The sequence below is a fragment of the Nuphar pumila genome, chromosome 4 (genome assembly GCF_984573655.1).
Source record: "Nuphar pumila chromosome 4, dmNupPumi1.hap1.1, whole genome shotgun sequence".
Taxonomy (NCBI): domain Eukaryota; kingdom Viridiplantae; phylum Streptophyta; class Magnoliopsida; order Nymphaeales; family Nymphaeaceae; genus Nuphar; species Nuphar pumila.
In genome coordinates this window covers 90,801,165-90,873,253 of record NC_143252.1, presented here as the reverse complement: position 1 = coordinate 90,873,253, position 72,089 = coordinate 90,801,165, and the positions used below count along the sequence as shown (strand labels likewise).

Below are 72,089 nucleotides of genomic sequence, written 5' to 3'. Positions count from 1 at the left end.
ATTTCCAGCTCTTTGTGCAATTCTAAGTTCTTGTTTACTTTTACATTACGATTTGTTCATGTGTTAAACTTCTTGTTTTTTTTTTCATTCAGTGATTGCATGTATTTTTCAGTCTTTGTCCTTCATTGATTTTCTGTTTTGCTTGCACATGCTTTCATAATTAGCATTTAGCTAGCTTAGTATAATTTTCATTTTTATCTCTTGTACTGCTCGTGTTCCTTTGAATTGTGCAGGATAGCATAGGAGCGGAAGCGATTACGTGACACGAAGCACATAAAGATAGAAGATTTCTTTTCTTTTCTTTTCTTTTAGAATGTAGGCAATTTAATTGGGTTTGTAAATATTGCACTTTACGCCCTCTGCGAAGGGTATTCATTTGTTGTAATAGTTAGTTGTTTTTAATTTTCTCGTACATTTTACATTTCAAATAATTCAGCAATAAAGAATAGTTTAGATTTGTGTGCTTGAATACAAAATATTCCCGTTCCCTGAGTTCGACCCGGTCTCATCCACTAGTGAGAACCGGTTTTTATTATTTGATGTCTGGTTTTCACATGTTTTTCATATAAAAATCTTTTCAAAATTACAACGATTTAAAAGAAGACATCAACCCCGGTCCTCGAGGTATCACCCAAACCTTCTGCGAGAAGTCGTCTGTTTTTAGAAAGCTGATTTAGTCTCAGCAATGAGATGCCCCAAGTCATCCCCTTTCCATGCTTTAGGGAATCCCTTGTTTTTCTCTTCTCGCAAAAAAACCCCTTTCGAATTTGTTCGTCCAAATTCTGAATGTCTCATCATGGTTTCTTTATTCAAAGATTCTGTATGGTCGCCCCTTTCAGGTTAAGGGTTAAGCCTGAACCTCGCCTCGCGAGGTATCTTTTCCGTTCAGGTTAGGGTTAAACCTGAGTCTCGTTTCGACAAGATATCCTTTCTAGTCCCACCACGATTTCTTCATTTGAGGACTTCGTGCGATTTCCCCCCACTCAGGTCAAGGGTTAGACCTGAATCTCGCTTTAGCGATGCATTTCGTTGTCCCATCACGACTTCTTCGTTCGAGGATTTTGTATGGTCGTGCCCTTTCAGGATAAGGGTGAAGCCTGAACCTCGTTCCATGAGGTATTTTCCGTTCAGGTTTGGGTTAAACCTGAGTCTCATTTCAACGAGGTAATCCTCCCATTCCCATCATGGCTTTCTCTCACAAAGGATTTCATGCTCTGTACCTCCATCCAAGAAAGGATCATGCTTGAATTTCATCTCACGTGGCATTTCGCTCAAAATGTCCCATCGAGGTCCACTTATATTTCTTTCCCCATCCCAAATTATCTTGATATATCTTCGTCCCATCCAGGCTAAGGGCTAAACCTGACGTATTCCAAAAGGTTGATCTTGTCTCACCCATGAGACTTGATCAAAATTCTTATCCTTCATCATTTCGTGATCTTCGCCCAAAATCCCATCACGATTTCCTCATTTCTATTATTCGATCATGTCATTTTCGAGGATTTCGTCTCCCCCAAGCCATTCAGGATAAGGTTTTAAGCCTGAAAAGTCATGTCTTTCAAATAAATTCTTCCACACCCAGTTCAGATCTTCTGGCTGGGGCATTTTCAAAATTTGGAGTGTTATCTTTGCCACTAAGCTCGGCTTTTTGTCGGCTTAGTAGCAAAAAGGGGCATCTGTAAACACCCCAAAATTTTCAAAATCTTTTAAATATTCCTTTTTTGCCCCTAATTTCATTTTTTTAGCAATTGAGTCACTTCTAAATCTAAATTCCAGTTCATTTCTCAAGTTTTACTGAAATTAAGTTTATTTTATATATCTGACTCGATTTTGGATCCGGATCCATTGTCCAGATCCAAATCTGAGCCTCGTTGTCCAACTTTTAAATTGAAATTACAGAAAATACCAAAAATAGTTTTTAAATAGCTCAGACAGTCCATCCGGTATCCGTTTGGATCTATCATATTCCTCGATTCGAGGTTTAAAACTCAAATATTTTCTCAAAACATGGGTCCAAACTCATTTTCTGAAGAAATTTCCCCAGAATAACCTTGACTTTTCAGAAAAAACTCTTCTTTTGTAAATATTTTGAAAATTTTGCAAAATTAGTTTAAATTCCTTAGTTTTAGAGTTTTTGTCTTCAAAAATACAAAAAAAAACAATATATAGAAACTGTCAAAAATAAAAAAATAATAAAAATAAAATAAAAAATGAAATATATATAATAGAACAGAAACCAAAAATTAGTTTTTAAAAACCTCTTTTTAAAACCATTCTTTTGCAAAAACTCTTTTTGAAAAGACCACCATTTTGGAAATTTTTTTTAGGGAACCGCCTGTTGGCAAAAAAATCTTTTCACGAAAATATTTGGGGTTACGGGAGTCTCTTCCTTTTCTTTTTCGCAAATCCCCCTTCTCTTCCTCTTCCAAAACCCTCTTCCTCGTTGAGCTCCTCCACCCTCCATCACCGATCCTCCACGAGCTTCTCCATAGCCTTCGTCCATCTGCAACAGAAATCTCCACTCTCCTCCTCCTTCACGAAGCTTCCACCGAACTCCTCCATGTGCAACCTTCATCGCACGCCCCCATCAGCTGCCCAAACCCTCCATAACCATGGCTCCAGAACCGTCGATGGCCAACGGCCTCACAGGCCTTCCCCTTTCTCCAAACCCTCCATCTCTAACGAAAGCCCTTCTGGACCTTTCTCCTTCTTCTTTAAAAGGCAGGTCATTCCAAACACTCTGGATCCATCCATTTTTTTCGATCGATCTCATCCACCCTCACGCAACATTCTCTGCCTCTCGTGCCTATCGCTTCAGATTGACCTTCTATCAGCACCCAAGCCGCTTCTGAAGAGAAGACTTTGAATCGGGCGCCCATCTTTCCCATTCTTACTTAAACCCCCTCTTTCGAAGTCCCAGAAAACAAACAGAAAGAAGCCGAGTTCTGCAGTAGAGTTGTGGTCTTCTCTCGTTTCAGCCTTCCTGATCCCTGCAAGTAAGGCGCCTCTTCAGTAGTAGCCCGAAAGAAATCAACCCACAACAATCAGAGGTAAGTGTTATCCCTTCGTGTTGTTTATTCCCATTGCCCCTTATTAATCACTCTTGTTCTTCTGTTGTGATTTTCCTATATTTGAATCTATCAGCGCATCCGTGAGGGAGTTGGGTCGCCTATAGCGATGCAAATCCCTCTCTTATGCAACAATAATGGAGCGATCACGCTCCGACAGTTTTTTGGATTTCACTCCATGTAATATTTTTAACATCCTCTTTCTTCATATCTGGTCATCGTGTAAAGTCTGCATTTCATTGGGTGGGTCCATGTACCCATCAAGTCAGGGTAGGTCACAATTGAATGTTCGACAGGATCTCTGGTTCTGGAGGTTGAGGGCATTATTTGATTTTTGATCATCCGCTGGTATTGATTCCTACTTCTTGTTTGGGTTATTGCACAACTTTGGCTCTCTTTCTTCCCCCCCCCCCCCTTGCCCATTTTGAAGCATGATTGACCCACATATGCAGTGACAATCTGCATTTTATAACATCAGCTTGTTCTCTACTGATTCCCATACCACACAGTATTTTATCAAATACCAGCAGTCAAAGACCTGTAGTGTACCTGTAAGCCTCAGTAACCCTATCGGTGCTTTGGATTTGATGGCCGACCAATATGATTTCATCAAGGCTTCACTAATGTTTGATTTCAATTTCAGATAAGATAATATCTTCTTATTTCCTATGAAGTTGACGCTACTGCGTTCCATTTTTTTTTCTTTGTTTTAGTTCCTTCCATAAGCCTGTGTCTTCTTTTTAGACATCGGTGTTTGGTTATCACTCACTGTTTTATGTACACTTCAGCACAACATCACCTTAGATTTCATCAAATGTGTATAGCAGATTAAGATTATGGTCATAAGTGGCAATTGTTTATTAGCCTTGGCATCTGATTATGGTTCATCGTGCCTTATTCTTGATTGAAATCACGATTATCAGAATATTGTGTTGTTAACCTATTTACTGCTATAGGTTGTCCATTTAATCCACTGACTATCTGTTTGAACTCGTCTGTTGTTTTAGATTGTTGTTCGCTATTTGTTTAATCTAGCTGTTGCTTCAATGGTTCAAAAACTTGTTTCACTCGTTTACTAATTTCAATATGTTGTTCATTTAGATCATTCATTGTTTACTGGAATCATTTGTGATGTGCTTTAATCTCTTTGTTATCTCAATCGTCTGATATTTGCCTAATTTCTGTACTATTTATCCAAGGCATTTGTTCATTTTCTGTCTACCCAATTCATGGCACCCGACAATGTTGCATTTGTGTTTTCTGCCCTCGTGCATCCCCTCCACTTCCTATGTTACCCCTTTCGTTCATGTGTCAAGGGAGATTCAGACTTACTGAAAGTCTGTATCCACTGTGTTTTACCAAGTCTGTGTGAGTTCGGTATCTCACTAAGCCTACCCCAAATGCGTCATCGTCTGGTATGGGGGAGAATTTTTCTGATAATTTGGATAGGTCTGGATTTACTGAAGTTAAACCTCACCCTCAGTTAAAGCACTTACATGAAGAAATGGATGGAATAGGAGTTTGGTGTTTTCAGAAGTCCCTTGCTGTAATGTGTGAGGAATTTCCTGTTACCTAGAAAAGTGGGGTTCATCCGCCATAGTTGGTGCTGAATTCATAGAAAGGATCTCACCCTTCTGAATCGAGCAACTCTTTCTTTATCCCCTCCCTTGGCCGATACACCAACCATTCAACCATTTCCCTCAACCAACCTCTAGTTTAGCACCCCAATCCTGCTCGATTATGGAGGGATCCAACTCTCTCTGTTTATCACCTAGATGGATCGCGACTGGTCCTTGATTTCCAACTAGTCTGGAAGAAAGAGATGAATATCTCCTGATATGCTTAGTGGTATCATCGTTGAAGTGAATGAAGGAAACTTTGCCCTGCATAAGAAGTTCACAGAGATGGGGCTGTTTGCGAAAGCTTCGAGAAGTTTGGCTAAAGGGTTATTACAAAATCGTCACCTACTTCCGTTAGCTAAGGAGTTGAGAACTGACAGCGAAAGCATCAACACTGTCACATCCATAGCATGTGTAGAACAGAGATTGGTGGGTCGAGGATCTTGTTGTGCTGTGTCTTGATATGTACCAGAAAGTTACATTATGCAATATTGAAGTCTTCGTCCTGACAGAGTTGGCGTGTCTCTTGCGAAATATGCTCAGAAAGTGTTGACTAAAGATGCAATGTTGATGTTGTGCACAGGATTGCGGTGAAATTTCTCTTTGCAGCAAGACAATAGTGCTCTCAAAATATCAAAACTAGTGGAAAACTCAACCAACTACATATTCCAACACCACCACTGTATTTTCTTTTTCTTTTTCACAGTAGCACTTTGGAATTGTTGTGGTCTCATTTTAAACCCATCTACCGAGGCATCAATCCCTTTCAGTATCCAGGTTACACAAGCCCAACAACCAACCTGTAAATTTGATATTTACTACTTTTCCTAGGTATCTTGCTGCTGTGTATATGTCGCAAGAAGGTGATAGGGCCTCGTTGATTCTTCATGATTACGGGTTCCTTCAAGCCCATGAAGGAAATTATGCATTATTTAGAGTTAATTTACTATGCCATCAATCTGACTAAATCTTTTTTTGTAGGGGTAGGGCTGCCAGTCAAGTTGTGGTGATTAGGTGCGTACCCCTTATCCATCTTGTCTGTTACTTGAACTTGTCATAGGTGCCATGTGTTGTTTTCACTAACTTATGCATATCAATTGGGCCTTAATATGTATGACCACTGCACTCACATATTAATTGATCCTTCATCACCATCCTCTTTTGGTAAGGTCAAATTCTGAGTCAAGTTTTTTTTTATATATATTTCAGCAACGCTTTTCTTTTAATGGCTTAGATGTTTTTACTTTGATGGGCATTATTAGTTGGTAACTGATTGTTTCATCCCCAATGGACGTTTACAGACATTCAGCCCCTGTATGATTAGTTATTATATTCATCCCACATACGGACAACTTCAGATCTTCAATAAAGATTTTAGGCTTAGGCTAGAATTTCCCGTTTTCGTGGAATTTTTCACCGTAGGGGGACCATACTTTGATGGAGTCTCACCATGAAATCTTTATGTATAACTCTTGTTTATATCTATTAGAATCTTCCTAGGGTTTGGTTCTACTGTTTCCAGTTTTACAATTTTTTTTTCCTTTTTGTATCTTTTGCATTATACACCCATAATGCTCTCTCCTGTGCACATTCAGTGGTTCAACGTCTACACTTTCTGTGCAGACACGCCCAGTGAGCCCACTCCCTAAGCTCATTTCCTTACTATAGAGACTCCCACAACCACGGATGACCTTCCATTCCCCATTTTGTGATATTTAGTTCACATAAATCCACTGTTGCTGTAAGCCACTGCATGTCTATTAAGATTGATTTCATCTCCCATTCATTCGCATGTTTTAAAATCTGCATCACACCTAAATGATGCATTTGTGTCACAGTATAGGCTCACCGTGATCAGACCCTATATCTCCATCCTATCATTAGCCGTCGCTGCGGCATTGTCGCAACAACACCCATCATTATGCTAATTTTCTGCTATTGACATTGCCCGGCCAAAAATATATATATACATATATATATACACACACACACACACACACACACACACACACATATATATATATATATATATATATATATATATATATATATATATATATATATATATATAACTAGCTATTCTGGATGTTTAGTATGCATTGTCTTATGCATACTAGGTTCCTCGTAGGCATCTGTCTTCTCTGCGCAGAAGGTATGCTTTTCTGCAAAATTCATGGTTATAGTTCAAACCAGATTCCTGTCACCAGTAGTTGTCCACCCATAACATGGTTTCACATTGACATTAGTACATCATCCACTATATGCCTACTGCACTGCAGCTCGTCAGTGATCATTATTCATTGCATTTGCCTACAATATTCTGCCCGATATATCCCTCTGTCCATAATTAGAATCTATATATTCATCATGCATATCTTCATTTGCCGACACCACTGTCCTGGCATCTATATATTTTGTACTGGCAGCAGCACATAGGTTTGTGGCGTACCTTAGATTCCGGTAAGCATTTGCAGGAATTGATCCATGATTGCCAAAAGGTCATTCCCGAACTTGGTATGTTATGATTAATTCGTAGGTTCACCACGGCCAAAATAACCCATTGACGCTGTCTTTTACAAACCATTATATGAATGCTATTTGCTAGGTTTGGTAGTTGATATGAAAGTAAGTCCATTGTGCTATATATATGTTTTCTTGGCATTTACATTAGGATCAGCCTGTTGCTTTGTACTTCTCTTCAGTTTCATCATCTCATTACTACAGCCCCATAGGCACTTACTATCCCACTGCACCTCCACTATGTATCTCCCACAAGCACCATTTTGCTTACAACACCATCACTCTCATCCACCTATATTGAATGTATGTATGTGATATATATATATAAAATATATATATATATATATATATATATATATATATATATATATATATGTATATACATATATATATATATATATATATATATATATATATATATATATATATATATATATATATATATATATATATATATATATATATATATATATATATATGGTCATATATATATATATATATGGTCATATATATATATATATATATATATATATATATATATATATATATATATATATATAGGCATGCACCTACATATATATAGGTATGTATGTTATTTTTCATCTCTTTATCAGGTATGTCTTGACATATGAGCATTTTCTCTTATCATTGGCATCTTTTGAAATCCATGTGATATGTGTAATTCTTTCCTATTTTTCATACTAACCAGTTGTTTTGCAGGAAATACGAGGAAAATGTCATTACCTGGGATTTGTGTTTTCAATTTTAAATGTTGTAATAAATTAGATCCTAATGAGAATTTACATTTCCTGTTCTAGATTAGAATGAATGAGCATATAAATATCACTCGTTGCATCATTTTCCTTCATTTCAAAGTTTCACAAATGGAAACACGAATGGCACGTGCACCATTCTAATAGGAGGTGACTAATCCTAAGTTAAGGATTTGCATCAATTGCCATAGTCAGGATGTTAACAAGACTTAGGATTTTCATCTTCTACGAAATAACACTAGATCCACACTGGATCCTTTACAAAATTCATTATATTTTTCTTTAAATATTTTCCTCTTTTATCAGAGTTTAATTTAAAATTAATTAAATATATCTACCAATGGCCATAGTCAGGGTATATTGAGAGTTAATTTCATTTTAAACTCTATAAAAGCACCAAAAATGTATTTCATTCTTCGCTTGAATTTAAATATGGTTATTATATAATACATTCAATGACCATAGTCAGGGATGTATTATATCTTCAATCTCATTTTTTATTCACTTAAAGAATGAAATATGATTTTCAAAATCCAATTTCAAAATTATTTAAATTCATTCGTCATTTAGGGTAGAATTGCATCATATTTTCAAAATTCCCTTTTCAAAATTCCAAGTGATTCATTTTCTTCATTTCTAAGATCAAATCTTATTTATAAAATCAAATTCAATTCTATCTCATTTCAAAAATTCAAAAATTGAATTTCAAAGTCCGATTTGACTTTGAAATTTCAAAATCATTTTATATTCAAATTCCAAATCAAAATCCAAACTTCAAAGTTCAATTTAACTTTGAAGCCATCCTCTGTTTCAAAATCAAGTTTATTTTTCTAAATTTCAAAATCAAAACCAAAGTTTGAGATTGATTCTGAATCTCAAAACTTGACTCTTCTTAAATTTTAAATTCAATCTGAGTTTTCAAAACCCATATCTATCTTTAAAAGTCCTATTTGGACTTTTCAAAATCCAAATCCAAAGTTAGATCCTAAATCCCAACTTGGATCCAGATTTCCAAGTACAATCTCCACTTTTTGGATCTCAGATTTCAGATCCAAAATCCATTTTAGGATCTAGAATCCAATCCCATATTGGATCTCAGACTTCAGATCCAAAATTCCATTTAGGATCCAAAATCTAATCCCACCTTGGATCTCACACTTCAGGTCCAAAAATCCATTTTAGGATCCAGAATCCAATTCCATATGGGATCTCAGACTTCATATCCAAATTCCATTTAAGATCCAGAATCCAATCCCATATTGGATCTCAGACTTCAGATCGAAAATTCCATTTAGGATCCAAAATCCAATCCCACCTTGGAGATCAGACTTCAGGTCCAAAAATTCATTTTAGGATTCAGAATCCAACTCCATCTTGGATATTAGACTTTAGATCCAAATTCCATTCCAAATTTCGGATCCAATTCCATCATTAGATCTCAGGTTTCAAATCCAACTCCCATTTAAGATTCTAAACCCAGAATTCAATTATTGAATCTCAACTTTATTTAGAATCCAGACTTTGGATTCAAATTCCATCCTGAATTCCAGATTTCAAATCAACTTCTATTCTCAATTTCAATTCTTAAAACCAATTCCATTTCATCCCAGATTTCAAAATCCAAGTTTATTTTGATTCTCAAAATTCAAAAAACCAAATCCTATTTCTTAATTCTATTCTGATTTCTCAAATCTTATTCTGATTTCAAGCTTTACTTCTGAAATTCAAATTTTCAAATTTCATCTCTATCCTGATTCAAAATTCTAAATTCAAAGTCCATTTATGACTTTGAAATTTCCTTTCTTCTACTTTTAGTCCCAACTTCAAAACCATTCCTTTCAAAGTTCAGATTTATTTTCCCCAAGCTCTGATTATTCCGAAAACTTAGAACTTTAAATCTTAAGTTCTAAAGTTATAAACCATCCCTTCACTCCATTATTAAATTCATCTAAGAAATACTTGGAGATTTCCGAATCATTTTCCAAAAAGAGCATACATTTTGCATTGCACAAGCATGATTCTTTTTGCATTTAGACTTAGGATAAATTCTTAGATAATATTTAGGCAAAAGCAAAAGGCATAAATTCGATCCTTGGTTTGATTACCCCTGGTAAAGGCGCCAAGAACGGTTGAACCTCGTACCGACGAGCGAATCCCGTCTCTCCATTTTCCCGCAAAATATTTCAAAACAGAGGCGAGTTATTTTCTAAATATTTTCAAATCAAGGTCAAGTGAGACCCCGCAAAAGAGTTCCTCTCTCTCTTCTCTTCTTTCTTTTCTTTCCTCTTCTCTTCTCTCTTCTTTTTTTCTGTCTTTTATTTTACTCCCCTCAAAAGGGAGAAAAATAGAGGTCAGAAAGGAAAAAGAGAAGGAAGAGAGAGGAAGATACAAGAGAAGAAAAATTTTGCGATGATCACAGTATGCCGACCACATCAATCCTATCGAACTACGAGAGTTCGATAAGGTAGTAAATTTGTTCATTGAACGCTTCTTATTCAACACTGAAGCTTCACCTACACTAAATCATCTTTACAACCTGAAACAAAGTGTAAATGAAAGAGCAGGAGAATTCATTCACAGGTGGAGAAGCACCTGTAATAAGATGAAGGTTCCCATTCCAGAGGAGCATGCACTGCAGATAATCTCAACAATTTCTCTCAGCCCATGAGGAGCCTCATCGCCACTTCCCCGACAAAATCCTTCATCAAGTTGATTGAGCGAGCCAAATGGCTCGAGGCAGGAATAGAAAATGGGCTCTACGAAGGCATGCCTCTGGTCAAGAAAATCCAAGACCAGAAGAAGAAGGCGCAATTCGCTCACTCAGCTGATACCTCCAGCAATAATTATGGCAGTAGCAGCAGAGAAAACAAAAATAATAGTGGCAGTGGCCCGAAAGTAGATCAAAACAAGGGGCAGAAGGAAATGTCTTTTAAAAACAATGACAAACCACTTCTGGCTGGCTTTCAACAAAAAGGGGATCTTCAAGAGAAGCCCAAGTACATCAAGTGGGAGAAAGATCGAGTCTTCACTACTTTAGATAAAACTTTGGAAACAGTTCTGGAATACATGTTAAAGCATGGGATGATCAAACTCCCTAAAATAGCGGACCCTTCCGTAATCTTGGGAAAATTCAAAAACCAATTTTGCAAGTTCCATAGAGCAACAGAGCATGATACAGAGCACTGCTTCATCCTCAAGCATATGATACAAGACTGCATTGATAGAAATGATCTGGTGGAGGACGAGGAAGAAGAGCACACAGTAGTCTTGACCGAGCCATTTCCCGACCATTCAAAGAATTGAGGATGCCATAGTTTTTTTTTTCGCTTCCCTTTTGTCAGTTGTCTTGTAGGGGCTAGCCAGCCCGGTCTTTTATGAATCATTTCTTTCAAAGTACTTGTAAATATTCAGTGTTGTTATCAAAACTTTGCTTATCAATGAAATGTCAATTTTCTTTATATCTTTTATATCCAATACTTCTTTCTTTTGCCATACTGGGGCATTAAATTCTTGTTCTTTTTCAGAATGCAGGACAATCCTGACATCACTCATGAGAGAAATGATATTACCTATGAGGGTCTTTAAAAAATCATGAAATTTTGAAAATTTTTGCAAAATCTTTGTCATGATAACTGAAAAGTTCAAATATTTTTGGTCCAACCTTTTTCAAAAATCAACCCTCGTGTTGATCGAATTTTCCAAAAATGGGTTTTGAACCATTATCAACCCTCGTGTTGATCGTATTTTCCAAAAATGGGTTTCGAACCATTATCAACCCTCGTGTTGATCTTATTTTCCAAAAATTGGTTTCAAAACATTATATTCAAAGATCAACCCTTGTGTTGGTCTTGTCTTCCAAGATTGGTTTTAAAACATTATATTCAAAAATCAACCCTTGTGTTGATCTTATTATCAGTTTTGAACCATTGTCTTCAAAAAAAAAAAAATCAATCCTAGTGTTGATCTTCTTTTTCAAAATTAGGTTTCAAACCGTTGCCTTCAAAAATGGACCCTCATGATGATCTCTCGGGTTTGATTCCCTTTCAAAGATCAGATCTCGCACTGATCATTCTTCTTGCGGTTGATCTTTTTCCCAAAAATGATTTCTCACTTGTCTTTCAAAAATGAACATTTTCCTTTCATATTGAAGATCCCATATGCAGGCAAGATCAGACAAAATCGTTTTCTCAAATCTTATAAATTTCAGTTAATCTTGTTATCTTTATTAAGTTTCATTCATTTTATTCATATTTTGTATCAAGTTTACATCAATTTTTATCAAATTTTATCAAGTTTTATCAATTTTTCCTCAAATTCATTAAATTTTATCTTCTATTACCCTTTCAGGTTAAGGGATAAACCTGATGCCTCTTTCCCATGAGGTATTCCTTTATTCTATTTCCCCCTCAGGTTAAGGGATAAACCTGACCCTCGTTCTTCGACGTGTTCCCATTCAGGATAAGGGATAATCCTGAGACCCCTCATAGGAGCAATAATGCTACCTATGAGAATTCTTTTGCAACACAAGTTTCATCAATATTTTGATTTTTTAAATTTATATCAATTTCTCCTCATTTCTCCTTAAATTTTATTCTTTTCCCATTCAGGATAAGGGATAATCCTGAGACCTCTCACAGAAGCAACAAGGCTACTTGTGAGAATTCTTCTCAAAACAAAATTTGCATAAATTTATTGGATTTTTTCTTCACTTTTATAAAATTTGTTCATCTCCCCTTTCAGGTTAAGGGATAAACCTGAACCTCGACATTCGAGGTTTTTTTTCCCATTCAGGATAAGGGATAATACTGAGATCACTCATAGAAGCAACAATGCTACTTGTAAGAATTCTTTTACAAAATAAATTTTCATCATTTCCTCAAATTTTCTCCATTTTTATAAATCTTTCATCAAATTCTATCTTCTATCTTCTCAAATTTTATTCTTTTTATTTTCCCCATTCAGGATAAGGGGTTAATCCTGAAAATTGGGCCGCACACAACTAACTGTGCTGGTCCATCTAAATCATAGATCATAAATCATAAATCATAATTCATAAATCATAAATCATAAATCTTGTCATATCCCTTCTAAATTCAAGTCTCAGGTTATCTCGTCACAAAATCTTCTCTTTCCCTTTCAGGTTAAGGGACAAGCCTGAACCTCGACCTTCGAGGTATTCTTTTCCCCCTTCAGGTTAAGGGATAAACCTGAATCATTTTCCTAAATTCTCATCAAATGTCTATTCTATTTCCCTTTCAGATTAAGGGCTAAGCCTGAATCATTTTTTACGATTTCCTAAAATTCTCATCAAATGTCTATTCTATTTCCCCTTCAGGATAAGGGATAATCCTGAAACCTCGACAATCATTCCTGCTTCGATCTCCAAATATCTTAAGAATGTCAGTTTCCTTCCCAACTCTCAGTTGGAAAATCCAGTGCTCGTACTGGTACATTCTAAAAAATGCAGTGCTCTTACTGGTATACTTTCAAAACCCAGTCCTTGAACTGGTCATTTTAAATTTTCGATCTTAGATCGAACCATTTTTCAGAACCCAGTCCTCGAACTGGTCATTTAAAATTTTCAATCTTAGATCGAACCATTTTTTCGGAACTCATTCCTTGAACAGGTCATTTTTCAAAATTTTCAAATAAAGAGCAAGTTCATTTGAGGAATCCAGTCCCCGCGCTGACTATCTCTCAAAATTTTCAAATAAAGAGCAAGTCCATTTGAAAAACCCAGTTCTCGCACTGGTTATTTCTCAAAAAATTTCAAAATTAAAAGTCCATTTGTGGAAACCAGTCCCCGCACTGGTTATCTCTCAAAATTTTCAAACTAAAGATCAAGTTCATTTGGGAAAACCTGGTGCTCGCACTGGTTATTTTTCAAAAATTTCAAATCTAAAGACCAAGTTCATCTGAAAAACCCAGTCCTCGCACGGGTTACCTCTCAGAATCTTCAGATCAAGTTCATTCACAAAACTCAGTCCTCGTGCTGTTTGTCTCTCAGAAAGTCTCAATCTTAGATCAAATCGTTAAATCAAAGGTTCTAGCTCCTTCGCTGGCCGTTACATGAAAGGTTCCAGTTTTCACTGGTCGTTAAATCAAATGTTCCAGCTCCTTCGCTGGTCATTAAATGAAATGTCCCAGTTTGTCACTGGTCGTTAAATCAAAGGTTCCAGCTTCTTCGCTGGTCGTTAAATAAAAGGTCCCAGTTTTCACTGGTCGTTAAATCAAAGGTTCCAGCTCCTTCGTTGGTCGTTAAATGAAAGGTCCCAGTTTTCACTGGTCGTTAAATCAAAGGTTCCGACTTCTTCGCTGGTCGTTAAATGAAAGGTCCCAGTTTTCACTGGTCGTTAAATCAAAAGTCCCAGCTCCTTCGTTGGTTGTTAACTAAAAGGTCCCAGTTTCCACTGGTCATTAAATCAAAAGTTCCAGCTCCTTCGCTGGTCATTAAATGAAAGATCCCAGTTTGTCACTAGTCATTAAATCAAAGGTTCCAGCTCCTTCGCTGGTCGTTAAATGAAAGGTCCCAGTTTTCACTGGTCATTAAATCAAAGGTTCCAGCTCCTTCGCTGGTCGTTAAATGAAAGGTCTCAGTTTTCACTGGTCATTAAATCAAAGGTTTCAGCTCCTTCGCTGGTCGTTAAATGAAAGCTCCCAGTTTTCACTGGTCATTAAATCAAAGGTTCTAGCTCCTTCGCTGGTCGTTAAATGAAAGGTCTCAGTTTCCACTGGTCATTAAATCAAAGATTCCAGCTCTTTCGTTGGTCATTAAATGAAAGGTCTCAGTTTTCACTGATCCTTAAATGAAAAGCCCCAGCTCCTTCGCTGACCGTTAAATAAAATGTCCCAGTTTTACTGGTCGAAATTTCCAAAATCAAAGATTCAACTCAAGGTCTCATTAAAATCTATATTGAGTGATTATTTCATAAAGAATTCTCGAAAACTTTGCCAATTTGCTAAAAATATTTGTTGATTCCAATCTTCTTACTGCACAAAAGAATCACCTCAGATTACCTCTAGTATCCTTTTCAAAAGGGTGAAACTTTTTGCAAAAAAGGGATAAAATTCAAATCTTTTCCCTATTGATCAACCAAAAGGATGTAAGAAATATCCTCGGTATGATTGGCGAAAGAAACATTCAATGATGTCGAAAAGCCAAAAGCGAATCGATATTGATCATGGCTATGACGCATATTTAAAGACGGCTATCTGGCAATCAGGCAGTGGAAATATCTTGAGCTATAAAAAGAATCCACTCAATCCATATCATTCATTTAAAGTTGCAATCAAATATCGGCAAAAGGGATCTCTCAATTGTCGTCAAGATGAAGACAAATATGCGAGCTAGACCCCCGGGGCCAAAGAAGATTTGGATCATCTCTGAGATAAAGGAGTTTGTGACAGATCCTTCCAGAGAACGTTCAGATCACCGTCAAGATGAAGGCGAATGAGATGAACCTCCCGACAAACACTAAAAGATATTTGATTTCTGCTATCATCTAAAGACCTTTTGAGCCAATATTATCAGTATAATTCTTGAGATAAAAGAAGGATCAAAACATCTCCAAGATGAAGGAGTTTGTGACGTACCCTTCCCCGAAAAAGAGAGAAAAGTCAGGACATTTCCAAAATAAAGGATGATGTTAAAACCAGAGAAAGTTCAATGACTCAAAAAGAGTGCAAAAGGATCATCATGGGAAAACAACCAGATATCAAACTGCCAAAATTGTCAGAAGTCATCTTTTCTCATGCAAAATTCTTTTATCAATATCTTTTCACTACTTACTTTTATGAAATTAAGAATATTTCTTCTCTTCTCATATCAGGCAAATGGATAGCTTCCTTGAAGAAAATCATCAACGCTGAAAATTTTGAATTTGACTCTTAAGACCAAGGAGTTAACCTCGTTGGAGAAAATATTCCAGGTAAAAGAGGGAATATCTTTTGCACATACGTGCACATTTTCAAGTGTTTGAGTCAACTACAATTTTATCTTATTGACAAAATTTTCTAGCTATTCCAAGAATGAAATAAATATTCAATATCCCTTTTGATGCAACCTAGCATTGTTTATGTCTTCCAAAAAAGTTGCCTCATTCAGGAGAGGTATCTCTTCCTGTCCCACCACAGTTTCTTCATTTGAGAAATCCGTATGGTCGTACCCACTCAGGTTAAGGGTCAAATCTGTGCTTTTTGCGAAAGGTCATCGATTTCAAAAGTTGATTTAGTCTCAGCAATGAGACGCCCAAGATCATCTCTTTTCCAAGCTTTAGAGAATTCCATTTTCTTCCTCTCGCAAACCCCTTTCGGATTTGTTCATCCAAACTCCGAAGGTCTCATCATGGTTTCTTCGTTTGAGGATTCTATTTGGTCGTCCCCTTCATGTTAAGGGTTAAGCATGAACCTCGCCCCTCGAGGTATCTTTCTTTCTCAGATTTTGGTTAAACCTGAGTCTCGTTCCAACGAGGTTCCTCGTTTTGACAAGGTGTTTTCTTCCAGTCTCATCATGGTTCTTCTCATCGAGGAATCCATGCTTTATACATCCATTCAGGATAGGATCCTACTTGAGCTTCATCTCATGAGGCATTTTTCCAAAAATGTCCCATCAAGGTCCTCATATATTCCTTCCCCCATTCAGGTTATCTTGAGATATCTTCGTCCCATCCAGGTTAAGGGATAAACCTGAATCATTCCAAAAAGACTTGATTAAAATTCTTATCTTTCATCATTTCGGGATCTTCACCCAGAGTCCCATCACGATTTCCTCACTTCTGTTATCTAGTCATATCATTTTCGAGGATTTCGTCCCCCCAGAACCATTCAGGATAAGGTATTAAGCTTGAGAAGCCATGTTTTCAAAAATAATTCCTCCACACCCAGTTCAGATCTGCTGACTGGGGCATTTTTCAAAATTTGGAGTGTTTTCTTTGCCACTAAGCTCGGCTTGCAACCGGCTTAGTAGCAAAGAGGGGCATCTGTGAACACACCAAAATTTTCAAAATTGTGTAAATATCCCCTTTTTGCCCCTGGCCCCATTTTCTAAGTAATTGAGTCAGTTTTAAATCTAAATTCTAGTTTGTTTCTCAGGTTTTACTGAAATTAAATCCATTTTATATATCTGACTCAAATTCGGATCCGGATCCAGTGTTAAAATCCAAATCTGAGCCTCACTATCCGATTTTCATATTAAATTTTACAAAAATACCAAAAATAAACTCTAAAATGCTCAGATAGTCGATCCGGTGTCCATTTGGATTTGAGACTCTATATTCCTCGATTTAAGGTTAAGAACTCAAACATTTCCTCAAAATCTGGATGAAAACCCATTTTCTGAAGAAAATTCCAAAAGATAACCTCAAACTTTCAAAAAGCCTTCTTTTTGTAAATATTTGTAAACTTTTAGAAATCCCATAGTTTTAGAGTTTTTGTTTTCAAAAAATACAAAAAAATGTAGAAAATGTCAAGAAAAGAACAAAAAAAATAAGAAAATCGAAAAAGAAAACAAAAAAAAAGGTCTTTTAAAGCACCTTTTTGATAATCAGGTTCGCAAAAACCACCCTTTTAGGAAAAACCTTTTTGAAAAAACCATTATTTTGCAAAATTGTTTAAAAACTAGGGACTCGATCCATAAGACTCCCCAACAGTCTCTCGTTATAAAAGGGACCATAGGGGAGTTGAAGAAGATCATCGATCAGTGCCATTCAGAATTGTCCGCTTCTCCGCTCAATCCTTTTTCCCTCTCCTTCTTCATCAAAAGGAGCTCAACCGACAGGGAGACATTCCTCTTTCTTTTTCAAGGTAAGGATTATCCCCTCTTCTTCTTTATTCTCTGGATCTCGTTCTCTTTTTTTTTCTCTCTTTCTTCTTTCATTCTTTCTCTTCTTTGATTTCTGTTTTTATAGCATTGGTTCAATACCTCTGATCCATTAAAAGCAGGATATGCGGTGTTGACCTGTTCATGGCAACATCAACCTGCATCTTTGCAACAGAATATCGGTTCTTAACATTTTCTTTTACAACATTTTGCTTCCATTTTCTTTCATTTTTTTTAAGTCGTTCCTCTGATTTCCCATTCTACTTTGATTTTCTTATTTCCTGTTTATATCACAATCCCTCCTTTGATGTTGGAAATTTCATGTTTAATAGTCAATTCATTCTGGTTCTCGTTGGCATGGCGATTTCTAGCACTTGGACATCTGCTTTCATTTGAATAAAAGCAGATCTGCAAGTTTCATAGCTTCAGATCTGCCTCAAACGGCTTTGGTATCCTTGAAATTCCCTGTGTTCCTGATAGTTAGCGTATGACTCGTGACCACTTCTTCTTCTTCTTCTTCTTTTTCTATTTTTTTTATTTTCGTTTGTTTAAACATTCATCGGTTCCTAAATGACTGTCTCGAATTCAAGGTTTTCTGAAGATTTGCATCTCTCCTTTAGCCCTGGTTCGCTTTCTTCATAAATTCAAAACAGTGAAGGCCAGCATATTGCTTGTGACCACTACTCATCAGCGTTGAACAATCGGTTTTAAACATGGTTGTCGATTCATATCATTATTGGATCATCTCAGAATCCCCTTTATTTTCACACCTTGTCTCTGCATCTATGGTGTTTAATGGATTGAGTCCCAGACCTGCGAGCTTTCTAGCACCAGGTCGGTACCAATGATCCATCCCATTTTCTGCATCTGTGATTTCGTTCATTTTCATTTCCTCTCACCTACATCATAATCCCTGGAATACCATGCTAATTCTACATCGATTCTTCCATGAATCGATTCAGAACCATAGTTTTACAATTCTTAGATTTTGGATTTCACATTTCAATCCACAGTTAACTTGCATTTTTTTGGAGTTTTGGTTTTCAGTCTATATTTACGATATCCCTTGGTAGTTGTTATTTTTTTTTTCTATTTATCACTTTTATTTCTCTATGTGCTTGTCTGATTCACGTTTTGATTTTTCGGGTTTTACCTTTAGCGCCTGTTTTACACTATCATTCATTTTTTTGTTTATTTACTAATGCCACACTTGGGTTTTGATTACCAATTGGTTAATCCCAACCATTGTGCTAGCATTGATCCGTCTCCCATAAACACAAGGAGCAGAATTCATTCTTCTAGCATAGAATGTGAGGGTATCGACCATGATACTGCTGACCAGGAGGAAGAGCAGGATGCAAAGGACAAGTTTGTTGGTTTGCCCTATGATAGGAAAAAGAGAAAGAGGACTCCCAACTAGCCTACTATCATCTTTTCACTCACCTAACACCATCTACCAACCACTTCCACCAACCTATACACTATTACAACACCATTTATCTACTCCCTGCGCTTCCATTACATCTTCATTTCTCTTTTCTTTGTTGCCCATCACCCTTCTTAACTTTCAGCACCTGTTGAATCAATACCTTCACAACAATCATCTAGCACCCCTTCATCTTTTCACTCACCTAACACCATCCCCTATACCTCCCATTTACTGCTGTAAGCATTCACAGCAGTTTACAACTGTTGTGCACTCACCCACCACTTCACTTTACACTAGTACCCACTTACTTGCTGTGACTTATGCTTCCTGCCACCATTGCATCACCAGCCTCCATCTCATCCCCAACAACTTCATTCACTCATCGCTCATCTCCTACATCACCTCCAGGGCAGGTGCACATTGCTGTTTATTCAGAGATGATGCCTTCACAGCATTTCCCTATGGATTGTGTTCCCCTGTTAGTGTACCCCCTTCACTGCTGCAACTACAACAGTAGTTGCACTTCATCCCATCTCTACCCTGCTGCAACTCTATATATATTAGCAGCTATACCCCAGCACCCTCGAGACGCCTCTATGGCTTTCTCTCTCCCTTCATCCAGTACTTGTAACATAGTGTTCACAGCCATGTCGACTATTTGTGCCTTCGTACCCATTTACCTCTAACCTTTCTATCACTATACCAATAACTCTACCTGTCAATATATCACCCCCCCCCATGCATTTTCCTATATCATCCCAGCATCCATGTCACGAACAATATATATACATACATACATACACACACACACACACACACACACACACACACACACACACACACACATATATATATATATATATATATATATATATATATATATATATATATATATATATATATATATATATATTACTTCCTATCCAAAGTAGCCCTTTCCTCCAAATTGTTCGTAAGATGCAGTGACATTCTTATCCACTTATGCTTAGCTTCATACATACGTAATAGGTATGCATGTGCATGAATTCTCTAACATTGGCATATTAGATTCAATATAACATTTTGCGATCCTCTTTGTATATGCATCCCACTTGGACTAATCTATAGGAACCTCTTCATTTATATGAGTAGGGTCACATATCTTCCATTTGCTTTTCATATTTGGCATTTTGTTATGTGCTAACTTTGTTTTGTAGGAATACATGAAGAAATTAAATTTCTTTCTTAAATTAGAGACTTTTCAAGTTCTATTCAAATGTAATAGCTAAACATCAATGAGAATTCTATATTTTTGTATTAGATTAGAATGTATGAGCATGTATATACCTTAGAAATTGGTTGTTTTCATATCATTTTCCCCTTTATTGTAAAATTTCATAAATAGGCACATGAATGGCACGTGCACCGTTTTATAAGAGGTGATTAAATCCTAAGTTGATGATTTACATCAATGGCCATAGTCAGGATGTGAACAAAACTTAGGATTTTCATCTTTTATGAAATAATACTGGATCCCCACTGGATCTCTTTTCCAAAATCATCATGTTTCCAAATATTTTCTCTTTTATCAGGGTTTAACTTAAAATTAACTAAAAATATATATTAATGGTCATAGTCAGGGTATATTGAGAGTTAATTTCATTTTAAACTCTATAAAAGCACCAAAATATATTTTATTCTTCATCTGAATTTAAATATGATTATTATATAATACATTCAATGACCACAGTCAGGAGTGTATTATATCCTTAATCTTATTTACATTCATTTAAAAGAATGAAATATGATTTTCAAGATACAATTTTAAATTCTTTAAATTCATTCATCATATAAGATAGAATTGCATCATATTTTCAAAATTCCTTTTCAAAATCCAAGTGACCTTGAATATATCTTTAATTTCTATTTCAATTCATCAACTCTATTTCATTTCAAAAGTTCAAAATCCAATTTTAAAGTCCAATTTGACTTTGAAATTTCAAGTTCATTTTATATTCAAAATTCCCATTCAAATCAAATTTCAAAGTTCAATTTGACTTTGAAATTCCAAAATTCACTTTCAGGATCCAATTTTAAAATTCAAATCAAGCATCTCAAAATCCAATTTCAAAGTTCAATTTAACTTTAAAATTTCTGATTCATCTTCTGATTTCAAAACTTAAGCTTTAAATCAAGTTCATCCTTTATTTTTCGTTGAGTCTTGATTCTCAAATTCAAAATCAAAGTTTTGAGATTGATTCTGAATCTCAAAATTCGATTCTTTTCTAAAGTTTTAAATTTAATCTAGGTTTTTCAAAACCCAGATCCGTCTTCAAAAGTCCCATTTGGGCTTTTTAAATCCAATGTTAGAACCCAATTCCACTTTGGATCCAGATTTCGGATCCAACTCCATCTTTGATCTCAAACTTCGGATCCAAAATCCCATTTAGGATTCTAGATCCAGAATTCAACTTCAATTTCGGATCCCAGACTTCGGATCCAATTCCATTTAGGATTCAGACTTCGGATTCAAATTCCATCTCGGATCCCAGATTTCAAATTCAATTCCATTCCCAATCCCAGATTTCAAATCCAAATTCCATTTTGATTTCAAACTTTAAATCTGGAATTCAATTCCACTTTAAAATTCATCTCCTCTCCTAAATTCCAGGTTCAAAATTCAAAAATCAAAGTCCATTTCTGACTCTGAAACTTCATTTCTTTTCTCTCAGCTTTCAAAATTCAAGATTTATTTTCCCAACTCTGATTATTTCAAAGACATAGAATTTCAGATATCTTTCCTGATCTATCTCAAGTTCTAAGTTCGATTCAACTATTCAAAATTCATTCCTTTATCCTCTTTGTCACATTTACTTCAGAATCACTTGGAAAGTCTCAGATTTTCAAAAGTGTTTTCTCAAAAGCATATATTTCTGCATATACATTGCACAAGCATGATTCTCTGTGCATTTTAGACTTAGAATAAATTCTTAGATAATATTTAGGCAAAGCAAAAAGGCATAAATTCGATCCTTGGTTCGATTACCCCTGGTAAAGGTGCCAGGAACGGTCGAACCTCGTACCGACGAGCGAATCCCGTCTCCCAATTTTCCCGCAAATATTTTAAAATGGAGGCGAGTAATTTTTTAAATATTTTCAAATTTAAGGTCAAGTGAGACTTTGCAAAAGAGTTTCTCTCTCTTCTTTCTTTTCTCATTCTCTTCTTTTCTATCTTTTATTTTCCTTCAAAAAGGGAATAGAGGCTAGAAAGGCGAAGAGAAAGGAAAAGAGGAACGAGAGGAAATTTTTTTGCGATGATCACACCGTATCATATGGCTCCAACAGAACTAGAGGAACTGAAGTGACAGTTGCAAGAGTTGATGGAGCAAGGCTTCATCAGACCCAGTGCATCTCCATGGAGTGCACCTGTTTTGTTTATGAAGAAGAAAGACAGATCTATGAGGTTGTGCATTGACTACAGAATGCTCAACCAAGTGACGATTAAGAACAAATATCCATTACCGAGAATAGAAGACCTCTTTGACCAGCTGGAGAGAGCAAAGATATTCTCGAACATCGATCTAAGATCGGGTTATCATCAACTCTGAATCTAGGAGAAAGATGTCTCGAAGATAGCTTTTTAAACTAAATATTGATTGTATGAGTTTGTAGTGATGTCGTTTGGGCTCACTAATGCACCAACAACATTTATGGATTTGATGAATCGAATCTTTCATCCATTCATGGACACCTTTGTGATCGTGTTCATTGATGATATCTTAATCTACTCAGAGAGTTCTGAGCAACATCGAGAGCATTTGCCAATCACCTTGGGAGTACTTTGGGGGCACAAACTCTTCGCCAAGTTCTCCAAATGTGAATTTTGTCTCAAGCGAGTTATGTTTTTGGGTCACGTGATATCCAGTGATGGAGTGTCAGTTGACCCAGTGAAAGTCAAAGTTGTGTTAGATTGGAAACAACCTCAGCATGTCTCAGACATCTGAAGTTTTCTTAGATTAGCTGGGTATTACTGACGTTTTATTCAAGATTTCTCTAGAATTGCGCTACCGATGATGAAGCTTTTGCGTAATGGAGTCAAGTTTGAGTGGACTGACTCATGCGAAGAGAGCTTTCAGATCCTGAATATGAAGCTAATGACATCTCCTGTCTTAGCGTTGCCTTTTAGCGGTGGTAATTTTGTGGTGTACACAAATGCCTCAGGAACAGGTTTGGCTTGCGTGCTAATACAACACAGTAGAGTTATCGCGTATGCATCAAGGTAATTAAAAGATCATGAGAAAAACTATCTAACTCATGACTTAGAGTTAGCAGCAGTGGTATTCGTATTGAAGTCCTGGCGGCACTACTTGTATGGAGATACGTTTGAGGTCTTTTCTGACCAGAAGAGTCTCAAGTATTTACTTTCCCAAAAGGAATTAAATATGAGACAACGTCGTTGGCTCCAGTTTATTAAAGATTACGAGTTCACATTGTCTTACCATCCTGGTAAGGTGAATGTCGTGGCTAATGCACTTAGTCACAAAGTGTTCTGGCTAGCCTTGTGTGGAATCAGAAGTTGATTGAAGATTTTGTGGCTTGGAAGCCATTTTCGCTTAGAGGTAGAACCATCAGAATGTATGGTTTGACCATTCGATCAGAGTTTTTGCCTAGGATCATTGAGGCACGGAAGCAAGATGCACGTTATGAGAAGTTCGTAGCCCAAGCGCATGAAGATGACTCAACTTTTTGCATTGATGATGATGGTAGTATCCATATAGAGCATCGACTTTGGGTGTCAGATAACCCTGAATTGAAGAAGGAGATTCTTGATGGAGCACATCTTTTGAAGTACACCGCTCATCCTGGTGGTACAAAGATGTTCAAGGATCTTCAACAAAAGTATTGGTGGAACGGTATGAAGCGAGAAGTAGCAACTTACATATCGAGGTGTTTGACTTGTCAGCAAATCAAGATTGAGCACCAACATTTCAGAGGTTCCATGCAGAGGATCGAGATTCTTCAATGGAAATGGGAAGATGTTACCATGGATTTCGTGGTAGGTTTGTCATAAACCTGATGAAAGCACAATGCGATATAGGTGATTATGGACAGACTCATCAAGTCTGCTTATTTCTTACCTATTCGGATCAGTCAATCACTTGAAAGTTTAGCCGAATTATACATCCGAGAGATCGTAAGGCTACATGGTGTACCAATGTTAATTATTTTGGACCGTGATCTGAGGTTCACGTTGCAACTTTGGGGACAATTGTAGTCAGCTTTGGGGACAAAGTTGAAGTTCAGTACTGCCTTCCATCCTCAGACGGATGGACAGTCAGAAAGAACGATTCAGATGTTAGAAGATATGTTGCGAGCTTGCGTGCTCGATTGGAAAGGCGAATGGGATACACACCTGTGTTTAGTTGAGTTTGCCAACAATAACAGTTATCACACTAGTATCGAAATGACTTCGTACGAAGCTTTGTATAGGAGACCTTGCCCATCATTGTCTTATTGGGATGATATCAATGATAGATCCAGCAAATTGTCAATAGTTCTTCAGCACTACACTCAGTAAGTGTAGAAGATTCGAGAGCATTTGAAGGCAACTCAAGATAGACAGAAGAGTTACACCGATAAGATACAACGAGAGCTTCATTTTGATGTTAGTGATATGGTCCTCGTGAAGGTGTCACAAACAGAGAGTGTGTTTTGTTTTGGAAGGAAGGGAAAATTGAGTCCTAGATACGTTGGACCATTCAAGATTCTCGAACAGATCAGAGAAGCAACTTACCCGATTGAGTTACCTCGGCAATATGCTCAGATTCATAACATTTTTCTTGTATCGATGTTAAGAAAGTACATTCCTGATCCATCACACATCATCTGATATGAAGACGTGGAAGTACAAGAAGATTTAACAATATCCAAGAAACCTGCCGAGATCGGTGATCATCGAGATCAAGTTCTGCGTACCAAGACTATTTCGTTGGTCAAGGTGAAATTGGCAACACCATGGCATCAAAGAATGCACATGGGGGTCTGAAGCGAGTATGAGAGTGAAATACCCTAACCTTTTTTATGATTGATGTATGTGATTTTGCGGACAAAATTCTTTTTAAGGAGGGTAGGATGTAAAACCCACAAATTTTCTGCGAAAATTTTTAATACAGAATGAAATGTTAGAAATGCTTATATATATATATATATATACGAAACCATAGAATGAATACCTGTCATAACGATATTAGGATTGAATCCCTAAGTTTTAATTAAATTATATATATTCATTTGAATCAAACCACCAAAAATTTAAATGCCCAAACCAAATGTATTTTAAGAAATTCTGACAAGAATCAAGGTTTAAAAAAAAATGATTTTAAGAATTTCATTTTAGAGAAATATCCTAAATTCAAAATTCTATCAAGGAAGGGTTGCATTTTGGAATTTTTGGGCATTGGCTTGGAGCCAACATAGCCATCATGAGCTTGGGTGCACATTGGAGTGCAGCCCACGTTGATGGGACATCCAACCTGGCACACCTAGGCCTATAGGGTGGTGGGTAGTGGCAGCTTTGTTAAAAACATCAAAAACTGGGACTAACGACCAAAAAAGGGGCGTGGCAATTTTGAAAGAAATGTTGGTAAAATTCAAACGAAATAAGATGATGTGATCGTTGCAAAAATTTTCTCTTCCTTTCTTCCTCCCATTTTAGGAGAAAAAGAAAGAAAGAAAAATTCTTTGCAAGGTCTCACTTGACCCTTTTGAAAAAGATTTTAAAAAATTACTCGCCTCCGTTTTGAAATTTGCGAGAAAGATGGAGATACGGGATTCGCTCGTCGGTACGAGGTTCAACCATTCCTGGTGCCTTTACCAGAGGTAATTGAATCAAGGATCGAATCAATGCCTTTTGCTTTGCCTAAATTTGACTAAGTGATTATTCTAAAATCCTAAATGCACATAGAATCATGTTTGTGTTGTGATGTATGCTTTTGGAAATATTTCAAAAATTTAGATTTTTCTTAGTGATTTTGAAAAAAGTTTGAAAATATCCTTGAGGAAGTGGCTCGGAAATTGAACTTGATTTGGAAAATTGAAATTTGAATCCAAAGTTTAAGTGGATTTGAGATTAGGAATTCAAAATTTTGAAGTTGAAATTGTAACTGAAATCAAAAGCTAAAATAGAATTTTGAGAGTTTAAAATTTGGATATTTAAATATGAATTGAAAATGAATATTTAAAATCGAAAATGGATTTAGAAAAGAGTGAAATTGGAAGATAAAAAACTGAATTTTGAAGTTGGAATTGAAAATTGAGTTTTTTTCTGAAATGGAACTTGAAATCGGATTTTTTTGAAATGGAATCCAGAATTTGAAATTGAAATTTTGAATTGAGTTTGAAATTTGAATTGACGTTTGAAATCATAATTAAATTTAGAATTTGAATTAGAAATTAAAAGTGAATTCCAAAATTTGATTAAATTGAGAATTGAAATAAAATTCATAATTTTTGAAATTAAACTTGAAATGAAAATAAAATTCAAAATTGGGGATTTTGAAAATAAGTAAAGAATTGAACTTAATATTTGAATTTGAAATGAAATTCAAAGTAAAAATGTGAAATTCAAAAATGGGAAGTTTAGAAATAAGAATAAAAAATTGGGATTTGAAATAAGATTTTAAAACTGAGTGAAATTGAAAATAGAAAGATAAATCTGAATTTGTAAATGAAAGTTGAAAAATAACTTTGAATTTAGAAATGAAACCTATGTTTTTTTTTTTGAAAATCTATTTCAAGAATCACTTGGAATTTTGAAAATAACTTGAAATAATTTGAAAAGGATGGCAGATCATGATGCAATTCTATCTTAAATGATGAATGCATTAAAAAAATTTATTTAAAAATTAGAATTCAAAAGCAAATTTTATTCTTCAATAGAATTGAAAATAAGATTAAATTTTAATATATTCATGACTATGGTCAAAAACATATTTTAATTTAATCTTTATTTAAATTCCAAGAAAGAATAAAATAAATTTTTGTGCTTTTATAGAATTAGAACAAGATTAAATTTCCATATATTCTTGACTATGGCCACGAATATATCTTGATTTAATCTCTACTTTGAATTCTGATAAAAGAAAAAAATGTATTTTGAAAAATATGATGATTTTAAAAATGAATTGTATTTTAATAAAAAATAATAATTCTAAGTATTGTTCGTATTCCGACTATGGTCGTAAATACAAAATTTACTTAGTTTTATTTATCCTCTATTAAAGGGTGCATGTGCCATTCATGTTTTCCCATTATATTATTTTTTTTAAAGAAAATAAAAATAAAATGCCACAGTCAATTTTGAGAAATTGAAATGCAACTACATGCTCATCCATTCTAATCTAGACAAAAAAATGGAAATTCTCATTAAATGAAAGTATTACAATCTTGAATTCAAACTGAATATGGACATTTTCTAATGCAAAAGTGAAGCCAAGGTCCTCCATGCTCCCCTGCAAAACACAAAATAGCATAAAGCAGCGAAAATGCAAGAGGAAAATGCAAATATTATGTTAAAATTGAAATACATATGATTATACTCAAATGAAATGTTTAAGCTTATGCTAGAATGGAAATGCATATGCCTATACTAAATGGAGATGCATATGCCTATGCTAAGATGAAAAATGCATATGGTATGCTGAAATGGAATGAAAAATGCACATGAAATGCATATGCTTATGTAAATGCATATGCTAAAGTTGAATGACATATAAGGAAATACATATGCTTATGCAAATATAATGCATATGCTAAAGTTGAAATGCACACGATGAAATGCATATGTATGTGCAAATGCAATGCATAAGCTGAAATTCATACAAAAAATGCACATACTGAGATGCATATGAACATATATATGTTGAAATTCATATGAAAATGCATATGCATATAGAAATATTCATAAAAAATGCACTTGCTGAAGTGCATAGGAAATGGCATATGCATATGAAAATATATATATGCATGCAAAATGTGAAATGCATATGTGATTTGATATGCATATGCGTATGCTTAAGCTAAGATGGAAATGAAATGCACATGCTAAAATTGAAATGCTAAGATTGAAATGTATATGCTATGCATAAACCAAAAGCATAAAGAGTGAGATATGATTCACTATGTGAGACTGTGGGCTATATGCAATGTAGAGTAATACACAGATGATGAAGATGCAAGATACACAGGTAAGATAAGTTGTAATACTCTAGTTATGACTGATAGACAATAAAACTGAAATAAGCTTATACAGATCAATATAGTGAATATACATCAGATCGAACATATGATGCTAGTTTATGACATAAATAGGGGTGATCAATAATCAGATCATATATAGGGAGCACAACTCACGAAATAAACCAATGAATGTGACAATGTGAACACGATTTTCAAAATCAATTTTAGCATCACACTATGATATGCAATTGTGCAAAAAATATGCAATGTAGGATGAGCACATCACAGCCACTGTGATGCTACATATTGATTCCATAAATCTAATCTTTGACATAGCGGATTGATGTTGTGCATGACATTCACAAGTCTGAGACTCATGCGATAGGGGATGCATATGATTAATCATATGGGGTACAGGTGAATGATATGCTGTGGACACATGAAATGAAGTGCAGGCAAATGCTGGATGAAGGAGATACTGAATACAATGGTAAAGTTGGAATGCATATGAAAGTGCATATGCTGAAATGCAGATGGAAGTGCACTGCATAAGCTAAAATGCATATCAGAATGCATTTGCTGAGATGCATATAAAAATGCATTTGTTGAAACATATATGGAAATGCAATGCATAGTGGAATGTAACATGGAAATGCAAGTGAATGTATAGAATACAGGAAATGACATGCAGATGATTAGTATGCAAAGGATATGCAACACACAACAAGGCAATTGAATGATCTGTAACACACAGCCATGTGACTGAATGCTGTGAATGTAGATACCATGAAGCTAAACAAGTTCAAAGGAAATTCTGTTGTGAGTTCACAGCAGTTTCGGTTGCATGAGTGATGCTGAGTATGCAGGGGATCAGTGGATTGGCAACCTATGCGCAGAGGAATCAGCAAGAAATGGGTGTTGCTCAGTCTCACTGTTCAGAAGTGAGAGAAGAAAAACCATGTTGCTATCCTGAAACAAGTCACATTTAGGGGCCACCTTTGAATGTAGGAGAAAATTTTGAATTTCATGCCTTTCTCCATCTAATGCCCCAACAAGAAGCTCCTCAACATTTTGTAACTTGCCAGAAACAACAAGGAAAAACATTGAAGACCCCAGAAGCAGATATGTTTTGCATAAAAACCTAACAACTGAGGGTGATCTATCCCCAAGTCAGATCTTAAAAGAGATACAACCTACTCTCTGTATGCTCTCACTCCACCCATTATCTTTTATAACATTTGAATCCTTCCATAAGGTAGCCATTACTAGCAGGCAAGGTCGGACATTGAGCAAATAATGAAAAGTCATTGCAGAATGACTTCAAATAGTTCTATAGCATTCTCATTCACTCCACACTTAGGTAACGTTGATGACTTGGGTTCCAGAATACCTGTTTACTATGCAGCCACTCTGCTGGTAGAAGCTTAGTGAAAAGCTCCTCAAGCCAATGGCATGTGAGTAGGGAAGTGAATGAAATTAATTAAATGCCATTAAATATGACAAATAAACTGCCGAGTCACAGGCCCAGGCGACATCAATGAAATGAATATACAGGAATTTGCAGATGATGCATATTGAGATGCTGGAACACATATGCATATGTCGAAGAACAAATGAATGAAAGAAATTAATATGTATATAGAGTGTAATTCACAACATGTATAGAAATGTATATGAAATGTGAATTCAATGCTGGAATGCATGTGTTGTGTCTAACTGCCATGCCACTCAACATACAACAACAAAACACATGTTTGCACTACTGTGATTTTGGTACACAACAGACCTCACTCTGCTGTGCAAGTGCCACTATGGATGCTGAAGTGCTATGTGTGCAGGTGTAGCAACACAACCTATATGCATTAGAACCTATATGTGCTCTAAAATACTATATGTGCAGGAGATTGAAATGCTCTAAAATGACTAACCATGCACTTGAACTTAAATGCTATAATGAAATTCGCAACACTTATATGACAGACTCATCAGATGATATGCTTACAGAGGAATGATATAATGTGAATTGACTAAAATGAAATGCAGGTGATATACGTGCAGGTGTAGCAACACACAACAATATTAATCTGAGTGAGTACTTATTGTGAACACCCCAAATTTTTCAAAATTTTGTAAATATCCCCATTTTGCCCCTGGCCTCCATTTTCTGAGTAAATTGAGTCAATTTCAATCAAAATTCTAGTTATTTCTCAGATTTTACTAGAATCAAATCCATTTTCTCTATCTGACTCGATTTCGGGTCCGGATCCAATATAAGAATCCAAATCTGAGCTTCGTTATCCAATTTTTAAACCAAATTCTCAAAATTACCAAAATAACTTTCGAAAGGCTCAAACAGTTCGTCCAGTATCCATTTGGATCCATCGCGTTGTATTTCTCGATTCGAGGTTCAAAACTCGAATATTTTCTCAAAACTTGGACCCAAACCCGTTTTCTGAAGATTTTTTTTTCGAAAATAACCCCAATTTCTCATAAAACCCTTCTTTTGTAAAATATTTTTAAAATTTTTGCAAAATTAGTTTAAAATCCTTAGTTTTTTAGAGTTTTATTTCAAAAACACAAAAAAATACAGAAAACATGAAGAAAAGAATAAAAATTTTAAAATAGAAAAAGAAATTACAAAAATAGTCTAGAAAACCCTTCTTTGAAAAAAGGTTTTTTTTAGAAAATCTTTTTGAAAGGGGCATCATTTTGGAAAAACTCTCAAAATTTTTGGACCCGAACGGTAAGACCTCTAACGACTTCTCGTTATAAAAGAAGTTGCATGGGTCGAGACCAGGGCATCCATCCTCGGCCTCTCCCCCCGGAGTCCCTCCTGATCGATCCCTCTATCCTTTGGTGTTTCTCCTCTCCACTGAAAGAAATCCTCCTACCTCCTTCCTCCTTCAGAGTTTCTACAAAACCAAGGTAAGAAGCCCCTCCACATTTCAACTTTTTTTTTCTGTTTTCATTTTCATTATTCGTTATCTTCATTTTGCAGTTTTGATTTCCAGTATCTGTTTCCGTGGATTTCTGATTTCATTGAATATCCTTCTTTACATATAGATGATCAACAATGCCTCGTAATGACATCGTTGATTCATCAGGATTTTGATTTTGTCTCTCCGTTCATTTTATTATTTCCCCTGTATTTTCTTCGTTTTATTCTGATTTCCTGATTCTCGCCCCTATCAACGCACCATAGATAAATGTTGGGTTGCCTGTAGCAACCCCAACACATTTCTATGCGACATCAAAGGAATTCTCTATTTCTGACATTTTTTTAATTTTCTTCTTTTTTTTCTGTTATTCCTTTTTTTTTAATTTTCTCTTCTTCTCGTTATTAAGTTTCAGTAGTTTATGCACGTCGATGCTCTCATCATCGCTTTGTGCATTATGATTTCGATGTATATTTTGTTTTATTTAATTTTTCTTTTCTTCTCTTTCTTTTGTAGTTAGTTTTCTATTCCATTTTGAATCATCAGCCTGCATTTATGCAACAAGAAGTTTCTTTGTCTTCCTTTTTTTACTCTCTTTGGTTTCTCGTTCTGTAATTTATGTTCCAGAGATACCATCTCTTCATTATCGCTAATTCATTTTAATTAGGGAATTCTGTTGGTCCATCTGATTTATAGTAGTTCTCTCAATTCATCATGACAGCTTCATGATTTTCCTTACCATTTTACTTTCTCTTCATTAATTTCGAGTATGATCGTGGGTTTTCAGGATCATTATCAACACCTCATGTCTTTTGGTCTACCTGATTCTATTGATTACAATTGTAATATCGGTGTCCTCTGCAAATAATTGGAATGTAATTACGAAAGGCTTTTATGCAGCATCAATGCATTTGCATATTTCTGATGGCATCTTATGTATTAGTACTCTTTCATCATATTGCATCAGATAGCATTTCCTGCAAAATGTTCAGGATAAAGTTACACTCATTGCTACCATTCACGGTTGTGTATCCCCATCATAAATAACGTCAAATGTGGTTATAATTCGTTACGCCAGTGCTGCACCTTGAGGTTTAGGCATTCGCTCCCCTGTGCTACCAAAAGACATCTTATTACAGAAAAGGAGCAAGCAAGTACTGATATAAAAAACAGGTCTTGTAGAGGTCCAGTAGGGTAGATAATAGCAGGAACCATGTACCTTTTCATGTCTCCTTAGAATAAAGTCTTATTCATTGAAAGACGTCCCTTGGGTCCTTTGCTGAAGATGCATTCGCACTCGCGTAAAGCCACTGTTGGCAAGGGACCTCAGTGGTGCTTGATCATCTTCTTGGATTGCTCTCTATGTTTGGTCTCGGACCATATGCTCCCCTCATTATGTTTGGTCATCAAACATCTCTTTCACCATGCATCTAAAGTTTCTGGGCGATTGCAAACAGAGAGATGATTATCAAAATTATCTTTGAGGGATCTGGTTGGTATTCAAAGTGATGCAGTTTTTTCTTTAAGTTGATTTGTTATGTATAATGCTCGAACATTCTAAGCTTGAGCAGTAAGGCGTTGCACTTAAGCACTTATTGAACAAGCGATACTTAATGGGATGGAGGTATCATTCATATGCAGGAACCGAGCCATCTGATGCAGCAAACGACCAGTTGCAGTCTTTTCTTGGGGCTGCTAATTTTTGTTTTTCACATATAAGGTAGGCTTGCTCACTCACTCTGTTAAAGTCCATCAGTAATATCCTCATTTTTCATCTCTTGCATTATACATTCCCCTGCACACACAACACTTCCATTATAATTCTTCAACCACACCTATGGCACCCACCTACTGTAATTTACACTATTCACATTCCCTGTGTATCTCCATCACACAACATCAAATAGGTCCACATTCACCTATATAGTCATTTATGCCCTAAACATCACCTACTGTAAGCATTTTGATATGATAAAAGCAATGTTTTCATAAGTCAGAAGAGGTGTTCCCTTCAAGTTAGAAGGACATCTTTCCAATTGTTCTACTCTTGGTTTGAGTGATAACTAGGTGGGTCGAGGTTCCAGTTCCTTTGAAATTCAGCCTCAAGGAAGGCGCCATTCCTTGTCTCACTTTTGATCCTGTTGTGATTGGTCTCTTTTCAGTATGGTTTTCATAGTATCATACGTTGTATACGTTTGTTAGTATATAGCCCATCTGCTGGAATGGTATGGGAAAATTCTATGACAATGTCAGTCTGATATAAGGTTCTCTTCTTTTCCCAAGCTGTTCTGGGATAACTAACAATAGGAGATATGGCAAAGCATTTCGCAAGCACCTCATATTCAGTCAAGCATGTAGAATATGGCAGATAAATAGTTGACAGTGTTTCAACTACTAACTGTTTAGGCTCGGGCTAGGGAATATAATGTTGAGTTTCCCCATCTCTTCCAGTATCAACTGGGTGATTCAATTCTTACCCCTTTGACAGTACCCATTTGCTACAATTCAGAGAGCTAACAAGGCCAACATTCCTTCAAAGTAGCCTACTAATAGAATGTCTGATCAACTGGTCGTTATGTATTCCTCCAAGGTTCTAACTTGTCGCACATCTTATCACTTGTATCCGCTCCACATGTATACCCTTTTCATTTGGTTACATATGCTTTCCTGCATTTGTAGCACCAGCACCTTCCCTGTTAGGCATTACTTGTTGCGTATGGCTATTCCCCCTGCATCTCTGTAGCATCCAGCCCCACATCTTTGCCAGCATTGGCTGCACGGCATTTTGCATTTAGCATATTAGTCACTCACATTATCCATTGCATACTATCATCCACTGCACCGACATGTTCACTACACTCTATTATATCAGTCACCTACATATTGTATACTGCTATTCATTGCATTATTTTTATTTCCTATGTACTGTAGATTTCCTACATTCATTTCATTTCTATACATCATCTATATCCTTGCTTTTTCATGTCCTTATGTTACATAGGCTTTCTCATATATAGGTTTTATTGATCTAAGGTATCATTTATATATATGGTTTCTCATCAGCATGGGGTTTTGCTATGTATATACTCTTCATTTAGTCTAAGTATGACATTCTACATATGCATTCTCCATTGGCCTGAGCATGACATCTAGACAAATACATGTGTATTCCTTTTATGCAATGGATGTTACATTTTCATATATATTCCCATCATAATTTAGGTATAATCATGGATATATTAGTTTTTGCATGGCATTTTTCTTATCTTCGCAACTTTGCCTTGTACTAATTCACTTCCTTGCAAGGAAATCATGAAAAACTTATATTACTTTCCTAGATTAGGGTTTTATTATCCCAATTTCAATTCAAGGATGTAATAATTAGACATTAATGACAATTCTATCTTTTCCTGCATTAGAATAGAATGTATGAGCATGTATATCTTTTTAGCAGTGCTTGTTTCATGTCATTTTCTCCTTTTTTTCAAAAATTCATGAATGGGAACACGAATGGCACGTGCACCAATCTAATAAAAGATGATTAAATCCTAAGTTGACGATTTGCATCAATGGCCATAGTCAGGGTGTGAACAAAACTTAGGATTTTCCATCTTTTATGGAATAATACTGGATCCACACAAGATTTTTTTCAAAAATCATCATATTTTCAAAATATTTTCTTCTTTTATTAGAGTTTAATTTAAAATTAATTCAAAATATATATCAATGGCCATAGTTAGGATATATTGAGAGTTAAGTTCATTTTAAACTCTATAAAGGCACCAAATGTATTTTATTCTTCAGCTGAATCTAAATATGATCATTATATAATACCTTCAATGACCATAGTCAGGGATGTATTATATCTTCAATCTTATTTTAATTCATTTAAAGAATGAAATATGCTTTTCAAATCCAGTTTCAAATTCTTTTTCATTCAACATTTAGGATAAAATTGCATCATATTTTCAAATTTCTTTTTTTCAAAATCCAAGTGATCTTGAATATCAATCCTCAATTTCTATTTCAATTCATTCTTCTATCTTATTTCAAAGATACAAATTTCAATTTCAAAGTCCAATTTGACTTTGAAATTTCAAATTCATTCTTATACTAAAAAATTCAATTTCCAATTCAAATCAAATTTCAAAGTTCAAATCAACTTTGAAATTCCAAATTCATCTTCAGAATTCAAATTCAAATTCAATTCAACATTTTAGATCAAATTTCAAAATACAATCTAAATTTTGCAAATTTCCAGATTCATCTTCTGATTCCAAATTCAAGCTTGAGAGTCCAATTTGACTTTGAAATTCATTTATATATTCAAAAATTTAATTTCTAATTCTAATCAAATTTCAAAGTTCAAATCAACTTTGGAATTCCAAATTCATTTTCAGGATTCAATTTCAAAATTTTAAATCAACATCTCGAAGTTCAATTCCAAAGTTCAATTTAAACTTCGAAATTTCTGATTCATCTTCTGATTTCAAAAAATCAAGCTTTAAATCAAGTTCATCCTTTATTTTCCATTTGAGCCTTGACTCTCAAAATTCAAAATCAAAGTTTTGAGATTGATTCAGAATCTTAAAATTTGATTTTTCCTAAGTTTTAAATTCAATCTGGGATTTCAAAACCCATATCCATCTTCAAAAGTCCCATTTGGACTTTCAAAATCCAATTCTAAAATTAGAACCCAATTCCATAGTGGATTCAGATCTTCAAAAACCAATCTCATCTTGGATCTCAGACTTTGGATCCAATTCCATTTAGGATCCTAGATTCCGGATTCAACTCCATTTTGGATCTCAGACTTCGGATCCAAATTCCATTCCCAATTTCAGATTTCAAATCCAATTTTTCTCCCAATTCCAGATTTCAAATCCAGTTCCATCTTGATTTCTAGATTTCAAAACCAATTCCATTTTTCAGATCCCATCTAGATTTCTTAAAACTAAATTCCATTCTAATTTTGAATTTTAAATTTGGAATTTAATTCCATTTTTCATCATCTACTTCAAAATCAAATTCAAAATTCAAAGTTTATTTTGACTTTAAAAACTTCAATTTTTCTATCTCAAGCTTCAAAATCTCCCTTTCCTTCATTCTTTTTAATTCAAGATTCATTTTTTCGAATCTGATTATTTCAAGTCTTAGAACTTCAAATATCTTTTCAGATCCATCTCTAGTTCTAAGTCAGATTTAACTTTCAAAAACCATTTCTTCACTCCACTATCAAATTCATCTCAGAAACACTTGGAAATTTCCAAAAACATTTTTTTCAAAAGAGCATACATCCTTGCATTGCACAAGCATGACTCTTTGTGCATTTTAGACTTAGAATGGATTCTTAGATAATATTTTAGTAAAGCAAAAGGCATAAATTCGATCCTTGGTTCGATTACCCCTAGTAAAGGCGCTAGGAACGGTCGAATCTCGTACCGACGAGCGAGCCCCATCTCCCAATTTTTCGGCAATATTTTAAAAAACGGAGGCGAGTAATCTTTTAAAATCTTTTTCAAAATTAAGGTCAAGTGAGACCTTTGCAAAAGAATTCCTCTCTCTTTTTTCCTTTCTTTTCTCTTCTGTCTTTCATTTCTCCCTTCAAAAAGGAGAAACAGAGGTTGGAAAGGAAAAGAGAAGGAAGAGAGAGAATACCAAGAGAGAAAATTTTTTGTGATGATCACAGTTTTGGTGACAATGATGGAACTCGTCTCCGTCCGGTCGAATTTTTGCCTTTTGCTTTGCTTCGAGATTATCTAAGTCTTTATTCTTCAAATGTCAGCTTCATTTTCATGCAAACCTTAGGAGCCTAGACTCTATCCTAAGCTGACATAATGCATATAGGATCTAAGTATGGTTTGGTAGGACCATATTGAGGAGATTATTTCATGCTCACATTAGACTTAGGTCTGAAATACAACTCTCCTCAATTCTAGGGATTGAATGTAAACAATGCATGCAAGTGTATACTTGTATTCATTTAAAAATCTATCTCTTTTTAGGACTTGCATCAGAGCCATCTGATTTCTTGCATATTGAACATGTTTTTGAAAACCTCCCTACCTATATTGTCCTGGTCTTCATGTTGCTGGGCTGTCTCACTGAACCATAGTTCGGGAGAGAGCCTCACAACTGGATCACTTATTTGGGTTAGCGCCCCCTCTATCACGTACCTAAGGGCCATAGTCCGAGGTATATCAGTAGGCGCTCAAGGATGTTGGGAAGCCATTACCTTAGAACCGGAGAAATATTTCTATGCCACGTACTTCGAGCTTCGACTTGAGTATATCAACGTACCTTGATTGGAATCAGATGATCTGAACCCTAGAGTTAGGATTAAGGTCCTACAAGCTATTTCAAATATTGCATTTAGAGTCAGCCTCTAGGGAGTGCTGTGTGCGCATCCTTGTTTGTGTAACTGTGATTATGCGATGTTTTGTATTCCTCAAACTTTTTTTTCAAAACCCTGGGTATATTATTCAAAACTTCTCCTTATTTTTCAGAAACCCCAAGTGTATATTTTTTTTCCTTTACCTACATTCTTTTCTCTTTTAGATCAAATTTTCTTCAGAAACCTTGGAGAATTCTTTTAAATTTTCTCAATCTTTTCAAAATTTCCAGGATTTTCCCTTAAAGAGTCTATCTGTAAGTCCTGCATTCCATCTATATCTCCTTGTTCTTCTTTGCCTCAGTATCATTTTGATGGCGTCCAATTCCTTCGATGTTGTCTTTCCCAGAGATCATGTCTTCTATCAGATATAGGATGGATCCCTAGATCATTGGGTTATCCAGACTCATTCCTTCTTCCCCAGGTGGTATTATTCTTGGTTTGCCACCTTCTCACGTATGTTTCCAGACCACTTGGATGACTGTGGATTGGAGATGGCATCGGCAGTAGGCAAGCGAACCATCAACGGAAGTCTGATTCAGGCTATCGCAGAACGATGAAATCCACATACCTGCACATTTTGGTTTCCATGCCGAGAGATGACTCTACTGATGGATGAATTCAATGACATTATGGGATTGCCCAAACCAGCTGGTTAGCCAAATGATCCTGTCGAGCAACAGTTCTTGATCAACATCAAAGGGGTAGATGTTCAAGAAGCCTTAGCCAGAGCAATAGGGAGCAGATCTTGGTCTCTCACTGAGATCAACGGAAGTCAGTTCATTGACCTGTTTGGACTTTACCACAACTACAGAGCTTACGAAGAGGTTGACACCTTGTCTCGAGCAACAAAAGATAGAATTCAACATGCCATGGTCTTGTGCACAGTAGGATTTGCATTCTTCTAGGACGATCAGAATTTCATCGATGTCAGAATCGCCCAACTCTTTCAAAGATGGGGAAGCAAGCAGATCCGTCAACTTTCAGTTTCTATGGCCGCTTTAGCCTTTCTCTACCGAGGCTTAGCTCGCTTCGCCCTTGGAGAAGCCATTCTAGTAGAAGGATGCACTTATGCCTTACAGTCTTGGTTCCTGTGACATGTGTTGTCAAAAGCCAGTTCCTTCAGATTCAACAGTAAGAAGCCAAAATCTGCCAGTCAGTGTCGAGCCTTGATCGAGAAAGTGAATCAGGAAGAGATCGTTTGGGATTACTTCGACAGACGAGAATCAGTTCCTCGCTACACTTATGCTCGCAGCAAGCGTTACAGATTGCTTGGTCCTTTCTTTTGTGTCGATTATCAGCTAGAAAGATGTCTCAGACAATTTTCGCAACGACAGGTTCGTGTCAACATTCACTTCCCGATGGGTAACATGCCAGAATTCAATCTGCAGTCGAATCAGTAGTCTGGGGCATACCATGTAACCAAATATACTTGGGATTCCTTCATTTCTCTGTCTGTATTTCCTGGATCAAATGTATCTTCTAAATATCAAGAGTGGTGGCAAACTGTCTGCCCACCCTCTCTTTGTCTTTGAATTTATCATCAATAAAATTTACTTTTGTTCTACTGACAAGCTTTTTGGGCCAAAGTTTATTCTTCTAATCGTTTTAAAGCATAAATAGGTCACGATCCTGGTGACAACCTCATTCCTGGTAAATGGGACATTCCTCCTATTCTTCTTCAATATCTTTTATCATGGTTGACGACCTCGCCTAGGTAACAAGGCGCATCTTTTTGTTATCATAAAAATGGTAACATAATTATCACAAGTTTTGTGATGACCCAATCCCGGGTAATGGGATAATATCTTAAAAATTGTCTACCAAAATCTTTCATTCTTGCTTTTCTAAAAAATGTTGGTTTTTCGAAAAGTTTCTTCCGCACTCTAACCACTCCCTTATTCTACAAGAGAACTTTGGCATCTCAAAATGGTTCAGACTAGAAATGGCAAGCAAACTGTTCAGCAACACAGTGACAGCGAGAAAGAAGAAATGAACTATCCCAGATTGTCCACGGGACATGACTCAGAAGAAGAAGATGATGTTGATCCTGCCATGTACAAAGTATTTCAGAAGATGATGTCAAAAATGATGTCTGAGCAGGCTGGTGCTGGTCCGAAGAAAGCAGCATCTAAAAGCAAAATCAAACGAAAGCCCATAAAAAAGAATGCCAAGATCAATAAGCAGAAAGTCCAGCATGACAGCACCTCTGAGGACACAGAATCGACAAAAGAGGGTTCTGAAGAAGAAGAGCAGGTGATGTATGTTCCAAAGCATCTGCGACAGTCTAAGAGGGCAGTTGAAGAGACTGTATCAATGAACAAACTTAAATACGGGCCCCCCGCAGAAGATCCAATCCAAGCGCTGACCAAGATAGTCAAAGATCTGCAAATCTGAGACAAAGGAAAGAAATCATATACCAGGCAGGACTTCTACCTCGAATTGGAAGGGGATAATAATCTGGAAAACCTCCCCAGGAAGTTCATTAAGTTTGATGGATCCGGCGATTCCAAGGCCCATTTGGCAATGCTTTTCGCAGAATGCGCCAGGTTCAGCGAAGATAATCGTGCTCTCTTCCTATGTTTCTCCCACAGTTTGGAAGGCATAGTCGCTAAATGGTATGCAGAGCATGTCAACCCCATTGAATTGAGAGATTTCGACAAGGTTGTTAACATGTTTATTGAGCGATTTTTGTTTAATACAGAAGCTTTGCCTACGCTCAATCATTTATACAACCTCAAGCAAGAAAGCAATGAGAATGCCAGAGATTTCATCGACAAATGGAGAAGTATTTGTAACAAAATGAGGAATCCCATCTCTGAGGAACATGCCCTCCAAATTATCCTCAACAGCTTCTCATAACCTTTGAGAAACCTCATTTTTCCATACCCATCTAAATCATTCATTGAGCTGACAGAACGAGCAGAATGGCTCGAAATGGGAATGGAGAATGGAATATATGAAGGCATCACTCTGGTAAAAAATACCCAGGATCAAAAGAAAAAGGCACATTTTACTTACTCGGTCGACACTCCAAGCGACCATCATGGCAGCAACAACAAGAACAGTAACAACAGTGGAACGAAGCCTGATCAAAACAGAGGGCAGAAAGGAAAGTTCTTCAAAAACAGTGATAAGCCTCTCTCAAGCGGTCCCTAACAAAAAGGAGATCTTCAAGAAAAACCTAAACACATCAATTGGAATAGGGAGCGCAAATTTACTCCTTTAGATCAACCTCTGGAAAAAGTCCTGGAATACTTACAGTCCCATGGAATGGTTAAACTTCCCAAAATTGCAGATCCACCAATGATCATGGGAAGATTCAAAGAGCAATTCTGCAAATTCCACTAGGCAATGGGGCATGATACAGAGTATTGCTTCGTCCTGAAGCACTTGATCCAAGATTGTATTGACAAGAACATCCTCATAGAAGATAAAGAGGAAGGTAAAATGGAAATTCTATCAGCTCCGTTCCCAAATCATTCCACAACAACCATCTCAGAATGCTCATTTCTTCCACAAAACCATATATGTCCATGCTCCAATGAGGACATAAGTCTCCAGCATCAGGTCATGGTTCTGCATCGGGACCAGCCTACACCCAAGAGAATGAACATCATCTCAATCCTAAGTCAGATGAACTCGTCAGTGGAGAACAAAAGGGTCCCTGGATTCCCTAAGAAATTCATTAAAAAGCAAGTCTTTGCAGAGGAAGCAGAACCCTCTAAGGTAGCTGAAGAGCGAGCCAATCTGCTCCAGAAGCCAGTCACGGCGCTCTCCAACATTTCAATCCTGGAATTGACTCATGATTCCCCAAAGCATCAAGAAATGCTAAATGATCTATTAAGAAAAATCAAGGTGAAGCCAGACACTACTCCAGAAGATATGGCATAAATAGTGAATCAGGCGATGACCAATGCGCCTATCACCTTTTCTGATGAGGACTTGCCAAAACCTCATTCTTTTCATAATAATGCATTATACATCATAGTAAGAACAAGAGGCATGACTGTCCCACATGTGCTTGTCAATGGAGGCAGCAGCCTCAATATTTACCTGGAAATGACAGCGAAAGCCTTGGGATTAAAAGAGGAAGAATATGTGCCTGATCCAATTACAATCTATGGCTTTGATAACCATGGGCAGACTGCCAAGGGCAAGATCTTTCTAGAAATTTTCATTAACTACTCAATGCATACAGTTTTATTTTATGTCGTCAATGTGCCACCAACCTACAATCTTCTGTTGGGACGAACATGGATCCACAATGCCAATGTTGTTCCATCAACCCTTCACCAATGCATAAAATGGTCTAAGGGAGGAATGATCACCACCATTTTGGGAGAAGATCCTGAAGAGAGGCTGTCACAGCCTATGATTCCCGTCCAACATTTACAACAGACATTCCAAGCATCCGAGAAAGTGATGAGATCAACCTCAGCGAGAGTTTAGAAATGTTGAAGCTGAAGGATGCCCAAGAAGAGGAAAACATTGTTGCAGTAATCCAGTGGCAAGGACCCTGTTTCTTCAACTTGGGAGGATGTATCAACTACACTTACTTCAAAGATCATCCCTTATTTCCTCAGTTTTCTAAAGCCAGAAAGGGATTTGATCTGTTGATAAAACACGGGTACCAGCCATTCCGAGGCATGGGAAAAAATGAAGACGGTATAGTGGAGCCGATCATTCTCGCTCAATATTCAGATAGTTCAGGGTTGGGGTTCGGCGGTCAAGCTTCCAGCAAGGAAACAATATTTGTTAGAGAAACCAAATGAGGAGTATGATGCCTTAGTTTTCCTGCTTTCTGTTCTTGTTTCTCTGTTTAATCTTATAGGGACGACACAATCCCAATTTTTTGTCAGTCTTGTAAATGTCTTATTTCTGAATCAATGAAAAGTTAATCTTCTCTTCATATTTGGGCATCTATAATTCTTTCTTATATATTGTTTGTGCCACTTTTCCTTTGTTTTTGTACAAAAAGCTTGTTTTTGGCTTGTACTTTCCCTTAAAAACCTTTTTTGACGTTTTTAAGACCGTCAAAACATAACTCCTGAATCGATGAAGAAGTTCATTATCAATCCCAAATATTCTCAAAAGAAATCAAAACTGGCAAGGATTCATAAGATAAAAATTAGAGCAGAGGTCAGCCAAGCAACAGAGCAGACCGAAGAGCTAGCAGAGTTTGATTCAACTATTCAAGAATTGCCAGAATTTGCTCGCATTTAGAAGCAGGATGAACCGTCGTCTTTGGTTCAAGATCCAACTGAGGATATCAACATTGGTTCAGAAGATGATCCGAGAATCCTCAAAATCAGTTCGGGGCTAAATGCAGATGAAAAAGCAAGACTCATCCAATTCCTTAAGCAGCATCAAGAAGTATTTGCCTGGACTTATGAAGATATGCCAGGATTAGATCCCAAGATGGTTGAGCATCGACTCAAATTGAAACCAGATTCCAGACCAATCAAAAAGAAACTAAGGAAGTTAGACCCTCAAGTTGAGCAGCAAGTTAAGGAAGGACTTGAAGATTTGTTAAAAGCAGGCTTCATCCGAGCCATAGATTACCCAGATTGGTTGGCAAACATCATAGCAGTTCCTAAAAAGAATGGCAAAGTTCGGATTTGCATTGATTTTAAGGATCTCAATAAGGCTACCCCGAAGGATGATTATCCACTTCCCAACATTGATCTTTTGATCGATAGTACAGCAGGCCATGCCATGTTTTCTTTTATGGATGGATATTCAGGATATAATCAAATTAAACTGGCCGTTCGTGATCAGTCAAAAACTTCCTTTACTACACCATGGGGAACCTTCTGCTATACAGTCATGCCATTTGGACTAAAAAATGCTGGGGCAACCTATCAGAGGGCAATGGTCGTTATTTTCCATGATCAGATGCACAGGAATATGGATGCATATGTGGATGACATCCTGGTCGAATCTAAAGAAGAAGATGATCACCTCAATGCTCTTGGTCAAGTCTTTGAAAGACTCATTCTTTACAAGTTGAGACTTAATCCTCAGAAATGTGTTTTCGAAGTAGAATCCAACAAATTACTCGAATTCATAATCAGCAAAAAACGAATAGAGGTGGATCCAGCTAAAGCAAAAGCAATTATTGATATGCCACCCCCAACTAATCTCAGAGAACTGCAAAGCCTTCAAGGGCGTATTCAGTCTATTCGACATTTCATCTTCAATTTGGCCATGGGATGTGAACCTTTCAATCATTTGCTAAGAAAAGGAGTAAAATTTGAATGGGGATCGAAATGTCAACTCTCGTTTGAGCGCATCAAGCAGTATCTCCTTAATCCACTAGTTTTGAAGCCGCCAAAATTGGGGAAGCCTCTCTTATTATATATCTCTGTCAATTAGAATGCCTATGGTGGATTTCTCGCACAGTATGAAGAGGGCAGCCTGATAGAGCATGCCATATACTATGTGAGCAAAACTTTCATTGATTATGAAAAGAAGTATTCTCAGATGGAAAAGACTTGTCTTGCTCTGGTTTGGATGTGCCAGAAATTAAGACATTACTTGTTGGAAGCTGAAATCAAATTCCTATCAAAGCTTAATTCTGTCAAATACATTCTTGAACAACCATTTCTCACTGGACGGATTGCGAAGTGGCAGGTTTTTCTAATGCAATATGACTTAGAGTATGTTTCTCAAAAGTCAATCAAAGGCCAAGCGATCATAGATCAGTTGGCAGATTTTTCCCTGACAGAAGAAATTAAAGCAGAGGATGATTTTCCTGATGAGCATATCTATAATGTCCAGCAGCTTCCAGTTTAGAACCTATTCTTCGATGACTCTAAAAACATGTCTGGCATAGGGATTGGAGTTTTGTTAATCACTCCAGAAAAAGAAATGATCCCTTATTCTCTCAAGCTTGGTTTCCAATGCACTCATAATATGGCCGAGTATGAAGCTCTAATACAAGGCCTCAAAATTCTGCAAAATTTCAATGTCAAGAGAGTGCATGCCTTTGGCAATTCATTACTTGTTGTCACTCAAGTTAACACTGAATGGTAGGTGAAAGATTCAAAATTGATTCCCTATCAGAAGATCGTCCTAGCTCTTGTGGATAGCTTCGAAGAATTTCAGCTCAATCACATCAGAAGAGAGCATAATCAAATAGTCGATGGCTTAGCCAGTCTAGGTTCCATATTATCCTTTAAAGGCAGCGAATCATGTCATTCTTTTGAAGTTGGTAGGCTTGAGCAACCTGCTTTCATTTCAATCATGCAAGTAAACCAGGTCAATTAGAAAGAGAAGCCTTGGTACCAAGATATCAAAGATTTTATTGAAACTGGCAAGCTCCCACCAGAAATGCCAAAAAGAGAGCAACATGCAATTCAACATATGTCCACCCGTTATTTCATCCTTGCCAATGTCCTCTATCGCCGTGGGTTTAGTTTAGAGTATGCGAGATGCTTAGACAAAGAAGAAGCTATGGAATTTATCCAAGAGGCACATGAAGGGATTTGTGGTGGCCATGTTGGCTATCAAACTCTCATCAAACAGATCATTCGGGCAGGGTATTACTGGAAAACCATGCAACAGGACTGCCATCGATTTGTGAAGAAGTGCGTCAAGTGCCAAATGCACACACCGTCCATTCATGCGTCGGTCGCATATCTGCAATCAGTTGTTTCTCCTTGGCCATTTTCTATGTGGGCTTTCAACGTCGTAGGCCCAATTACTCCTGCTTCCAACGGCCACAAATATTTTCTTGCTGCTAAAGAGTATTTCACCAAATGGGTTGAAGCTGTTACTCTACGCACAATAGAAGGCTGCCATGTGGTTTCTTTCATTCACAAGAATATTCTTTGCCACTTTGGCATCCCACATGACATTGTTTCAGACAATGGAAGCCATTTAAAAAATGAGAGGATGAAAACCTTCTATTCTAAATTCAAAATTTGCCATCATTTCTGAGCTCCCTATTATCCTCAAGGAAATGGCCAAGCAGAGGCTACCAATAAGATTCTGATCCGCATTTTGGAAAGGACTATGAGAACGGGTCGAGATTGGCATGAGAAAATTCATGATACACTTTGAGCATACCGAACCACCATTCGAACTCCGACTAATGCCACTCCTTCAGAACTTGTTTACGGAACTGAAGTAATGTTACCTCTCCATGTCCAGAAGCCCGCTCTCAAATTTGCCTCCCTTATAGAATTGCCACTTGATCAATATCAGCAGCAGAGATTGGTGCAGCTGAATCTGCTAGATGAAAAAAGGCTCAAGGCAACAGAGCATGCTCAAGCGTATCGTCAGAGGGTAGCTCGACACTATGCCAAGTCCGTCATTAAGAGAAAATTTCGAGTTAACGATTTGGTGCTCAGATCGATAGTTCATCTCAAGCATCGACCACGGGGCAAGTGGTCACCCAATTGGGAAGGCCCTTATACGGTTAATGAAGCACTGCCTCGCAATTCATATCGTCTGATCAACACAGATGGGGTGGAAATGCCAGATTTTGTCAATGCTCTGCATCTGAAGAAGTTTTATACTTGAAATGTTCATTCCAGCCTTTTGTACTTTTCAAAGAGTCGTTTCAATAAAACAATGATCTTCTATCAATTCTCACATTCTTCTCCATAATACTGGGGCATTTTATTTTGATCTATAATTGTCTTCCTTCATCATATGCAGGCAGGATTAGACAAAACTCTTTTCTCATATCTGTGAACACCCAAATTTTTCAAAATCTTATAAATATTCCGTTTTTGCCCCTGATCCCATTTTCTGAGTAATTTAGTCACTTTTAAATCTAAATTCCATTTTATCTCTCAGGTTTTATTGAAATTAAATTCATTTTATATATCTGACTGAATCTCGGATCCAGATCCAATATTAAAATCCAAATCTGAGCTTCACTATCCAATTTTCATATTAAATTTTACAAAAATACCAAAAATAAATTCTAAAATGTTTAGATAGTCGATCCAATGTCCATTTGGATTCGAGATTCTATATTCCTCGATTTGAGGTTAAAAAATCAACATTTTCTCAAAATCCCAGATTTAAACCTGTTTTTTTGAAGAAAATTCCAAAAGATAAACTCGAACTTTCAAAAAACCCTTCTTTTATAAATATTTTTGAAAATTTTAAAAAATTAGTTTAAAAGTCCTTAGTTTTTAGAGTTTTATTCCAAGAATACAAAAAATGTAGAGAATAAAAAAAAAATCAGAAAAGAACAAAAAAATAAGAAAATCAAATATCAAAAAATTCTGAAAATATGCAGTTTAAACTCTTTTTGAAACTTGTTTTGTAAAAACCCTCTCTTGAAACCCCTTTTTGAAAATCAAAGATGACTTTTTAGAAAATTCTTGAAGGGAGCCCCCTCTTTGGAATTTGAAGAAAATTACAACGGCCGCAGGCTCGCCTCCCTCGCCGTCCACCTTTGATCACCCTGGGATCTCCCTCCATCGTTCATCCCCAACCGAATCCCTTTCTCTCGAACTCTCCTCTTCCTCTTTAAAAGGGGAGCACACAGGGGAAGCATCCCATCGACTCCACCCCTCTCGAAGCATCCATTTCCATCCACAATTAGCCTTCCCTTATCTCTCTTCTCTGATTAGTTGAAAGAGTTCGACTACCCCTGCAGCAATACATAGAAGAAATACATCTCCTTTCTCAATCAAAGCCAAGCTACGGTAGGTATTCCGTCTCTCTGCTATTCCTGTTCTTCCTTTTTTTTTTTATTCATCGCCCCAAGAAGAACACCCACGTAGCATCGGTTTGTTTATAACAAAACAGATCTACGTATGTGTGACATTAACAGAATGTCTATGTTCTGACATTGTTTTTTTTATCCTTTCCTGAGTTTCCTCGATTTTCTTTTTGGGTGTTTTTGCATAGATTGTAGTTTGTTTCTGTATTTATGTTTCCTTTGCAGTAGCCTTATATGTTACTGTTAAGATTTTCTTTCTGTTCATAATCAGGTTTTTATTTTTTTTAGAAAGTCATAAATGTGTAAAATCATTCAAAATTTTACTAAGAGTATATCCATTTTACTGATCATGTCAATACCATGCCTCATGTTATGTACATTCTGTAGTTTATCATTCATGCTAGCTTTCTTTATAGCACAATATCTGCCCCATGGCATCTACTTTCATTCGCCTAAAGTTTGTATCAAGGGGTATTAGAATTCATGTATTTCTTCTTTTAGACACTGCCACATTTGCCTGTAATAGAAAAAAAAGGGGATAATGATGGAAGACAGAAGATTTTATTCCTGAATTTATACAGAGAAGATCTGTGAGTAAAAGTTCCAGGGTCTAGCCACTGTTGATGGTCGTCGTCATGACCTTCATATGGTAATCAGTTATGTCGTGAAGTCTTGGTGATGGTCAAATTCTGGGCATTGTTACATAGCCATTTGAGCCCTTTAATTGGCTAAGACAGGGTACCAGGTAAAACCCATGGAAGTGATGATCACATTTTTTTTTTGTTATGTATTTCTGGTTATCAGCAACATTGGTTTTATCTTCACCTGTGTTGTTGAACTTTTTTTTTTTTCATTCCCATCACTGTATCTAAAATAGTATAGTTGCACTAATGTATGATTTTCTGCATATCATTGTTCTTCATCCCTGCACCGAGCACGCTGTTGAGACAAAGGATGGTTACTTATTGGCCATCCAACGCAGTCCTAATGGACGAGAAGTGGATAAATATCACCCTGGCCCTGCTGTTTTTCTACATCATGGGCTCTTTCAGTGTGGGGATACTTGGTTTGCAAATTCTGTTGAGAAGTCCTTGGGGTTTATCCTTGCTGATTATGGTTTTGATATGTGGGTTGGAAACGTACGTGGTACACGTTGGAGCCATGGTCATTTTTCCTTTCTGAAAGTGACAAGGAGTTCTGAGGAACTGGCTCTGTATGACCTTTCAACTATGATTGATTATGTTTATTTGATGACAAATTCTAAAGTTTTCTTTGTTGGGCATTCACAGGGAATTATGATGGCTTTATTAGCCTTTACTCAGCCAGACATAGCAGAGATGGTTGCAGCTGCATCTCTTTTATGTCCTATGTCATATCTGGATCAATATAGTTCCCACTTTGTTCTTAGAGCTGTTAGCATGCAACTTGATCAGATGTTGTTGGCAATGGGCATGCATCAGCTTGACTTCCGGAGTGATATAGGCATCCAAGTACTGGAATCTATATGTGATGGCCACATTAACTGTAGTGATTTATTGTCATCTATAAAAGGGAAAAATTGTTGCTTCAACAACACTCATGTGGATCACTATCTTAAATATGAACCTCATCCTTCATCAACCAAAAACCTTAAGCATCTCTCCCAGCTGGGTTCATAAAGACCCAAAAGCCATCTCCTACAAGTTTTCCTTAGTTTCTGATATTGCCAACGCATCAGCATCACAACCTGCTATACTACACCCACATTTTCTGCAAATTGCCTGGACATAACCATTTGTTGTTTAAGCCTCCAGTCACCACAATGACCCTTTGGATGAAAGCAGTTTTTCTGCAATCAAGTTGGTACTATCAAGAAAAAGGGTCCATTAATCCATTGCTGTTAGAAAAAGAAAGTCACTGATTTGACTTTACAAAAGCCCATTCCCTTGTATATGATCACCCTGCTGCTACAGCGTTACCTGTGCATATAATATTTCCTGTCACCTGCACATTCCACCACACTTTCCACAACATATCATGTTCACTATGTCATAGCTGCGGCTGCAATGATTGGTGAAAGTACATTTTTTTTTATTGAACCTGCAATTTTGTTTCTTAATATAGCTTGTCAATGTCTTGACAACCACTAGCACATTCACAACTCCATCCACTTCACTCATTCTACCCCTATTGCATCCACTGTAACTTCCCATACTTTTGTGGCTTTACTGTTTTCACACAGCCATGTCCCTTTACCATTACCAAAAACAGCACTGCTCTTCACTTCACATCCATATTCAGCTCACCTCTACTGAGAGCACACCAACATGTTCATCAAAGTGTTTTTTAAATACTCAATCCATGGCTATGCTTGTATCACAGCATTGGTTCCATTCTCATACCCTATGTCACAACACTTCTGCATTCACATATCAGTAGTTAGCACATTAGTATCACTCTTGCATATCATCTACACACAACAGTCATTTGCTATTATATATCTCCATTCTCATCAATCATATGTTTGTTGTAATAACAGTCATATTTTTTTGGATCACCATGTAATTAAGCATTCTTTCTTTTGGATTTTAAAGGGGCTGGTCCATACGCATGATAATACTTCATCTCATTCTCATATCACATGGGCATCACCATTTTTTGTGTGTGAGTATATGCACATATATACTCTTTTCATGTAGATACTTCATATATATATATATATATATATATATATAAATGCATATGTTTTGATGTAATTCCATGTTTTTGATATTAACCCTGTTTTGCCGGAAACATATGAAATTGTTAAAATTTCTTATCTAGATCAAGAATTTTATAGTGGAATCTGCAATAAGATTGATATTAATAAGAATTCTTGACATTTCTAGTCTTAGATAGAATGAATGAGCATATAAAATAAATCACTTGTCTTCATATCATTTTCATCTTATTTTCAAAAATTTCACAAGTGGGATCACGAATGGCACGTGCATCATTCTAATAGGAGGTGATTAAATCCTAAGTTGATGATTTGCATCAATGGCCATAGTCAGGATGTGAACAAAACTTAGCATTTTCATCTTTTATGGAATAACATTGGATCCACACTGGATCCTCTTCAAAAATCATCATACTTTCAAATATTTTCTTTTTTTATTAGAGTTTAATTTAAAATTGACCCAAAATATATATCAATGGTCGTAGTCAGGATATATTGAGGGTTAATTTCATTTTAAACTCTACAAAAGCACCAAAATATGTTTCATTCTTCATATGAATTTAAATACAGATTATTTTATAATACATTCAATGACCATAGTCAGGGATGTATCATATCTTCAATCTTATTTTAATTCACTTAAAGAATGAAATAAGATTTTCAAATCCAATTTCAAAATTCTTTAAATTCATTCATCATTTAAGATAGAACAGCATCATACTTTCAAAATTCTTTTCCCAAATCCAAGTGATCTCAAATATCTTTATTCAATCTCTATTTCAATTCATTCTTCTATCTTATTTCAAAGATTTAAATTTCGATTTCAAAGTCCAATTTGACTTTGAGATTTCAAAATTCAGTTTTATATTCAAAATTCCATTTCCAAATCCAATTTCAAAGTTCAATTTAACTTTGAGATCTCTGATTCATCTTCTGGTTCCAAATTCAAACTTCAATTTCAAAGTCTAATTTGACTTTGAAATTTATTTGTATATTCAAGATTCAAATTCTAAATTTCAAAATCAAATTTCAAAGTTTAATTCAACTTTGGAATTCTAAATACATTTTCAAAATTCAAAATTTAACTCAATATCTCAAATTCAATTTCAAAAGTTCAATTTAACTTTGAAATCTTTGATTCATCTTCTAAATTTAAAACTTTAGAAATCCAACATTAAAATTAGAATCCAACTCCATTTAGGATTCCAGAATTCAATCTCATCTTAGATTCCAGACTTCAGATCCAATCCCATTTAGGATTCTAGATCCAGAAATCAACTTTATCTTGGATCTCAAACTTCAGATCCAAAATTCATTTTAGGATCCAGAATTCAACTTCATCTTGGATCTCAGACTTCAGATCCGAAATCCATTTTAGGATCCAGAATTCAACTTCATCTCGGGCCTCAAATTTCAGATCCAGAATCCATTTTAGGATCTAAAATCCAATTCCATCTTGGATCTCAGACTTCAGATCCAAAACCCATTTTTAGGATCCAGAATCCAATTCCATCTTGGATCTCATACCTCGGATCCAAATTCCATTTTTTGGATCCAATTCCATCTCGGATCTCAGACTTCAAATCCAAATTCCATCATGGATTCCAGATCTTGGATCCAATTCTATTTAGGATCTAGAATTCAACTTTATCTTGGATCTCAGACTTCAGATCCAAAATCCATTTAGGATTCAAACTTTGGATTCAAATTCCATTTTGGATCCCAGATTTCAAATCCAAATTCATTCCCAATTCTAGATTTCAAAATTCAAATCTATCTTGATTTTCGGATTTCAAATCCAATTTCACTTTCAAATCCCATTTGGACTTCTTAAATCTATTTATATTTTTAAATTCCATTTGGATTGTCCAAATTCCATCCCGATTTTCAACCTTAAATCTAGAATTCAATTCCACTTCAAATATTCATTTCCTCTCTTAAATTCAAATTTAAAATTCAAAATTCAAAGTCCATTTCTGACTTTGAAGCTTCATTTCTTTTTCTCTCATCTTCCAATCATTTTTTTCAAATTTTTTTTCCCAACTCTGATCATTTCAAAGACTTAGAACTTCAAAATATCCTTCCTAATCTATCTCAAGTTCTAAGTTAGATTCAATCATTTAGAAATCATTTCTTCACCCCATTATCAAGTTCATCTCATAAAACTTGGAGATTTCCAAAAAAAAATTTCAAAAGAGCATACATCTTTGCATCGCACAAGCATGATTCTTTGTGCATTTAGACTTACGATAAATTCTTAGATGATATTTTAGCAAAAGCAAAAAGGCATGAATTCGAACCTTGGTGCGATTATCCCTGGTAAAGGCGCTAGGAACGGTCGAGTCTCGTACCGACGAGCGAATCCCGTCTCTTGATTTTCTCGCAAATACTTCAAAATGAAGGCAAGTCATTTTCTTAAAAAAATTCAAAAATTAAGGTCAAGTGAGACCCCGCAAAAGAGTTCCTGTCTCTTCTTCCTTTTCTCATTCTCTTCTTCTTTTCTATCTTTTATTTCCTCTTCAAAAAGGGAATAAAGGTTAGAAAGGTGAAGAGAAAGAAAAAGAGGAATGAGAGGAAAAATTTTGCGATGATCACAGGTTTGACGATCATGATGGGACTCGTCTTCGTCCTGTTGGATCTATGCCTTTGCTTTGCTTTAATCTAAGTCTTTATTCTTCAAATGTCAGCTTTATTTCCATGCAAACCTTAGGAGCCTAGACTCTGTCCTAAGCTGACATCATTGCATATAGGATTTAGGTATGGTTTGGTAGGACCATATTGAGGAGATCATTCCATGTTCACATTAGACTTAGGTCTGAAATACAACTCTCCTCAATTCTAGGGATTGAATGCAAACAATGTATGCAAGTGTATGCTTCTTTTTCATTTTAAATCTATCTCTTTAGGACTTGCATTAGAGCTTTATGGTTTTATCTGCATGTTGAACATGTTTTCGAAAATGACCTTACCTATATTGTCCTGGTCTTCACGTTGTTGGGCTGTCTCACTAAACCATAGTTCGGGAAAGAGCCTCACAACTGAACCACTTATCTGGGTTCGCGCCCCCCTACCACGTACCTAAGGGCCATAGTCTGAGGTATATTGGTAGGTGCTCAAGGATGTTGGGAAGCCATTACCTTAGAACCGAAGAGATATTTCTATGCCACGTACTTTGAGCTTCGGCTTGACTATATTGGCGTACCTTGATTGGAATCAAATGATCTAAACCTTAGAGTTAGGATTAAGGTCCTACGAGCTATTTCAAATATTGCATTTAAAGTCAGCCTCTAGGGAGTGTTGTTTGTGCATCCTTGTTTGTACATCTGTGATTGTATGATATTTTATATCTTCCTTATATTTTCTAAAACCCTGGGTATATATTATTCAAAATTTCCTCTTTGTTTTTAAAACCCAGGTGTATTTTCCTTTTTCTTCTTCTGATTTCTTCAAAATTCTTCTGATCCTGTCTGCAAATTCTTCAAAATTTTAAATATTTATCATTTACTTTCAAATTTATTCTCCCTCCTATTTTTCCAATGTATCTTCTGATTCTTTTTTTCTTGTTTATCTTTTCATAAATAAAATATTTTTTCGTCAAGAGATATCCTTTTTCAAAATAGCATTTTCGTTCATATTTAGTTGGTTACTCTCCCTCGTGGAGTAACAACGCAATTGTCGTAAATTCTGTGACGACTCAATCCCTGGTAATGGGATATCATTTTTGTCGACCTAATTCCTTCTTTTGTCAAAATTTCTTTCAAAATTCTTTATCCTAAATATCTCATTTTTAGAATTCTCCTATTTTTCTCAAATAAACATTCTTCAAATATTATTCTTCCTTCTCAGTTATACTGGGGCATTTTTTTAATATATATAAATATATAAATTCATATTTCAAAAATCTGTTTACAGGCAGAATCAAACAAACTCGTTTTCTCAAATCTTATAAAATTTTCAGTTAAATCTTGTTATCTTTATCAGTTTCATTCATTTTATTCATATTTTTATCAAGTTTACATCAATTTTATCAAGTTTTATCGAGTTTTATCAAATTTTCCTTATTTTATTAAAATTTTATCCAAATTTACCCTTTCAGGTTAAGGGATAAACCTGACCCTTATTGTCCGAGGTGTTCCCATTTAGGATAAGGGATAATCCTGAAATCCCTCGTAGGAGCAATAATGCTACCTACGAGAATTCTTTCGCAAATACAAGTTTCATCAATCTTTATTGATTTTCTAAATTTATATCAATTTCTCTTCATTAAATCTCCTTAAATTCTATTTTTTTTTTCATTCAGGATAAGGGATAATCCTGAAACCCCTCATAGGAGCAATAAGGCTACCTGTGAGAATTTTTTTGTAAAGACAAATTTTCAATTTTTTTCGATTTTGTAAATGTCTATTAATTTCTCTTTATTAATTTTCCCCAAAATTTTATTCTATTCTTTACCCTTTTAGGTTAAGGGATAGACCTGACCCTCGTTGTCCGAGGTGTTCCCATTCAGGATAAGGGATAATCCTGAAAACCCTCGTAAGAGCAATAATGCTACCTACGAGAATTCTTTTACAACACAAGTTTCCTCAATCTTTATTTTCAAAATTTATATCAATTTCTCTTCATTAATTTTCCTTAAATTTTATTCTTTTCCCATTCAGGATAAGGGATAATCCTGAGACCCCTCACAGAAGCAACAAGGCTACCTGTGAGAATTCTTTTCAAAAACAAAATTTTTATAAATTTATTCAATTTTCTCCACTTTTGTAAATTTTATTCTTTTCCCCTTTCAGGTTAAGGGATAAACCTGAACCTCGACATTCGAGGTATTCTTTTTCCCATTCAAGATAAGGGATAATCCTGAGATCACTCGTGAGAGCAACAATGAGAATTCTTTTACAAAATAAATCAATTTTCTCAAATTTTCTCCATTTTTGTCAATCTTTCACCAAGTTCTATCTCCTTCTATCTTCTCAAATTCTATTCTATTCCCCCATTCAGGATAAGGGGTTAACCTTGAAAATTGGACCGCATACAGCTAAATCTGCTGGTCCGTCTAAATCATAGATCATAAATCATAAATCTTGTCATATCCCTTCTAAATTCAAGTCTCAAGTTATCTATTCAAAATATTCTTTTCCCTTTCAAGTTAAAGGATAAACCTGAATCATTTTTCCTAAATCCTCATCAAATATCTATTCTTTTCCCCTTCAGGTTAAGAGATAAACCAGAATCAGTTTTTCCTAAATTCTCTTCAAATGTCTATTCTATTTTCCCCTTCAAGATAAGGGATAATCATGAAATCCCGACAATCATTCCTGCTTCAATCTCTAAATATCTTAAAAATGTCGGTCTCCTTCCCGACTCTCGGTTGGAAAACCCAGTCCTCGCACAGGGTTACCTCTCAAAATCTTCAAATCTAAAGATCAAGTTCATTTACAAAAATCAGTCCTCGTGCTGTTTGTCTCTCAGAAAGTCTCAATCTTAGATCAAATCATTAAATCAAAGGTCGTTAAATAAAAGGTTCCAGCTCCGTCGTTGGTCGTTAAATGAAATGTCCCAGTTTTCACTGGTCGTTAAATGAAAGGTTTCAGCTCCTTCGCTAGTCGTTAAATGAAAGGTCCCAGTTTTCACTGGTCATTAAATAAAAAGTCTCAGCTACTTCGTTGGTCGTTAAATGAAAGGTCCCACTTTTCACTGGTCATTAAAAAAAAAGTCACAGCTACTTCGATGATCGTTAAATGAAATGTCCCAGTTTTCACTGGTCGTTAAATAAAAAGTCCCAGCTACTTCGCTGGTTGTTAAATGAAATGTCCCAGTTTTCATTGGTCATTAAATAAAAAGTCTCAGCTACTTCGCTGGTCGTTAAATGAAATGTCCCAGTTTTCACTGGTCGTTAAATAAAAAGTTTCAGCTCCATCGCTGGTCGTTAAATAAAATGTCCCAGTTTTCACTCGTCGTTAAATAAAAGGTCCCAGCTACTTTGCTTGTCGTTAAATGAAAGGTCCTAGTTTTCACTTGTCGTTAAATAAAAAGTCCCAGCTACTTCACTTGTCGTTAAATGAAAGGTCCCAGTTTTCACTGGTCGTTAAATCAAAGGTTCCAGCTTTTTTGTTGGTCGTTAAATGAAAGGTCCCAGTTTTCACTAGTCGTTAAATCAAAGGTTCCAGCTCTTTCGTTGGTCGTTAAATGAAAGGTCCCAATTTTCACTGGTCGTTAAATCAAAGGTTCCAGCTCTTTCGTTGGTCGTTAAATGAAAGGTCCCAGTTTTCACTGGTCGTTAAATGAAAGGTCCCAGTTTTCACTGATCGTTAAATCAAAGGTTCCAGCTCTGTCGCTGGTCGTTAAATGAAAGGTCCCAGTTTTCAGTGGTCGTTAAATGAAAGGTTCCAGCTTTATTGCTGGTCGTTAAATGAAAGGTCCCAGTTTTAACTGGTCGTTAAATCAAAGGTTTCAGCTTCTTTGTTGGTCATTAAATGAAAGGTCCCAGTTTTTCACTGGTCGTTAAATCAAAGGTTTCAGCTTCTTTGTTGGTCGTTAAATGAAAGGTCCCAGTTTTCACTGGTCATTAAGTCAAAGGTTCTAGCTCCGTCGCTGGTCGTTAAATGAAAGGTCCCAGTTTTCACTAGTCGTTAAATCAAAGGTTCCAGCTCCGTCGCTGGTCGTTAAATGAAAGGTCCCAGTTTTCACTGGTCGTTAAATCAAAGGTTTCAGCTCCGTTGCTGGTTGTTAAATGAAAGGTCCCAGTTTTCATTGGTCGTTAAATCAAAGGTTCCAGCTCCGTCGCTGGTCGTTAAATGAAAGGTCCCAGTTTTCACTAGTCGTTAAATCAAAGGTTCCAGCTCTTTCGCTGGTCGTTAAATAAAACATCCCAGTTTTCACACTGGTTGTTAAATCAAAGGTTCCAGCTTCGTCGTTGGTCGTTAAATGAAAGGTCCCAGTTTTCACTAGTCGTTAAATGAAAGATTCCAGCTCCTTCGCTGGTCGTTAAATGAAAGATCTCAGTTTTCACTGGTCGTTAAATGAAAAGTTGCAGCTCCTTCGCTGGTCATTAAATAAAAGGTTCCAGTTTTCACTGGTCGTTAAATCAAAAATTCAATTCTTCACTGGTTGTTAAATAAAAAAGTCTTAGTCCCTTCGCTGACCGTTAAATAAAAGGTCCCAGTTTCTACTGGTCGAAGTTTCCAAAATCATAGATTCAACTCAAGGTCTCATCAAAATCTATATTGAGTGATTATTTCATAGAGAATTCATGAAAACTTTGCCAATTTGCTAAAAGCCTTTGTTGATTCCAAACATTTTACTGCACAAAAGAATCACCTCAGATTATCTCTAGTATTCTTTCAAAAAAGGTGAAACTTTTTGCGAAAAAGGGATAAAATTCAGATCTTTTTCCTGTTGATCAACCAAAAGGATGAAAGAAATATCCTCTGTATGATTAGCAAAAGAAATATTCAATGATGTTGAAAAGCCAGAAGCGAATTGATATTGATCATGGCTATGGCGCGTGTTTAAAGATGACTATCTGGCAATCAGGCAGTGGAAATATCTTGAGCTATAAAAAAAGAATCCACTCAATCCATGTCTCCTCATTCCATTTAAAGTTGCAATCAAATATATGCAAAAGGGATCTCTCAATTGTCGTCAAGATGAAGACGAATATGCGAGCTAGACCTTTGGGGCCAAAGAAGATTTGGATCATCTCCAAGATGAAGGAGTTTGTGACAGATCCTTCCAAGGAAAGTTCAGATCACCATCGAGATGAAGGCGAGTGTGATGAACCTACTGACAAACCCTAAAGGATATTTGATTTCTGCTATCATCTAAAGACCTTTTGAGCCAATATCATCAATAGAATTCCTGAGAAAAAGAAGGATCAGAGCATCTCCAAGATGAAGGAGTTTGTGACGTACCCTTCCCCGAAAAAGAGAGAAAAGTCAGAACACATCCAAATGAAGGATGATGTGAAAACCCGAGAAAGTTCAATGACTCAAAAAGAGTGCAAAAGATCATCATGGGAAAAACCCAGATATCAAGCTGCCAAAATTGCCAGAAATCATCTTTTTTTTATGCGAAATCCTTTTATCAATGTCTTTTCATTACTTGCTTTTATGAAATTAAGAATATTTTTTCTCTTCTCATATCAAGGAAATGGATAGCTTCCTTGAAGAAAATCATCAGCGCTGAAATTTTGAATATGACTCTTAAGGCCGAGGAGTTAACCTCGTTGGAGGAAATACTCTAGGAAAAAGAGGGAATGTCTTTCGCACATACGTGCACACATTTTCAAGCATTTGAGTCAACTACAATTTTATCTTATTTGCAAAATTTTCTAGCTATTCCAAGAATGAAATAAATATTCAATATCCATTTTGATGCAACCTAGCATTGTTTATATCTTCCAGAAGAATTGCCTCATTCAGTTGAAGTATCTCTTACTGTCCCATCACGGTCTCTTTATCCAAGGATTCCGTATGGTCGTACCCCCTCAGGTTAAGGGTCAAACCTGTACTTTTCACTAGAGGTCATCGATTTCAAAAGTTATTTCAGTCTCAGCAATGAGATGCCAAAGATCATCCCTTTTCCAAGCTTTAGGGAACCCCATCTTCCTCCTTTCGCAAACCCCTTTCGGATTTGTTCATCCAAAATCCGAAGGTCTCATCATGGTTTCTTCACTCGTGGATTCCATTTGGTTGTCCCCTTCAGGTTAAGGGTTAAGCCTGAACCTCGCCCCTCAAGGTATCTTCCTTTTTCAGGTTTGGGTTAAACCTAAGTCTCGTTCCGACGAGGTTCCTTGTTTAGACGAGGTGTTTTCCTTCCAGTCCCATCATGGTTCTTCCCATCGAAGAATCCATGCTTTGTATATCCATCCAAGACAGGATCCTACTCGAGCTTCATCTCATGAGACATTTTTCCAAAAATGTCCCATCAAGGTCCTCATATATTCCTTTCCCCATTCAGGTTATTTTGAGTTATCTTCGTCCCATCCAGGTTAAGGGCTAAACCTGAGTTATTCCAAAAAAGTTGATCTTGTCTCACCTATGAGACTTGATCAAAATCCTTATCCTCCATCATTTCGGGATCTTCACCCAAAGTCCCATCACGATTTCCTCATTCTTTGTTATAGAGTTATATCATTTTTGAGGATTTCGTCTCCCCAAGGCCATTCAGGATAAGGTTTTAAGCCTGAAATCATATCTTTCCAAATAAATTCGTCCACACCCCGTTCAGGTCTGCTGACTAGGGCATTTTTTTTCAAAATTTGGAGTGTTTTATTTGCCACTAAGCTCGACTTTCAACCGGCTTAGTAGCAAAGAGGGGCATCTGTGAACACCCCAAATTTTTCAAAATCTTATAAATATTCCCTTTTTGCCCCTGATCCCATTTCCTGAGTAATTGAGTCACTTTTAAATCTAAATTCCATTTTATCTCTCAGGTTTTATTGAAATTAAATTCATTTTATATATCTGACTCGATCTCGGATCCAGATCCAATGTTGAAATCCAAATCTGAGCTTCACTATCCAATTTTCATATTAAATTTTACAAAAATACCAAAAATAAATTATAAAATGTTCAGATAGTCGATCCAATTTCCATTTGGATTCGAGATTCTATATTCCTCGATTCGAGGTTAAGAAATCAAACATTTCCTCAAAGTCCCAAATTTCAACCTATTTTTCTAAAGAAAATTCCAAAAGATAAACTCGAACTTTCAAAAAACCCTTCTTTTATAAATATTTTTGAAAATTTTGAAAAATTAGTTTAAAAGTCCTTAGTTTTTAGAGTTTTATTCCAAGAATACAAAAAATGTAGAGAATAAAAAAAAATCAGAAAAGAACAAAAAAATAAGAAAATCAAATATCAAAAAATTCTGAAAATATGCAGTTTAAACTCTTTTTGAAACTTGTTTTGTAAAAACCCTCTCTTGAAACCCCTTTTTGAAAATCAAACACGACTTTTTAGAAAATTCTTGAAGGGAGCCCCCTCTTTGGAATTTGAAGAAAATTACAACGGCCGCAGGCTCGCCTCCCTCGCCGTCCACCTTTGATCACCCTGGGATCTCCCTCCGTCGTTCATCCCCAACCGAATCCCTTTCTCTCAAACTCTCCTCTTCCTCTTTAAAAGGGGAGCACACAGGGGAAGCATCCCATCGACTCCACCCCTCTCGAAGCATCCATTTCCATCCACAATTAGCCTCCCCTTATCTCTCTTCTCTGATCGGCTGAAAGAGTTTGACTACCCCTGCAACAATACATAGAAGAAATACATCTCCTTTCTCAATCCAAGCCATGCTATGGTAGGTATTCCGTCTCTCTGCTATTCCTGTTCTTCCTTCTTCTTTTTTTATTCATCGCCCCAAGAAGAACACCCACGTAGCATCGGTTTGTTTATAACAAAACTGATCTTCGTATGTGTGACATTAACAGAATGTCTATGTTCCGACATTGTTTTTTTTATCCTTTCCTCAGTTTCCTCGATTTTCTTTTTGGGTGTTTTTGCATAGATTGTAGTTTGTTTCTGTATTTATGTTTCCTTTGCAGTATGTTCTTTTCTGGTTTTCATGTCAGCCATTCAACGCTTAGATTCAAATCTTGTACATGATTTTCGATTAATATTGCTGGATTGATCTGCATTTGTATTTTGATTTTATTGCTTTTACTCCTCTCGTTGTTCATTGCATTTTTCTTTTACCCATACGGATTCAGCATTTTATCATCATCCAACTCTTATACAAAATTTTAGTGTTGTTTACATTAGATTGATATTCGTTGGCATATTCGTCAGAATATATACATGCCTCGTTTCTTTATTCAGCGTAGATTGATACACTGAGTTAAAAAAAAAAGAGGCGAGAGACTGCCAATCTGCCAACAGAATCACTTATATTCCCTTCCCCTCCTGATGCTGACAAAATTTATGGAAGAACAATGGCTCTAGAGGAGATAGATTCAGAATCGAGTGTCGATTAGAGAAGGGGAAGTATAGTTTTCTTGAATTTTTTTTAGATTTAATGTCATCCCTGTATAAGCTCCACAGATCATTGTCTTCTTTTTCTTTCTTTGAGTTCTGTTCTTTAGTTCTTTAGCCAATAAACTGCCTCAATATACAGTTTCACTTGTTGGTATTATCTCATGGTCGGTGCTTATTTCTGCAATGATTTTGTCCCTATTGATTCAGCAATGCTTTGTTTAATCTCATTAAATAGCGGGATGGAATCGGATCATGCCTTGCATCATTCCAAGTTGAATTTGCTGTTGTGTATAGTCTGCTACTTATGGTTGTGCATAGTTAGACCAACCCAAGTATTCATTTAAAACATCTCAAACTTAAGCACTTGCTATTCTGCATATGGATGTTGGTTAGAATCTATGGTAATAAGGTAAGGGGATTCATTGGTCGATTCTTCCACTGCTTAATAATTTGTGACATCAAACAATGTAGAGTCTGCCTAATATTTGTAGGAGGCAATCAATACAAAGGCTCTTCAAAGGGAGTCCTGGCAGAAAAGAAAGCCTTCTGGCACTCTCTCCTTGTAAGCTCCAGGAATAGAAAGGTGTCGATTCAGTAGAATGGTTTGTGAAAGTTGAAAGAAATTGAAAGAAGCAAAAGCAGGTTTAAAATGAATCCTCTTCCAACACGGGATCTTCAGATTCTAAAAGCCATCTAATATCTTTATTCGATAACTGATAAAGAGGGAGAGTTGTTGCTTTATAGAGTCTTAAATTTTGCAGTAGCCTTATATGTTACTGTTAAGATTTTCTTTCTATTCATAATCAGGTTTTTATTTTTTTTAGAAAGTCATAAATGTGTAAAATCATTCAAAATTTTACTAAGAGTATATCCATTTTACTGATCATGTCAATACCATGCCTCATGTTATGTACATTCTGTAGTTTATCATTCATGCTAGCTTTCTTTATAGCACAGTATCTGCCCCATGGCATCTACTTTCATTCGCCTAAAGTTTGTATCAAGGGGTGTTAGAATTCATGTATTTCTTCCTTTAGACACTGTCACATTTTCCTGTAATAGAAAAAAAAGGGGATAACGATAGAAGACAGAAGATTTTATTCCTGAATTTATACAGAAAAGATCTGTGAGTAAAAGTTCCAGGGTCTAGCCACTGCTGATGGTTGTCGTCATGACCTTCATATGGTAATCAGTTATGTCGTGAAGTCTTGGTGATGGTCGAATTCTCGGCATTGTTACATAGCCATTTGAGCCCTTTAATTGGCTAAGACAGGGTACCAGGTAAAACCCATGGAGGTGATGATCACATTTTTTTTTTTGTTAAGTATTTCTGGTTATCAGCAACATTTGTTTTATCTTCACCTATGCTGTTGAACTTTTTTTTTTTTCATTCCCATCACTGTATCTAAAATAGTATAGTTGCACTAATGTATGATTTTCTGCATATCATTGTTCTTCATCCCTGCACCGAGCACGCTGTTGAGACAAAGAATGGTTACTTATTGGCCATCCAACGCAGTCCTAATGGACGAGAAGTGGATAAATCTGACCCTGGCTCTGCTGTTTTTCTACAACATGGGATCTTTCAGGGTGGGGATACTTGGTTTGCAAATTCTGTTGAGAAGTCCTTGGGGTTTATCCTTGCTGATTCTGGTTTTGATATGTGGGTTGGAAACGTACGTGGTACACGTTGGAGCCATGGTCATATTTCCCTTTCTGAAAGTAACAAGGAGTTCTGAGGAACTGGCTCTGTATGACCTTTCAACTATGATTGATTATGTTCATTTGATGACAAATTCTAAAGTTTTCTTTGTTGGGCATTCACAGGGAATTATGATGGCTTTATCAGCCTTTACTCAGCCAGACATAGCAGAGATGGTTGCAGTTGCATTTCTTTTATGTCCTATGTCATATCTGGATCAAATCAGTTCCCACTTTGTTCTTAGAGCTGTTAGCATGCATCTTGATCAGATGCTGTTGGCAATGGGCATGCATCAACTTGACTTCCGGAGTGATATAGGCATCCAAGTACTGGAATCTATATGTGATGGCCACATTAACTGTAGTGATTTATTGTCATCTATAAAAGGGAAAAATTGTTGCTTCAACAACACTCGTGTGGATCATTATCTTAAATATGAACCTCATCCTTCATCAACCAAAAACCTTAAGCATCTCTCCCAGCTGGGTTCATAAAGACCCAAAAGCCATCTCCTACAAGTTTTCCTTAGTTTCTGATATTGCCAACGTATCAGCATCACAACCTGCTATACTACACCCACATTTTCTGCAAATTGCCTGGACATAACCATTTGCTGTTTAAGCCTCCAGTCACCACAGTGACCCTTTGGATGAAAGCAGTTTTGCTGCAATCAAGTTGGTACTATCAAGAAAAAGGGTCCATTAATCCATTGCTGTCAGAAAAAGAAAGTCACTGATTTGACTTTACAAAAGCTCATTCCCTTGTATATGATCACCCTGCTGCTACAGCGTTACCTGTGCATATAATATTTCTTGTCACCTGCACATTCCACCACGCTTTCCACAACATATCATGTTCACTATGTCATAGCTGCGGCTGCAATGATTGGTCAAAGTACATTTTTTTTTATTGAACCTGCAATTTTATTTCTTAATATAGCTTGTCAATGTCTTTACAGCCACTAGCACATTCACAGCTCCATCCACTGCACTCATTCTACCCCATTTGCATCCACTGTAACTTCCCATACTTTTGTGGCTTTACTGTTTTCACACAGCCACGTCCCTTTACCACTACCAAAAGTAGCATTGCTCTTCACTTCACATCCATATTCAGCTCACCTCTACTGAGAGCACACCACCATGTTCATCAAAGTGTTTTTTAAATACTCAATCCATGGCTATGGTTGTATCACAGCATTGGTTCCATTCTCATACCGTATGTCACAACACTTTTGCATTCATATATCAGTAGTTATCACATTAGTATCACTCCTGCATATCATCTACACACAACAGTCATTTGCTATTATATATCTCCATTCTCATCAATCATATGTTTTCTATAATAACAGTCATATTTTTTTTATCACTATGTAATTAAGCATTCTTTCTTTTGGATTTTAAAGGGGCTGGTCCATACGTATGATAATACTTCCTCTCATTCTCATATCACATGGGCATCACCATTTTTTGTGTGTGAGTATATGCACATATATACTCTTTTCATGTAGATACTTCATATATATATATATATATATATATATATATATATATAAATGCATATGTTTTGATGTAATTCCATGTTTTTGATATTAACCCTGTTTTGCCGGAAACATATGGAATTGTTAAAATTTCTTATCTAGATCAAGAATTTTATAGTGGAATCTGCAATAAGATTGATATTAATAAGAATTCTTGACATTTCTAGTCTTAGATAGAATGAATGAGCATATAAAATAAATCACTTGTCTTCATATCATTTTCATCTTATTTTCAAAAATTTCACAAGTGGGATCACGAATGGCACGTGCATCATTCTAATAGGAGGTGATTAAATCCTAAGTTGATGATTTGCATCAATGGCCATAGTCAGGATGTGAACAAAACTTAGCATTTTCATCTTTTATGGAATAACATTGGATCCACACTGGATCCTCTTCAAAAATCATCATACTTTCAAATATTTTCTTTTTTTATTAGAGTTTAATTTAAAATTGACCCAAAATATATATCAATGGTCGTAGTCAGGATATATTGAGGGTTAATTTCATTTTAAACTCTACAAAAGCACCAAAATATGTTTCATTCTTCATATGAATTTAAATACAGATTATTTTATAATACATTCAATGACCATAGTCAGGGATGTATCATATCTTCAATCTTATTTTCATTCACTTAAAGAATGAAATAAGATTTTCAAATCCAATTTCAAAATTCTTTAAATCCATTCATCATTTAAGATAGAACAACATCTTACTTTCAAAATTCTTTTCCAAAATCCAAGTGATCTCAAATATCTTTCTTCAATCTCTATTTCAATTCATTCTTTTATCTTATTTCAAATATTTAAATTTCGATTTCAAAGTCCAATTTGACTTTGAAATTTCAAAATTCAGTTTTATATTCAAAATTTCATTTACAAATCCAATTTCAAAGTTCAATTTAACTTTGAGATCTCTGATTCATCTTCTGATTCCAAATTCAAACTTCAATTTCAAAGTCTAATTTGATTTTGAAATTCATTTGTATATTCAAGATTCAAATTGTAAATTTCAAAATCAAATTTCAAAGTTCAATTCAGCTTTGGAATTCTAAATACATTTTCAAAATTCAAATTCAAATTCAAAATTCAACTCAATATCTCAAATTCAATTTCAAAAGTTCAATTTAACTTTGAAATCTCTGATTCATCTTCTAAATTTAAAACTTTAAAAATCCAACTCTAAAATTAGAATCCAACTCCATTTAGGATTCCAGAATTCAATCTCATCTTGGATTCCAGACTTCGGATCCAATCCCATTTTGGATTCTAGATCCAGAAATCAACTTCATCTTGGATCTCAGACTTCAGATCCAAAATCCATTTTAGGATCCAGAATTCAACTTCATCTTGGGTCTCAGACTTCAGATCCAAAATCCATTTTAGGATCCAGAATTCAACTTCATCTCGGGCCTCAGATTTCAGATCCAGAATCCATTTTAGGATCTAAAATCCAATTCCATCTTGGATCTCAGACTTCAGATCCAAAACCCATTTTTAGGATCTAGAATCTAATTCCATCTTGGATCTCAGACCTCGGATCCAAATTCCATCTCGGATCTCAGACTTCAGATCCAAATTCCATCATGGATTCCAGATCTTGGATCCAATTCTTTTTAGAATCTAGAATTCAACTTCATCTTGGATCTCAGACTTCAGATCCAAAATCCATTTAGGATTCAAACTTTGGATTCAAATTCCATTTTGGATCCCAAATTTCAAATCCAAATCCATTCCCAATTCTAGATTTCAAAATTCAAATCTATCTTGATTTCCGGATTTCAAATCCAATTCCACTTTCAAATCCCATCTGGACTTCTTAAATCTATTTCTATTTTTAAATTCCATTTGGATTGTTCAAATTCTATCTTGATTTCCAACCTTAAATCTAGAATTCAATTCCACTTCAAATATTCATTTCCTCTCCTAAATCCAAATTTAAAATTTAAAATTTAAAATTCAAAATTCAAAGTCCATTTCTGACTTTGAAGCTTCATTTCTTTTTCTCTCATCTTCCAATCATTCTTTTCAAATTTTTATTTTCCCAACTCTGATTATTTCAAAGACTTAGAACTTCAAAATATCTTTCCTAATCTATCTCAAGTTCTAAGTTAGATTCAATCATTCAGAAATCATTTCTTCACCCCATTATCAAGTTCATCTCAGAAAACATGGAGATTTCCAAAATTCTTCTTCAAAAGAGCATACATCTTTGCATCGCACAAGCATGATTCTTTGTGCATTTAGACTTAGGATAAATTCTTAGATAATATTTTAGCAAAAGCAAAAAGGCATGAATTCGACCCTTGGTTCGATTACCCCTAGTAAAGGCGCTAGGAACGGTCGAACCTCATACCGACGAGCGAATCCCGTCTCCCAATTTTCCCGCAAATACTTCAAAGCGGAGGCGAGTCATTTTCTTAAAAAATTTCAAAAATTAAGGTCAAGTGAGACCCCGCAAAAGAGTTTCTCTCTCTTCTTCCTTTTCTCATTCTCTTCTTTTCTATCTTTTATTTCCTCTTCAAAAAGGGAATAATAGTTAGAAAGGTGAAGATAAAGAAAAAGAGGAATGAGAGGAAAAAATTTGCGATGATCATAATATCCTACCGATTTTCAATTAATCTTGTGATCTTTATTAATTTATTTTGTTCATTTCTCAATTTAATCAAATTTTCATCAAACTATTGACAATTTTTGTCAAGTTTTAGCAACTTTTCATCAATTTTTAAATGTTATCAATCTTTATTTCTAATACCCTTTCAGGTTAAGAGATAAACCTGATGCCTCCTTTCAATGAGGTACTCCTTTATTCTTTTCCCCATTCAGGATAAGGGGATAAATCCTGAAAGCGGACCACATACAGTTAAACTATGATGGTCCATTGAATTCATAATTTTCACCAAGAATCTTTGCCTTCTAAATTCTTTTTGAAAATCGAGCTCATCTTTAAAACCTAGTCCCCGCACTGGTTATTTCTTAAACTTTTCAATCATATATTGAGCTCATTTGGAAAATCCAGTCCTCGCACTAGTTACTTCTCGAATTTTTCAACTATGCATCAAGCTCATTTTAAGAATTCAGTCCTCGCATCGGTAACTTTATAAATTCAACCTTCTGATCAAAGTTTTTCCTTCTACAAATTGAGTTCTGACTTGAACTTCCAAAATTTGATATATCTCAAAGGACCCAGCACTCGTTGGTCATATATTTCCAAAAAGATCCAACACTCGTTGGTCATATATCCCAAAAAGATCCAACACTCGTTGGTCATGTATTCCAAAAGATCCAACACTTGTTGGTCATGTATTCCAAAAGATCCAACACTCGTTGGTCATGTATTCCAAAGAATCCAGCTCCCGCTGGTCGTGTACCCCAAAGGATCCAGCTCTCACTGGTCATGTATTTCAAAAGTCTCAGCTCATGCTAGTTGAACTCCCAAATCAATTCACTTCATAATCAAACCTTCGGGTTTCAGTTTTTCCAAATTCTATCATTTCCAAAACCTTCAGATTTTTTCTCAATTCTATTGGTTCTTAACCTCTGGGTTGCAATATTCTCAAAATTTCATCATTTTCTCAAACCTCGGGTTATAATCTCCCAATTTCAATCATTTTTCAAACCTTCAAATAAAATCTTTTCAAATCAAAATCCAGTTTCTCATAACTGGTCGGGATTATCAAAATCCAGTTTCTTATAACTGGTCGGGATTTCTAAAATCTAGTGTCTTTCACCAGTTAGGATGTCCAAATTCTGATTTTCATACCATTCCTGTAAATTGCAGCTAAAGGTCTTACCAAAACTTATATTGAGTGATTATTTCACAAAAAGATTCTTGAAAACTTTGCCAATCTGCTAAAAATGTATCGATTCCAATATTTTATCGCACAGAAGAATCATCTCATATTACTGTGAACGGCAAATTTTTTAAAATATTGTAAATATTCTATTTTTGCCCCTGACCCCATTTTCTAAGTAATTGAGTCAGTTTTAAATCTAAATTCCAGTTTATTTCTCAGATTTTACTGAAATTAAATTCATTTTATATATATGCCTCGATTTCGGATCCGGATCTAATATCAAAATCAGAATCTTAGTCTCGTTCTCCAATTTTTAAATTGAAATTACAAAAATACTAAAAATAGTTTTTGAATGGCTCGGACAATCCATCCAGCATTCGTTTGGATTCATTGCTCTATATTTCTTAATTCGAGGTTAAAAACTTGAAAATATTCTCAAATTTTGGATCCAAATTCATTTTTTCTGAAGAAATCAAACCCAAATTTTCAGAAAATCCTTCTTTTATAAATATTTCTCAATTTTTTTTAAATGGTTTTTAAATCCCTTATTTTCCTTAGTTTCATAGTTTTATTTCAAAAATACCAAAAAAATAGAAAATACAAAGAAAAGAAAAAAATAGTTTTAAAGACCTTTTGAAAAAAAAAATCTTCTAAACTAAAACCATCTTTTTGAAAAAACTTTTGAAAATGACCGCCCTTTTGGAAATCTTTAAAAAAACAGAGATTCGTCCTTTGATAAAAGGGTTCTAACGAAAATTTGTTAGGGTTACGGAGGCTCTCTCCATTCGCCCATCCACCTCTGTCTTCAGCTTCAACCCTCCATCACCAAAGGCCTCTCCCTCTCAAGATCAATCTCCATCGCCTGCCTGACCCCCCTCTTCCGCTCATCGCTAGCCGTCGATCCTCAACAACCTCTCCCCCTTCTCGAGTCTTCCTCGGACTCTACATAAGCAGAGCAACAATAAAGGGATGGGGCATTGATTGTTCTTGCATCACCTCTCATCTCTCCTTTATCACCGAGCTCAATCCGACCCCCCTCCCCTCGGGATTCCTCTCCTGACATCCAGGTTGCTAAAGGAATCAACTATCCATCGTTGGTGCTCTCATCAGACTCCATTCAGATTATCATCCTTTAAAAAAAAAAAAATCTCGATCCATCCACAGTAGGCACCCCTGCTTCCCTCTGTGATCTTTTATTTCCTTTTCGATTATTTTTTGTTTTGGCCCCATTCATGCACTATGGGTGGCGTTGGATTGTTCATAACAATCTCAACCCCTCTCGTGCAACAGCAACAGGATCCATTAAAACCCAACAATCATTTTCATTTTTCACAATTTATTTAATCAGGTTTTTCTTTAATTTACACAAGAGTAGACTCCTATTCATGTTGTTTCAGATTAAAATCTTCCAATCTTAGTTCATTTTTTTTCTTTCTTTTCGCATTTTGGTTTTGTTTATATCACATTTTTTCTCTTGTTGGGCTCAGGCTATCGGATTTAATAATCAGATAGGATTCGTTCGAATCCCTGTCCAACCGTCATGCTAAACTTTGCCTTCATTTTTTTTATTTGGGTTTCATATGAGGTTTCTGTCATAACGTTTTCTTGCCCTTGTTGGACATGCTTGTGTTTTGTGTCTTGAATCTTCTCAATGTAATATAATTTGCATTTTGATTAAGTATTATCATCGCTCATACATTCTAGGTTATTTTATCTTCAGCATCTTATTAATAATATTTTGTTGTTTCTGTGTCTTGTTTTATCATTAACATATCTTCAACAACATGTAAGCAATCAACTTCCTGTTTCGGTTAATACAGCTTGGGAATTACTAAAAAAAAAACATACAGGTGAATGAATCACTCACCATATGTTCTTTTTCATTGCCTATAGTTATTTTTGATCCATTACTATAATATGTTTCATCAATAGATTTTGCTTATTTACTCTGTTTATTATAATTTTCTCGTTGAAGGCATGATCCTTTCATCTCGTTCTGTCTGTTTTCCATTCGGATTGTTTGTCACAAAGACATTCAAAATCGGCTTGAATCGGTTTGTGTTTTACCATGTATGGGTTATATTCTTGTAAAGATGCAACCACATCGCCCCTTCCGATGTTGATTCTGGAGCCTGTTAGCGCCAATGCCTAACGAGAATAAGAGGAAAATTTGTTTCTGCAAACAAGCATCTTTGTGCACTACTACCTGCAATTTGACAATTCAAGACTGCTGGGATATGTTGGAATTCCATTATTCTGTTCTCGAATGATGAAACTAGTGTGTTGCAGTGACGGGTCCATGCTTAACTTGTATAAGAGGCAACCTGATCCCAAACTGGGAATGAAAATTTTCCTTCTCGATGATCGATATCATTTCATTGCTCGCATAATGTGGCTTTAGAACCCACAAATGAAGGCATTGACTTTAGCATCTAAACTTGAAATTAGATTCGTGGGTTCTCGAGGGTTTTGTATGATCTTATTTTTTTACAGCTTGTGACTCCGTGAATAGGCTACAAAAAGCCTTTGGTTTAGGCAGTAGTAAAGGAAGGATAGGTGGCAAAGGTGCTCAGTTGGTGATGCGCCCAATTTTTTGATACCCGAAGCATTCATTGGCGCTGGGTGTATTGCCGCTGCAAAGATTAGAACTCAATCACCAGATGAAGCTCGTGGTGCATTATTTCTAGAAGGGCAGAAGCAGCATTTATAGGACTTGACTTTTGATCTCCCCCTTGCTGCATTGTTGGGCAATAACATCTATAACTGCGGAGAGCTTTTCCACATCCAATTGTAAGATAAACTGAATAGTCATTTTTTTTCTTTTTATTTACCTATTAGTAGTCTTGCTTCAATGGTAGGTCATTTCCTGTCCTCTGTTTGGATCATGAAAATTCAGTTTGAACATGTGTAAAATAATTGTCTGGATTAGGTATCACTAGATGATTGTGGCTATCTTAGCCGACTCGTTGCAACCTGCGACCTGCTAATTGTATGTTTGTGATTAAATCATTTTTTTTGCACACAGTTGTTGTAAGTATCTACAAGGTGATCATCATGTTTCTATGTGCTGTGTCTTTTGATCACAATGAATATGGCTTTTTCCTTTTAGTTATTTTCTTTTTTTTATCAATAAATAGTTCACTTTACAGCTAATTGTTTTGCTATTAAGAAGTGTTTCTTAAACAATTCTTCATATTTATAAATGTCATTCAATGAGAGTTGTTATAGTCTGTCTTTTGTGGTCCTAGGGTCCATTTTTCAGTGGTCCTATACCTGCAGCATTGTTGATTGTGATAGGTCCGGTGCCTTTCCTGGCACATCTTGTTTTCTTTCTTTCTAAAGACACTGTTGTAGATAACTCTCATCTGGTGAATAACTATGGATGTTACTGGAATTGCTGGATCAGTTATTGTATCATATACCATATGCTATGCATATTTTTTTCTGCCATCTCCTTTACCTGCTATTACACAACACTCACTTACCGGACACTCTGCACCAGAATACGTCATCTGATGTTTACATTCAGTTACCTATGCTACTGCTGTTCCACCTCTTTGAGTGTGCCAGGACCGTTAGGAAAACTCAAGGGCATGAAAACATTACTGTAGAATTTGTTGCAGAATTTGATCTGGTACATAATGTGTCTTTGCTTGTGATATTCATTTTGACCCATCAATGGGGTATTTTAACATTCCAGTGGAACACATATATGGACAACCTGTGATTACCAGATCATTACCCACTGATGATCTTCACTGTTCAACCACCTGTGTCCATTTCTTACACTCAGTTCACCAAACAGCTTAACATTAATTTGCATCATCCCCATCCATGCTTCATGATGTTCTTTATCCCCCGACCGTATTTTGTAAGCATTCAACATCATATGGCATCAATTCCAGCATATCATTCATGTC

General features: G+C 36.0%; 2 pseudogenes across 2 annotated transcripts; both read left to right on the top strand.

Annotated features, from left to right (window-relative positions):
• Positions 1-48,347: 48,347 nt before the first annotated feature.
• On the top strand, positions 48,348-49,115 carry LOC149840299 (triacylglycerol lipase 1 pseudogene; annotated as a pseudogene). Its single transcript, XR_016431681.1, has one exon. The product of XR_016431681.1 is annotated as a triacylglycerol lipase 1 pseudogene (transcript).
• Positions 49,116-62,552: 13,437 nt separating this feature from the next.
• On the top strand, positions 62,553-63,321 carry LOC149840298 (triacylglycerol lipase 1 pseudogene; annotated as a pseudogene). The gene has a single exon (XR_016431680.1). The product of XR_016431680.1 is annotated as a triacylglycerol lipase 1 pseudogene (transcript).
• Positions 63,322-72,089: the final 8,768 nt, after the last annotated feature.